The 65,823-nt window shown below is 36.5% G+C and overlaps 1 protein-coding gene across 3 annotated transcripts; it reads left to right on the top strand.

The window, feature by feature from the left end:
- Positions 1–11,599: 11,599 nt before the first annotated feature.
- On the top strand, positions 11,600–49,395 carry IL1RL2 (interleukin 1 receptor like 2). 3 transcript variants are annotated; one of them, XM_016424883.2, is made up of 11 exons: positions 11,600–11,856; positions 12,422–12,742; positions 15,301–15,532; positions 20,893–21,097; positions 25,429–25,591; positions 28,714–28,785; positions 33,064–33,187; positions 34,183–34,322; positions 36,477–36,620; positions 43,814–43,975; positions 45,699–49,395. In XM_016424883.2, the coding sequence occupies exons 2-11, from the start codon at positions 12,679–12,681 to the stop codon at positions 46,091–46,093; spliced, it is 1,701 nt and encodes a 566-aa protein (XP_016280369.2). In that variant the 5' UTR covers positions 11,600–11,856; positions 12,422–12,678; the 3' UTR covers positions 46,094–49,395. The 3 variants fall into 3 exon arrangements, with proteins under 3 accessions (XP_016280369.2, XP_056664626.1, XP_056664627.1); XM_056808648.1 differs by having other exon boundaries at positions 12,507–12,742; XM_056808649.1 differs by lacking the exons at positions 11,600–11,856; positions 12,422–12,742 and adding an exon at positions 13,375–13,519.
- Positions 49,396–65,823: the final 16,428 nt, after the last annotated feature.

Raw genomic sequence — 65,823 nt, forward strand, 5'->3', positions numbered from 1 at the left:
ACCATAAAGAGAAGGACAAGGAGAGGACGCAGGAAGTCTCACAAGGAGACTTGACAACATCTCCATAAGATACTGACTCTTCTGCTTCTATTCCAGACTTTAAGTGAAGCTACTGGAGTAAAGAGATGGTCTTTGGGGAACAACCACTTTGGGTAGAGTATGTCAGCATGGGACACGCTTTATCTTATATACAAAAACTAACTGATATTCCTGGCATTTACCATTTTGAGAGACAAGCTAAGGACAACAATCAGGCCAACAATTTGTTTGTGCCTTTCAATTGGACTGGACTAGTTGAGGCACCCCCAGTGTGCCTCGCAAGAGACCATCCTGCATGCCTGCCCCTCAGATCTCTGCAGGTGCATTATTATGGTCATCCTGACCTGTCAGACTCTTTCTGGATAGGACCTTATCATGTAGATAAAAGGGAAAAATATGAAGATTATGGCCAACTGCAATATCTAGGTTGGTTGGCTAGGGGAATCTTGTGATAGTATCTGGGGACAAGAAAGACCTATTTGTCTATATGTGATGGGATATGAACAAAGAGACACTGTTAATATGTTTCTGCCCTTGCTGTCATGTAGATCTAAAAGGGCATCATATATTCATTGGAAAAATATGATTTGGGTGTACTGGTATAACGACACAGGGTGTATTGGAAAGAAATTGGATTCTTATAAATTTCATGATTGTTTTTTGGCTACAGCTCACCTTTGTGGGTGATGCCCCCAAAGCTAATTGATTACATTTTGCTAATTTCACACAGATTTTGACTGATTATGGAAAGATAGCCCTGGCATTGGATAAAGTAAATATGTCTCATTATGTTAATGTTACTTATAATGGAAAAGTCCAAAATCCAGTAACTAGAAGTGTTACATTAGACATTCAAGGTAAATACTCAGAGGGATGGTATCACTCACCGGCAGATAGAGCAATGGAATAATTGTCTCAACTAATCAGCCCTAAGAAAAGAAGATGTATTTCTTGCTTAGTTTTAGGAATTGTAGCCCTTATAGCCACCATAACAGCTACAACTATCAGTAGTGTTTCTCTAGTAAAAAATGTAGCTAATGTACAGACCCTGGAACATGATGCAGAATACTTATATGGGCTAGCACAGAATGTAACCCAGGTTTTGCACTTACAGCAGAATATTAATACAAGGGTTTTTATGCTTTACAACAAATATCTAAAGATGTATTGTTATTAACCAATCAAGTAGAAATTTTAGCTATCAAGGGTAAATTAAGGTGTGATTATCGCTATTCAGCCTTTTGCCTCCTTCCTGTTAAAGCTAACACGTCTGATGCATTTGAAAAAATTAGAAATGATTTACAAGGTCTTTGGTTAAAAAGTAACATCTATGAGATGGATAACTCTTTAGCTGAGGACCTTCGCCCCAAACACATTGCTGATTCCTTATACAATTGGATTAAGTCAGGCCAAAGTTGGCTATCTCCTTTAGCTCAAATGAGTATAACCATATTAACTTTCATACTGTTCATAGTTATCTTAACAGTCCTTCTTCCCTGTCTGTTCCAACTCCTTTTGTCCAGCTTGGGCAAAATTGGCCGGATCTTGGCTCTCCACAGAAGTCTTTTGCAAAACAAATAGAGGGAATTGTAGTCGAGGATTACCTCCTCTTTTCTTTATTTGTATTTGCTTAAGATAAAGTTGTGGACTTGCTTGTCTTTGCTTCAGACAAAGATGAGGATTGACCTTCACCCATCCTGGGACCAAGGATGGAACAGTAAACATGAAGGATGCAGGATAACATTTATGAAAGGCAAATTGCGATTAAGTGGGCGCCTATCCCCTTGTCTGCCCCTCTTCCCCTTGTTTGTATTTGTAATAAACGAAGGATGTGGGTTAACCTTTGAACACCTGCCTATCCCTGGACCAAGGTTAGGGTTTCTGGAATGAAGAATCATAAATTCCTGTGGGTTTTGTCTAAGTAAGTGAAGCAAATAAAATTGGTACTATTTCTCTCTTTTCATATAGTGTCCATCTCTTCTTTTGTTACTTTTCATTTTTCGTTACCCCAAACAGGATGTCATAGGACTGGCCGACCCTGTGGATGAGTCTTGTAAGCCATAGAGTCTTACACTCCCCCACAACCCAGAGAGCTGAGCCCCCAGCAGCAGCCGGAACCTCTGAGCAGGCAAAGGTGCTGGTGTGCAGGGTCTACCTTGTGAGCAGCGGGGCACTGGGCTCGGAGCATTCAGCATGGACAGCGGGGAGGAAGCCAGGGAGAAACAGGCCGTGGCTGGATCCCTCCATCGGGCTCCAGTCTCACAGTTGCCTTGGGGCACATCCAGACCAATCCAGTTAAACATAATCCCATCAGAACTCCTCAGAGTTTAGGGAGGCGGGCAAAGGCACTTGCGGACAGTGAAGAAGCAGCTGGAGAGAACTGGAGAGAGCCTGGGTGGTCCAGCCTTCCAGGAGTCTTCAGAGAATCAGAGCTTCATACCACATACAGCCCAACCCAATTGAACTCAATCCAATCAAAAGCCTCCAGAGTACAGGGAAGCTAACATTCCTCCCCTAGAGACTGTACCAAGAAATCTGACAAAGCTCCAAGAGGGGAAACTGACAGCCCCAAAACCAAAACAAAATGAGAGGAGCAAGAGCACAGACAAATACAGGGAGCAAAGAAGGGGTAAACTCGAGCAAACAACAGAAAAAGAAGAAAGAAATTACAATAGACAGCTTCTGCACAGGTAATGAGCAAAGAGTGAATGAAACAGAGGGGGAGGACCCAGCAAAGGAAAAATCAGAAATCCCAGCAAATTGGATACAGGATTTGGAAGAACTCAAAATGCAATTCAAAACACAATTAAGAGAGGCTGAAGACAATTGGGAAAAGAACTTAAAAACTAAGATAAGTCATCTGGAAACAGAAAATAGTGTCTTGAAAGCCAAAATCAACCAGCTGGAAAATGAGGCAAAGCAGATGAAAGATGAGGCAAAGCAGATGAAAGATGAGGTGAAGAAGATGAAAGATGACCTCCAAAGAAAATCTGACCAAAAGGAAAAGGACGACCAAAAAACTAAGGATGAAATCCAGTCTTTAAGAACCAGAATACAACAAATAGAATCGAGTGACCTCACAAGGCAGCAGGACACTATAAAACAAAACCAAAAGAATGAAAAAATTGAGGAAAATTTGAAAAATCTCATTCACAAAACAGAGGACTTAGAAAATTGTTCAAGAAGAGACAATTTAAGAATTATTGGCCTACCAGAAGACCATGACAAAAGAATAAGCCTGGACATTATATTACAGAAAACCATTAAAGAAAAGTGCCCCAAAATCCTTGAACAAGAGGGAAAAGTGGAGATTGATAGAATCCACAGATCACCTCCTGTACTTAATCCCCAACTGACAACACCCAGGAATGTTATAGCCAAATTCAAGAACTATCAGACCAAAGAAAAGATATTACAAGCTGCCAAGAAGAAGTCATTCAGATACCAAGGAACCACAGTGAGGATAACTCAGGATCTGGCTGCATCCACACTGAAAAAAAGAAAGGCATGGAATACGATATCCCGGAAAGCAAGGGAACTAGGTCTACAACCAAGAATCAACTACCCAGCAAAACTGACTATATTCTTACAGGGGAAAGTATGATCATTCAACAAAATAGAAGAATTTCAAGAATTCGTAAAGAAAAGACCAGACCTGAACAGAAAATTTGATGTCCAAGCACAGAACTCAAGAGAATCATCAAAAGGTAATTAAAAAAGAAGGGAAAAAAGAAAAACAAAAAAAAATTTTTAAGAGACTCAATAAGTTAAAATGATATGTATCCCTATAAGAAAAGAGTTCATTGGTAACTCTTAAAAACTGTTGTTATTAGCTGGGCAGCAAAAAGAAATATACTTAGAGGGAACAGCAACAAACTGTATAGGATAAAAGGACAAGACATAAATAGGTATATAGATATATGCATGCAAAAATACATACACATGAGTATGCATGTATATATATGTATATATATAACTAGAGCTTAAAATAGGTTAATATTAAAAGAAATGGGAAAAGAAATGGGGGTAAATTTATATGTCATAAGGAAGCTCATGGTGGGAGGGGGGAGAACATCAATACACTGGAAGGGTAAAGAGGTCAGAGACAGGAAATACTCAACTTTTACATGCTTTGAAAGTGACTCAAAGAGGGAAAAACAATCCAATCCATTGGGGGCAGAGAATAGATTTGTACCCTATAAGGGAGTAGAAGGGTAACAAACGGTCTGGTGGGGAGGGAAGCAGTACAAGAGAGGAAGGGAGTGGGGGGTTAATTTTAGAAAGACTACAGGGAAAATAAGGGGGGGATAAATAGGGAGGGGTAGAAAGGGAAGTAAAATAAGGGTGGGAACAAGGGGGACTGTTCAAAAGCAAACATTGGTGTAGAAGGAAATAGTGAAATAAGAAAAGGCAGGTAAAGGAGCAGAAATCAAAATGCTGGGAAATACACAGCTAGTAATCATAACTCTGAATGTGAATGGAATGAACTCACCCATAAAACGAAAGCGAATAGCAGAGTGGATTAGAGTCCAAAACCCTACCATATGCTGTCTACAAGAAACACATATGAGAAAGGTAGATACACATAGGGTGAAAGTAAGAGGGTGGAGCCAAATCTATTGGGCATCAACTGACAAAGAGAAGGCAGGAGTCGCAATCATGATATCTGACAAAGCCAAAGTAAAAATAAATCAAGTTAAAAGAGATAGGGAAAGTAATTACACCCTGGTAAAAAGCAGTATAGACAGTGAGGAAATATCTGTACTCAATATGTATGCACCAAATGGCATAGCATCCAGATTTCTAAAGGAGAAACTAGAGGAACTCAAGGACGAAATAGATAGAAAAACTATACTAGTGGGAGACCTGAACCTTCCTCTATTTGAACTAGATAAATCAAACCAAAAAATAAATAAGAAAGAGGTAAGAGAAGTAAATTAAATCTTAGAAAAATTAGAGTGAGTAGACATGTGGAGAAAAATAGATAGGGACAAAAAGGAATATACTTTCTTTTCTGCAGCACCTGGTACATTCACAAAAATTGACCATGTATTAGGGCATAAAAACATTGCAAACAAGTGCAAAAGAGCAGAAATAATAAATGCAACTCTTTCAGATCACAATGCAATGAAAATAATAATTAGTAAGGGAACATGGAGAGGTAAATCAAAAATTAATTGGAAATTAAACAATACGATTCTCCAAAACCAGTTAGTTAAAGAATAAATCATAGAAACAATTAATTACTTCATTGAAGAAAATGACAAAGGATGAGACATCCTTTCAAAACCTATGGTATGCAGCCAAAAGTTCATATATTAACAAATTAAGAAGGGCAGAGGTCAATGATTTGGGTATGCAAATTAAAAAATTAGAAAGTTAACAAATTAAAAATCCTCAGATGAAGACTAAATTAGAGATCCTAAAACTCAAAGGAGAAATTAATAAAATTGAAATTCAAAGAACTATTGATTTAATAAATAAGACTAGAAGCTGGTACTTTGAAAAAACAAATAAAATAGACAAAGTACTAGTCAATCTAATTAAAAAAGGAAAGAAATAAACCAAATTGACAGTATCCAAGATGAAAAAGGAGACCTCTACCTCTAATGAAGAGGAAATTAAGGCAATCATTAAAAACTACTATGCCCAATTATATGGCAACAAATATGGCAATCTAGGTGATATGGATGAATACTTTCAAAAATATAAATTGCCTAGACTAAAAGAGGAAGAAATAAATTACCTTAACAACCTCATTTCAGAAAAAGAAATTGAACAAGCCATCAAAGAACTCCCTAAGAAAAAATCCCCAGGTCCAGATGGATTCACAAATGAATTCTATCAAACATTCAAAGAACAACTAATCCCAATATTAAACAAACTATTTGACAGAATAGGCCAAGAAGGAGTTCTACCAAATTCATTCTATGACACAAACATGGTACTGATCCCAAAGCCAGGCAGGTCAAAAACAGAGAAAGAAAAGTATAGACCAATCTCCCTAATGAATATAGATGCAAAAATCTTAAATAGGATACTAACAAAAGGACTCCAGCAAGTCATCTCAAGGGTTATCCACTATGACCAGGCAGGATTCATACCAGGAATGCAAGGATGGTTCAATATTAGGAAAACCATCCACATAATTGACCATATTAAAAAGCAAACTGACAAAAATCACATGATTATCTCAATAGATGCAGAAAAAGCCTTTGATAAAATACAACACCTATTCCTATTGAAAACACTAGAAAGTATAGGAATAGAAGGGCCTTTCCTAAAAATAATAAATAGTATATATCTAAAACCATCAGCAAACATCATCTGCAATGGGGATAAACTAGAAGCCTTTCCAATAACATCAGGAGTAAAACAAGGATGCCCATTATCACCTCTATTATTTAACATTGTACTAGAAACACTAGCAGTAGCAATTAGAGAAGAAAAAGAAATTGAAGGCATTAAAATTGGCAATGAGGAAACCAAGCTATCACTCTTTGCAGATGATATGAAGGTTTACTTAAGGAATCCTAGAGAATCAACCAAAAAGTTACTCGAAATGATCAACAACTTTAGCAAAGTTGCAGGATACAAAATAAACCCCCATAAGTCATCAGTATTTCTATATATCTCTAACCCATTTCAGCAGCAAGAATTAGAAAACGAAATACCATTCAAAATCACCCTAGACAATCTAAAATACTTAGAAATCTATCTGCCGAGACAAACACAGGAACTATATGAACACAACTACAAAACACTTTCCACACAGCTAAAATTAGATCTAAACAATTGGAAAAACATTGATTGCTCATGCGTGGGATGAGCTAACATAATAAAAATGACAATCCTACCCAAATTGATTTACTTATTTAGTGCCATACCCATTGAACTAACAAAAAATTTCTTTACTGAATTAGAAAAAACCATAACTAAGTTTATTTGGAAGAACAAAAGATCAAGGATATCCAGGGAAATCATGAAAAAAAATGCAAAGGAAGGAGGACTTTCAGTCTCAGATATCAAACTATACTATAAAGCAGTGGTTATCAAAACAATTTGGTACTGGCTAAGAGACAGAAAGGAGGATCAGTGGAATAGACTTGGCATAAATAATCTCAGCAAGACAGTTTATGACAAACCCAAAGACCCCAGCTTTTGGGACAAAAACCCAGTATTTGATAAAAACTGCTAAGAAAATTGGAAGACAGTGTGGGAGAGATTAGGTTTGGATCAACACCTCACACCCCACACCAAGATAAATTCAGAATGGGTGAATGACTTGAACATAAAGAAGGAAACTATAAGTAAATTAGGTGAACACAGAATAGTATACATGTCAGACCTTTGGGAAGGGAAAGATTTTAAAGCCAAGCAAGACTTAGAAAGAGTCACAAAATGTAAAATAAATAATTTTGACTACATCAAATTAAAAAGGTTTTGTACAAACAAAACCAATGTAACTAAAATCAGAAGGGTAGCAACAAATTGGTAAACAATCTTCATAAAAACCTCTGACAAAGGTTTAATTACTCAAATTTACAAAGAGCTAAATCAATTGTACAAAAAATCAAGCCATTCTCCAATTGATAAATGGGCAAGGGACATGAACAGGCAGTTCTTAGCCAAAGAAATCAAAACTATTAATAAGCACATGAAGAAGTGTTCTAAATCTCTTATAATCAGAGAGATGCGAATCAAAACAACTCTGAGGTATCACCTCACACCTAGCAGATTGGCTAACATGACAGCTATGGAAAGTAATGAATGCTGGAGGGGATGTGGCAAATTCATTGCTGGTGGAGTTGTGAATTAATCCAACCATTCTGGAGGGCAATTTGGAACTATGCCCAAGGGTGATAAAAGACTGTCTGCCCTTTGATCCAGCCATAGCACTGCTGGGCTTGTACCCCAAAGAGATAATAAGGAAAAGACTTGTACAAGAATATTCATAGCTGCACTCTTTGTGGTGGCCAAAAATTGGAAAATGAGGGGATGCCCTTCAATTGGGGAATGGCTGAACAAGTTGTGGTATATGTTGGTGATGGAATACTATTGTGCTAAAAGGAATAATAAAGTAGAGGAATTCCATGGAGATTGGAACAACCTCCAGGAAGTGATGCAGAGCGAAAGGAGCAGAACCAGGAGAACATTGTACACAGAGACTGATATATTGTGGTACAATAGAAGGTAATGGACTTCTCCATTAGTGGCAATGCAGTGTCCCTGAACAATCTGCAGGGTTCTAAAAAACACTATCCACAAGCAGAAGATAAACTGTGGGAGTAAAAACACCAATGAAAAGCAACTGCTTGACTACAGGGGTGGAGGGGATATGACTGAGGAGAGACTCTAAATGAACACTCTAATGCAAATACCAACAACATGGAAATGGGTTTGAATCAAGAACACATGTGATACCCAGTGGAATTGCATGTGGGCTATGGGAGAGGTGGGAGGGGGGAAGGAAAAGAAAATGATCTTTGTTTCCAATGAATGATGTTTGGAAATGACCAAATAAAAATTTAAAGAGAAAAAATAAAAAGAAAAGAAAAGAAAAGAAAAAAAGAAAAATATATAGGTTAGCTCCATGAAATGTATTATTTTAGAGAGATTCTAAAGATACAGATATTAAGTGACTTGTCCAAAGCCACACAATCAGCAGATGTCAGAAGAGGGACTTGAACTCAAATCTTTCTGATTTGAGAGTCAGTTCTCTGTCTACTAGTTCATGTTGCTCTAGGCAACTTCCAAAGACTAGAATTTACAGAGAAAATGCCAATCTGCATTGGTAGAGAGAGTTTCCTCACCCAGGAATTCCCAATACCAGTGAAAACATAATGCTAGTCCATATTCCTATGATTTTGATTTTTAGTATTCAGATCATGTATCTGTTTGGGACTTACAATGGAATATGACTTAAATTTAACTTTATCCAGACTTTTCCAGTTTTTCTAGCAGTTCTTATCAAATACATAGGTCTTTCCTGGGTAATGTTGAATTTACAATCATTGGATTTTTGACATCTATTATTTCTGATCCTTCCTTTCTTATTTGTTCCATTGATCTTCACTTAAGTCAGTTCCTTCTTCTTCTGTGAAATGAGCTGGAGAAAGAAGAGGCAAACCACTCCAGTGTCTTTGCCAAGAAAACCCCACATGGATCATGAAGAATTGGTCACTATTCAATGACAATGATATTATAAAACATCTTACAGTGTTTGTCCTAAGGTAAAGTACAACTACACAATGTATTTATTAAATAATAAGGTCAAATGTGAAGCAGTAGTAAAAGCACAAGATTTTGACGGTTTTAGTTCAAACCCTGGTAATGCTATTTATATGTCTGATAAATTCTTTAACTTTTGTCTAGCTGTAAAATGAAAACATTGAACTAGACCAATAGTCTATGGAAGAGATTTCAATGAGTCCATGAATTTGTATGTTCTCTAATTAAATTTTAATATTTTTCACTTGTTAAAAAATAAATATAAAAAATAAAAAAAATAATAATTCCTAGAAGGCATCCATAGTCTTTATTAGACTGCTGCTGGGCTAGATGATATCTAAGGTACCTTTTGGTTCTCAATTTATGTATGACCCTCTTTCTATATTGTTAACATTAATGCTTCTCATAGCCATCAGTTTCCTTATCTCTGCAGTTTCAGAAAGACTAGGAGGTATGCTTTTTTTAAAATAACTTCTGATAAAAAAATTTAATGAGCTGATAGACCTTTTGTATACTATTGATTTTATTTTTTAACATGCCTTTCATCTGTTCCTCCTTTCTTTTCTCATTGTGACCACTCCAACTCAGCCATGAATTATTTTAATAGTCTCCTAACTGGTTTAAAAAAAGAAAAGAAAAAAAAAAACAAAAAAGAATGGCCTTGGAATCAGGAACACTTATCTTCATGAGTTTAAATTTGGCCTCAGACCAGTTGTGTGATCCTAGGCAAGTGACCTAACTGTTTGCCTTAATTCCTCATCTGTTGGAGAAGGAAATGGCAAATCACCCCAGTATTTTTGCCGAAACCCTAAAATAGAATCACAATTAGAATAGAAATGGAATAGAAAATCTCAAATAGAATCACAAAAGTCAAATTCTACTGAAATGACTCAACAACATCAGCAACAACCTGTCTGGTTTCCTGGCCCAGGGAAAATAGCAGTAATAAGTAGCGAATTCCCCTTCCTCTCTTCCAATTTCATTCTTGCTTCTAAAGTCATCTTCCTGAAGCCACAGCTCATCACATTCCCCTGTCCCCAAAATTTCCAGCATTTATTGGCAAAAGTTTAAATTCCTTTAGCATTTAAAACCTCCCCAATCTGACTATAAACTACCTTCCCAGACATAGTATTGTATTTTGCTTTATATATCCTATATTACAACTTTACTTAACTTTGACTTTTCTTTTCCTATTTCCATTTCTTTATTTAATTACCTACTCCTATTGTATTTACCCAAAAGAGGTTATATCAAACTTTCAAACACAGGTCTGGTCATGGGGCTATTTGTGCCAGGACCCATCTAACAGTCAGATACTTTAAGCAGGCTACAAACATCTACTAAGTTCTTATACTATTCTAAACATTGGAGAGAGAAATTCAAGCCGAAAGAAAGTTCTTCTTTCAAAAAGTGAAGTGGGTAGAGTGTAGGACTTGGAGGCCAAAAGATCTGAGTTTGACTTCACACACTCTCCCAACATTTCCTCATCTATAAAATGAGGACAGTAACAGCTCCTACCCTGGGGTTATCATGGGGATCAAATAAGGTAACATGTGAAGTTACTTACAGAGATCCCAGACTGGAAGTCTCTGACCCAGCTCCAGCCCACTCCACATACACACCTGACATCCAGTCTATAGCTCTGGAGGCTGGAGCAAAGGGAAGCCTTGGGGGAACACTCGAGGAGTGAATTCTACCCACATCTCCAAGAGGAACTGGAAACTGGAGGTCCTTGTGAGAGGCTGGGAGGGGTGTCTGAGTCATCCATCTAGTCGGATGTCTAATGCACACTCCAGGGAGGGGAAGTAGATCCCTTAAGCTTTGCAAACCATTCCTTGTTGTTACAAACCATTTTGGAAAATGCTCATTGGCGATTAACTAAGGGGGGCTGGGTTACATTTTTGGTCCACAGCAAGTCACTAATACCAACTGCTAACCTATAGGAGGGTCAGGAACCTGGAAAGTGGGGTGGGGAAGGGGTATGGATGTGGTATACACACCCATGAAATTACAGCTCCTCAGAAGCAATGTGGTCCCCTGGAAAGAGTGCTAGACTTGAATTTGGGGATTTGAGTTCAGAACCTGTTCTTCCACTTACTGGTCATGTGGTTTTGTCCAGGCCATTTCATTTCTCTCGGGCTCAGTTTCTCATCCGTGGTTGGACTAGAAGACTTCTAAGGTCTCCCTTTTCCCTTTCAATCTATGATGCTTTGAAGTCCTGCAATTGGGCTGGGGGCTCCAAGACTCCGTGACTGACTTTTAGGAAAGAAGGACAGAGAACAATTCGAGGCGTCTTATTACATTCCTTAGCCTCTCGTCCTTGTCTCGCCAGACCCTCTGGTGCAAGGAGAATCCCTGTTTAAACGTGACAAAGTGATGTGAGCTCCCAAGTTTGCTCCTTGTCCAGTCACGCCCATTGAAATGAAGACACTGGGAGAGGCCCTGGCAGCTACTCTCTTCACAGACAAACGAGGAAGCAGCAACAGCAAGGGAGGCTGAGACGCCTGCTTCTGGACTCCTTGGATGGAAGGAAGTGGCGTCCGCTTCCCCCAGTGTGGGGGCCAACAGGTGTATGGAGGCTGACCAGTGAGTAAGAAAGGGACTTGGCACTGGAGGGGGAAGGAGAGATGGCTGCTGGGGAGGGTTCGAGCGCAGCCGAGGGGTTGGGACATTGTTATGGAGGCACTTTTCCCCGAGGCTCCAGAGATCTTGACTCAAGTGTGGGTGCGGGCAGGTGCTCCCTAGAGTAAGAAACACAGATCCCAGAAAGGAATGTGCCTGGGCGAACACAGTCAGTTTATTGAGTCCCCCCCCCCTCGATATTTATTCTATATTTGTGGGAATTGGAATAATGGGGACTTTGGGGGACACTCTAGAAGGTGAGTTCTACCTGCCCCTCTAAGACCTGGTGCAAAGGGAGGAGGGATATCCGAGCCATTCTTGAGTTGGTTGGGGAATCTAGTGATCCAATCTCTATCGGAGGACCCTGGAGAGGAGAGGATCTTTTAGGACTGGGATATGTGTGGAGGGCTGGGTTGAGGGAGAGGGGAGAAGGGAGAGAAAACATAAAAGGCGGAATTTTTTTAAAGAGGAAATTCGTGGGAAACTGCTAGAGACTTAGGGTGGAAACAATTCTAACATTTGTCTCCAGTGCACAATGCAGAGTACTGGAACTAGGTTTCCCTTGGAGGAGAAGGCTATGCAGAATCCAGCTTTGCCTGAACACCTTTCTCCAGGGACACGGAGGCAGTCTTCCAGCTGCAAACATCTTCACCTCTGGTTGGTTCTCTGGAGCCCCACCCTTTGGCTCTGGCTGCTCCCTAGGGCTTCTAAAGCCGGAAAAGCTGAGTGACTCCAGATTTCTAGAATTGGCTCCTAAGCACGCCTTGTCTTCTCTGTGACCCAAATATGGTGATTCTGTTCTGGCTTCTTCCTGGTTTCATCTTAGCTTTTCTTCACGTTACCAGAGCAGGTAAGTCTAACAGCAAATAAAAATTATTAAAACTTGCCTTACCTTTTTAGAATCCCCCCCACCTCTTGACAGAGATCTCCATCAACTAGAATTCTGAAGGGAGGAGCACACTGACCAAAAATTGGTGTGAATATAGGATCTGAACTAAAAGAGACTTTAGAGATCATTTAATCCAAGAAACTCGTTTTGCTGATGAGGAAACTGAAAACTAGACAGTTTAGGAGACTTGTCTGAGGCTCCACAGGTAGTAAATAAGAAAGCAAGAATTTGAAGCCAGATTTTCTAGTCCTCCAATCAGGGCTCTTAACACCCTGAGTTGGGTTCCTGATGGGTTCCAAGCTCCACCCTTGGCGAAATGGAAAGGACTCTTGTTGGAGGAGAACTCCACTTAAATGATGAATCAAATATTATGTTGTTATTTTATTGAGATATGATTGAGTGGATGTCATAAGATCTAGCGCTGGTAGACCTGAGAAAGTTTAACCTCTAATTTACAAATTGGTTCTATATGTAAGAGTTTGTCAGTTTGGAATCAGAGATCCTGAGTTTGAATTCTCAAATGTTAGAGAAAGTATGCTTAGTATTAGAGTTTTTCTCTTAAATTACAAATTGTTCCTCATACCCATCAGATTCACTAATGTGACAAAACAGGAAAATGCTCCATGTTGGAGGGGATGTGGAAAAATTGTCTGTTGGAGCTATGAACTGATCCAACCACTCTGGAGAGAAATCTGGAACCATTCCCAAAGGACCACAAAACTATGCAGACCCTACTACGTCTGTATCCCAAAGAGATTAAAGATAGGGGAAATGAACCTACCTGTATAAAAATATTTATAGCAGCTCTTTTTGTGGTGACAAAGAACTGGAAACTGAAGGTTGTTCAACAACTAGGAAATGGATGAATAGGTTGTGGAATATGCTTGTAATGGAATACTATTATGCCCAAAGAAATGTTAAACAAGATGATTACAAAAACAACCTGGAAAGACTTCTGTAAAGTGATACAAAGTGAAGTAAACCAAACCAGGAAAATGTTGTAGAGTAACAGTGATAATGTATGATGCTTCAACTGTAAAAGATTTAATTATTATCAAGAAGGCAAAGACCAGAACAATGTCAAGAGATTCATGATAATTTAAAAAAAAAGATATCCACTATCACAGGTGGAACAGGGTTGGAATGCAAATTGAAGCATACCATTCTTTACTTTATTTCCTCATTGATCTTTTCTTTAGTGTAAGCAATATGTATCTTCTTTCACAATATGATGAACACTGAAATATGTGTTAGATGATATACGTAAAACTTGTATGATATCACTCTTTTGGGGAAGAGGAGGAGGAGGAAGAGGAGAGAGAGAGAGAGAGAGAGAGAGAGAGAGAGAGAGAGAGAGAGAGAGAGAGAGAGAGAGAGAGAGAGAGAGAGAACATGGATTGCAAAATTTCCAAATATTCAAATATCAAGAATTTAAAATATCAGAAAACAAACATAAAACAATTATATGAGCATGTGAAAAAAAATTTAATTCCAAACTGTTTTAAACAGTGACAAAAATGAACAGATCTTAAACCTGGGTTCAAGTTTAGTTATTATATTATTAACATATACTATGTGAAGTCAGTCAAGTTATTTGAGATCATATGTTGAAAGGTATAGAATACATATGGTAACACAGGAATGAAAATAATCTTCCTATTATGTCAAACCCTATAAGGGTTAAACAGAAAGAATACATTTGACATCTTGAGGAAAGACAAAAGGAAGTATAAAATAGAAGTGGTTAGTTTCAAGAAAGTAAAGATTTTGCTTTAAAATGTACTGGTGTTTGGGGGAGTCCATTTTCTAAGGAAAATAATATAAAAGGAAATTTTTAGATTTAGATTTAGAATTAGATATACCTAAATTATGTCACATTATGAGTAAGGGGCACAGAAAAATAGGTTACTTGAAAGAGGATATGGTTGGTTAATAGATTAAATTTTGTTTGACACTTACCTTCTATCTTAGGACTAAATATTGGTCCCAAGACAGAAAAAAGCAGTAAGGGCTAGGCAATTGGGGTTAAGTGACTGGCCCAGGGTCACACAGCCAGGAAGTGTCTGAGGTCAGATTTAAACCCAGGACCTCCCATCACCAGATCTGGTTCTCAATCCAATAAGCCTTATAACTGAAACAGCAGATTAAATTTTGTGCCAGATATGGAGATGGTCAGAGACTAAGCTTGACAACATAGTTTTATCTGTGGAAGTGAGAAGTAAGTAATGTATAGCTGACATCTTTGAAGATCTTCAAGATCTCATACAACTAACTGAAACTTCCTCTGCAAATCTACATTCTGTCCTTATTATAACACATTTACTTTAAATTTAACTTTAACTGTGAATGATCATAGACCAAACAACACAAATTATTAGCTTCCCAGAGAATTCTTATATTGACCAAAGGGTCAAGGAAAGGCATCTGAGGTGACCACATAATATAGGATGAATAAAAGAAAGAATGAAAGACTTTCTTTAGAGCTCACCCTTCCTCTTTTTCTCCCTCCTTTCCAATAGAGGAGTGCGAAATCAGCAAAGAAAGTAGACAATTTGTTGCAGGGCAGCCTTTTGCACTTTCTTCCACAACCAACACAATGAAGTACGGTAATGGAAATGTGACTTGCTATAAAAATTCTAGCAAAACTCCAATAACTACAAACAGAAATTCCAGAGTCCACCAATATCTGAACTGGATTTTATTTCTTCCTCTGACATCGGAAGACTCAGGAATATATGAATTTGTCATAAGGTAAGCTTTCAGTTTAAAGGAAAGAAATATGCTAAAAAATGTTCCAGTTGTCATATTGCAGGAAAACCCTACTGATGTAGAGAAAATGAAATGATGAATTGAATATTGTATTCTTATTCTTCTTTTGTAATATGGTTGAATTGAGATAATAAGATCCAGCACTGGTAGACCCTGAGAGAGTTTTACCTATAATTTACAAACTGGTTATATATTTAAGAGTTTGTCAGTTTGGGAACTGAAATGTACTTTCTATAAGATCAATGCTTATAAATATTATTAGATTCTAATATAGACTATTTGGTGGTGTTCAGTCATTTTTCAATTGTATCCAGCTCTTCATGACTCCATTTGGATTTTTCTTTGCAAAGATACAAGAGTGGTTTGCTATTGACTTCTCTAGCTCATTTTTATGGATGAAGAAACTGAGGTAAACAGGGTTACCTGACTTCCCCAGAGCCACAGTGCTAGTAAGTACCTGAGGTTGGATTTGATCCAGGGTCTGCCTTATTCTAAGCCCAACATTCTATCCACCTAATCCTCACCTCCCAAAGTAGACTATCCCAAAAGCCATTTTAACTAATAGATGGATGGCACAGTAGATAGAGAGCCAGGCTTGAAGTCAGGAAGATTCATCTTCCTGAGCTCAAAGCTGGTATCAGTTATTTATTAGCCATGTGACCCTGGGCAAGTCATTTAACCTTGTTTGTCTCAATTTCCTTATCTTTAAAATGAACTAGAAAAGGAAATGGTGGACCATTCCTGCATCTTGCCAAGAAAACCCCAAATGGGGTCAGCAAGAGTCGGATATAACTGAAAAATGACTGAACAACAATATCAGTTGCACTCTGGTATTAATGGTCAATCAATCAGTAAACATTTATTAAGTGTTTTGCTACATGCCAGGCTGTGTGCTAAGTGCTGGGGACACAAAAAGAAGCAAAAGAAAGTGCCTGCCCTAAAAGAACTGATTGCATAATGAAGGAGGCAATAAAGAAACTAGCTTATGCAGGATAAATAAAAAATAACAGAGAAGAACTAGAATTAAGAGGGGTTTTAAAAGGTTTCCTATAGAATATAGGGCTTAGTTGGAACCTGAGGAAGCCAGGGGAAACAGTAGGCAATGATGAGGAGGGAGAACATTCCAGACATGAAAGACAGCCAGAAAAAATGAAAAAATGCAAGAGGAAGAAGGGGTAGATTATGAAGCAGAGGATTCCATTTTTAATCCTGAAGATGACAGGAAGCCACTATTTTATTGTTATTAGGGGAAGTGATATTGTTGGACTTGTATTTTAGGAAAATCCCTTGTAGTTCAATGGAGGATGGAATGGAGTGGGAAAAGACTTGAAGCAGACAGATCTATCAACAGGCGATTGCAATAGATCAGAAGTAAAGTGCTAAAGACCTGCCCCATAGTGGAGGTTGTCAGAGGAGAGAAGAGAGCATATTGGTGAGATGTTGCAAAGGTGAAATCAACAGGTCTTGGCAACAAATTGGAGACCAGGAAGGAGTAATAGTGAGGATCTGAGGATAACTCCTAAATTTTGAGCCTAAGTGACCAGGAAGATGATGTTGCCCTCTATAATAACAAAGAAGATATATGTTTGACAGGGAGTCAAACATATGTTTATGTTTGTTGAAACATATAAAATATGTTTCACGGGGAAAACAATGAATTCTGTTTTAAACACGTTGAATTTGCCTGATAGGCATGACTTGGAGTTGTCTGAAAGGTAGTTGGAGGTGCTAGATTAGAAATCACTATAGAGATTAGAGCAGGACAGGGAGATTTAAGAATCATTAGCAAGAGATGGCAATTAAATCATGTGTTCTAATGAGATCACCAAATGAAATAGTTTATTTGGGGAAGAAGAGAGCCCAGGGCAAACCCTGGATGAAACCTATAGTTAGAAAGGATGATCTCCATGGGCATCCATCAAAGGATACTGAAAAGGAGTCACCATATAGGTAAGAGAAGAACCAGGACACAGTAATGTCCCAAAAACCTAAAGAGGAAAGATTCTCAAGGAGGCAAGCATGATAAAAGCTTCAGAGAAGTTAAGGAGAATGAAGATTGATAAAGGTCACTGAATTTGGCAACTGAGATCATTGGTAACTTTGGAAAGAGAAATGTCAGTGCTTGTAATTTTGAAATCTAGATGTTGTGACTGTGTTTTCTCTTGTTACAGTCTAGCCTTTGGAGGTATGGATTCTCATCCCTGTCCCTTAGTCAGGCTCCTGGAATGGTGAGAGTGGTATTAACAGGAGGAAAAGAGATGAAAAGATTCCATGGGCAGGAGAAGGTTCCCTTAAAACAGGAGTCTTTCACATACAGTGGAATTTTAAGGACTGCTTAGGTCCATACAGAGACTTTCAATTCCATTTCAGGAAAATGAATCTCCAAATTTTAATACTTTCCCACCAACTGAATGTTAACTTTATCCTTGTTTCAGAACTATTTTATCAATAGACTGACTGCCACACAATCCCAAGGGTTAGGTATTAATTTGACTAACAATGATGAGAATATTAGGTCTGCTGAGTTTGTAGGGTAGGATCTGACCCTCTAAATGATCATTGTACCACTTGTAGCAATTTGGTGAGGAATGGGAGTAAGGCTCAGATTTATTCTCTATTTGATTTCAACAAGCTTGGGGCAGCAGAAGAAGCTTGAAAAACTGCAATAATGTTCAGATACTGAAGAACTAATTAACTTTCTAACAATAATAATAATTAAATGCACCTCAGAATTCAGTAATTCTTTTTCTGTCATATTCACATCTTATTTCTTTGCTTTTCCTATTTTTTCCTCTATATTTTCTGTTCTTTTTTATGACACTTTTTTCACTTCTCTTTCTCCCCCTTTTCTCTATTTTGCCCTTCCTTTTTCCTCTAATTCATTTTCTCTTTCACCTTTCCATTTCACTGTCTCCATTAAATACCTATAACATTTAATAAGCTCACATTATCATTATTTTATCTTTTGAATGCTGTTTTATACATCTCATCAATTTTTTCAAGAGTTTGAATGTTTTATTATTTTGAAAATAAATCCCTTTATTGAGTTTTTAAAAAAATATGTGACCCTCAAATGATTTTTCTGTTCCCCCACCCACCCAAGTTAGAGACTTCCTGCAATCTGTAGTGGTAGAGGGAATTAATTTATTTTAACCCCTACCTTCTGTCTTGGAATCAATACTGTGTATTGGTTCCAAGGCAGAAGAATAGTAAGGGCTAGGCAATGGGAGTTAAGTGACTTCCCAGAGTCACACAGCTAGGAAGTGGCTGAAGTCAAATTTGAAGTCAGGACCTCCCACCTTTAGGCCTGGCTCTCAATCCACTGAGCCACCCAACTGCCTCCTCTGTAAGAAATGATTAAATCATGAGTTAACACCACTGGAATCATAGACCACCATTGCCATATTGATGTATAAAACAATATGCTCAGCTGTGCCTACCACCCTAAAAAGGAGGAGAATAAGAAAAGGAATTTTTAATAATTCATATGCTCACATATATACATATATATGTATGCAGGTATATGTAAAATATATGTGCATACATACATCTACCTATCTCTATTTCTTCTTTTATTCCAATTTTTCTCTTTCTCAGTTGCTGAAGACAGTTGTGACTTAATACACACAAGAGAAATACAAAATAGAGTCATGGTGTTTTGCAGGGAAAGAAACCGAAGCTGAGGGATTCAAAAATATTTGATGCAGAAAGTGGTTCTTGAGTTGAGGCTTGAAGGAGACTCTGGACTCTCAGAAGGAAGAGCTTTACAGGCATGAGGGTCAGCCACAGAAAAGTTGTTTTGTTTTTAATAAAACTCATTTTAATCAATCAAGCCATGTTAAATTTACAAGTACAGTCCACAACTTTTCCAATTTGTTTTCCCTAATACTTAAAATATAATTATTTATTTAATATTCTTTATCATGAGGCACTGTGTCATGAATACTAGACTGGAGTATGTATGAAAGGGAGCAGTATTTAATAGATCTGGAAAATGAAGTTGGGGTCAGATTGTGGGGGGCTTTAAATATCTAATAGCAGAGTTTATTTTTGATCCTTAAAATAATAAGGAACCACTGGAGTTTATCAAATGAGAGTCTGAGATATATCTGTACTTTAGGAAAATCCTTTTGGTAGCTATGAGGATAAATAATTGGAGAGAGAGGAGACTGGACAGAGGGGGACCAATTAGTCAACCATTGCAATAGTATAGGTGAAAGGTGCTGTGTGCCCCTAATGAGTGGTAGCTATGTGACTAGAGAAAAGGGGACAGATATGAGAGAATCTGTGGAGGGAAAAATAATAATTCTCAACAACTGAAATGATTAAGGGATGAAGGAAAGCAAGGAGTTGGTGATGACACCAAAAGGTTCCAAACTTGGGAGACAGAAAGATGGCAGTCACCTTGACAGAAGTAGGAAAGTTCAGATAAAAGAGTCAGTAGAAGGAGTGAGATAATGACTTCCATTTTGGAATTTTTAGGTTTCGAATACTTGTGGAACATACAGATCAAGTATCTACTAGGTAGTTGATGAGGTCAAAGAAGATATATGGAACCATCAGCACAGAGATGAGATCACTCACAGAGAACAAATATGTATAGAGAAAAGAACCTGATCCAAGAGAAAATCATTGGATAGTTAGATGACCTGATCTTGATGATGAGACCATCATCAAAAGGGGTACTTATTAAAAAAAAACCAGTCAGACTGGTAGGAAAAGAACCAAGAGAAAACAGCATCTTGAAAAACCCAGAGAAAAGAAAGGAGGGAGGGTGGTCAAAAGTTTTACATGTTACAAAGATGTCAAGAAAGATGAGGATAGGATGGGGAGGAAGCCATCAGATTTGGTAATTAAGTGATCATTGGTATCTGAGATAAGGTAAATGTAACTGAGTTGAGGAGGTCAGAAACCAAACTGGGTTTCTTTAGTCAAAGACTTCTTTGTAAAAGAAAACAACCAAGCCTGAGTTTTTAAACATTAAAAAAAAATCCTCTGACCTTCTGTCTTAGAATAAATACTGTGTATTGGTTATGAGGGAGAAGAACAGTAAGGGCCAGGCAATGGAGGTTGAGTAATTTGCCCAGGATCACAACTGAGAAATGGCTGAAGCCAGATTTTAAAATATCTTTTAACCAAATAGTATAAGTATGATGTTCCTCACAGTCACATGGACAGAAATTATGGTAGGTGACAGAGATGGTTGTGACCTATGAGGTCTTTTAAATTTCAGTGTCTTCTACATGTTAGGTACTCAATAATTATTGATTGATTGATTGATTGATTAGCATTCATGACTGTAACTCAAGAATTGTGTAATAACATTGCTGTTTTACTTACAGGGATTTAGAGTGCTGTCAGAGAATCTCCATGAACCTAACTGTTCAAAATAGGAATAGTGGTTGGTGTGGTGATTCCAACAAAGACCTAGCTGTGCTAGCATATAACAGCAACTACCAAACATTAAATATAGGAATAACTACCATGCTTAAATGCCATATAATCACCTTCCCAAACAAGACTTTGAGCCCAATACAGTGGTATAAGGTAAGCACTAATATCCTCATTGCTTTTTCTCTCTCCCTCTGACCATTACACCCTCATTTGACCTTCTTTTTCTTTTTTTAAACCCTTATTTTCTGTCTTAGAAATAATTAGTTCCAAGGCAGAAAAGCAATAAGGGTTACATGATTAAGTGTTAAATGAATTTCACAGGGTCACATAGCTAGTAAGTGTCTGAGGTTAAATTTCAACCCAAGACCTCCTCCAGCCAGATGTTTCATAGAATTGATAGATAGATTTATTTAAAACCATGGGATCACAACAGGCATCAAATAACTTAGTCCCACTTCATATCAAGGAATTCACTTTTATTTTTGGTGACATTGGCAGGACATTAAGCATTTAGATCTCACCCTCATTTACAACCATTCCTAAGAGTAAAAGATATCACGAGACAATTCCAACAAAATTGTTTTTTTTTTATTTTTTTGAAAATTTTATTTAATTAGTCATTTTAGAACAAGAATCATATTCTTTCCCTTCCATACCCCCCACCCCTTCCCATAGCCAATGTGCAATTCCACTGTGTTTTATATTTGTCCTTGATCAAATCCTATTTCCATGTTGTTGATGTTTGCACTAGGATGATCATTTAGAGTCTACATCCCCAACCATCTCCCCTTCGACCCATGTGATCAAGCAGTTGTTTTTCTTCTGTGTTTCTACTCCCACAGTTTTTCCTCTGAATGTGGATAGTGTTCTTTCTCATAAATCCCTCTGAGTTGTTCAGGATCACTGCATTGCCACTAATGGAGAAGTTCATTACATTCGTCTCTGTATACAATGTTCTCCTGGTTCTGCTCCTTTCTCTCTGCATCAATTCCTGGAGGTTGTTCCAGTCTCCATGGAATTCCTCCACTTTATTATTCCTTTTATCACAATAGTATTCCATCACCAACATATACCAAAATTTGTTCAGCCATTCTCCAATTGAAGGGCATACCCTCATTTTCCAATTTTTGGCCACCACAAAGAATGCAGCTATGAATATTCTTGTACACGTCTGTTGCCTTTTTATCTCTTTGGGGTACAAACCCAGCAGTGCTATGGCTGGATCAAAAGGCAGACAGTCTTTTATTGCCCTTTGGGCAGAGTTCCAAATTGTCCTCCAGAATGGTTGGATCAATTCACACCTCCACAAGAAATGCATTAATGTCCCACCTTTGCCACATCCCCTCCAGCATTCATTACTTTCCTTTGCTATCATGTTGGCCAATCTGCTAGGTTTGAGGTGACACCTCAGGGTTATTTTGATTTACATCTCTCTGATTATAAGAGATTTAGAACACTTTTTCATGTGCTTATTAATAGTTTTGATTTCTTTATCTGAAAATTGTTTTGTAAAGAGTTGAGCCCAACAAATATTCTTTTATTAGATGAATTCGCTTTGTATAAAAACCATATTGTTTTTCCTTGGAAATTGAAGTGGTTTGAAGTACTGAATAAAACCCTGCTCTGTGAGTAAAGAAACTTGGATTTGAATTATGACATTGGCACTTAGGAGCTATGGGAACTATACCAAATGTGCTGGGGACCTTCCCCCTAATGTCTCTTGACTTCACATGGAGACTGATTAGAACACAGGCTATCCATCACTTCTAATGTGTGACTAACCCTCTTTTTTTCCTCCCTCAGTCATATGTTTCTATTATGACATCATTTATACCACTTTCCTTGTGGAATTGTTCATTTATAATATTTCACAGTCTTCTCTCCCCACTATGCACTTCTCCATTAACATTTGAGTGATCATCAACCTAAATTCCTTGGAAAATGTGGTATTCCTTGCCATATAGCCTAAAACATCACCACACAATAATTGTGAAAACATATGGTCTCTTCTTTCATGGAGTGTTGAGGTCTTTGAAGGAACTAGGTATAGTTTCCTAGAGTAGTCTAGCTTTCTCTTTCTCCCCTTTAGTTCTGGAATCACCTCATTGTCAACATTCACTGTCATCCAAGATATGTATATTGATGGGCAAGTGCTATGAACTGTCTTTTCAACCATGTATTATAATCTGGACAGTACTTATTTCTTCCATATGATTTTTCCTATTTGTCTAGCTAAATCAAACTTTTTGGGTGATTATAGACATCATGTAGGAAACTCACTATTTCACAGCTTGATGCAATCAACACAGCATCATCAGTAAACAAAGAGCATCTAGAAGACCCCACCATCTCCTGGGAATTTCATTAACTTGGTCTCTATCTGTACATCCTCCATCATAGTGACAGACACTTTGGGTGAAAAAAGATAATTTTGATAAATGATCATCTAGTTATTCATATCAATCGATGAATAAATGGAGGATTACCAACTGGGATTACCTTTGGTAAATCTTTCAAAGCATTTTGTACAATTTTGACAGGTGCATTGGAGACATTTTGTTGGATTCTTTAATATGTTGTCGAGCTGTGAAACAGGTATACAAGTCAGTATCTATTCATATCTTCTCAGTCACTTTTTTGAGCAGTAATTTTTCCTCATGTTTTTATTATCCTCCCCTCTATTAGGGGCCTTGAGAATGAATCCTTTAACATCCTCAGAACTGTGTCCCCTCAAGCACTGGCATCCAATCTGCACACTTGATTGAAAATAGCCACTCTTACCATCTTTGTTTTCTTTGATGTCTTTTTCACTTTCTCATAGCACACAGGGAATGGAAATATTTGATTCCATATTAAGTGATTCCACTCTCCTTGATGGTGAAGGGAGTATGCTACGAATTTTTTTTTGCCAATGTTTTTCATCTTTTGTGTCCTACTAGTTCTATTCTTACATGTCCTAGGATTATTTGGCTTAGTTAAGTGTTTTGCCAAGATTTGCTGATAATTTGTTTTTCCCTCCATTACCTCATTGTTTTATGACATGCTATTTTTCAGAATCTTCCACCACCCTACTCCATTAAATTTTGACATAGTAGTCCACATTCTAAATTATTATTGCTTTTGATTGCCTTATCTTTTTCCTTGGCTGGTTTCTATGGTGTCTATGATCTTTGATTCTCCTTGGTATGAAAAGTGATTTCCACTTCCTCAGTGTCGTTAGGAAATGATTATAACTGATATTGTCATCTGTCCTTCCAACTATTTTCCATTTTTTTTTGGATCTACAAGTGGATTAGAATAGAAATATACACTCATTTGTACAGGTAAATAGCTCTAACCTTACTTACATTTTTGCAAATGATATCATCTTCATTTTCCAAAGAAACTGAAGCTCAAAGCAATTGATTTGACCAAGATCATACAGTTAGTAATTGGTAGAGTCTAAGCAGAAACCCTTCTCTTCTATTCCAAACCTTAGGCTCTTTCTAATTCTTTGCCACTTTTACTTCAATCTACCTTGTGAACCCATTTCTTTTTTTTAGCCCTTGCCTTCTATCTTAATATCAATTCTAAGACAGAAAAACAAAGGCTAGAAAAGGGTTAGATGACTTGCCCAGGGCCACACAGTTATGAAGTGTCTGAGGCAAAATTTGAACCTAGGTCCTTCTGACTCTAGGCCTGGTTTTCTGTCCACTGTGCCACCTAGCTGCTCCTAGTTCGTTTCTTTTTTACTTTCATGGAGTCATAGAATTGTAAAGCAGAAAGTAACTCCACATCATCTATTCTCATCCCTTCATTTGATAGGTAAAGAAGCTTAGTGGCAGATATGGAGCATATCTCATGACTTCAAATTCTATTCCCTTTTTTCTATATCACATTGACTTTGTTGTTGATCTTTTAAAAAAAATATCTTGATTCACTGAGACTCTCTAATTAGCCTCCCTGCATAGTATGCCAGCTATCCATTCTCGTGAGGCAGTGTAAGTATGTAATTGATTAAGTCCACATATCCAACTTGTTAAGCCAGAAATGTGTCTACTTTCTGGCTCTCTGATAGCCTGCCATGTTGCAGTAACTTTCTGACTTTGTCTTGGTATTCTTCATTCCTCCTATTATCTATTCCATTCCCCTTGATCCTTAACTCCAATACTTTTTCTCCTTTCTTTTCTGTTACAGACAACTGATTGCCTGAATTAAGTTTAAGTCTTCCTTTTCTTTCTGAACTTTAATACAGCCGTGGCTCCTGATTTTATAAGCACCTCCCTCATCAGGGGCAGCATTTAAGTTCCTTCTGAGATTTGTACCAGCACTTCTGTCTTAAGGAATCTAGAATTCCTCTCCTCTTGGTACTGATATGTCAGAACATAATTATGTCAGAAACCAAGACTTACATTTCCCTATGTTCTCCATAACCCCTACCACAACACTAAATACTGGTAGTTACTCAATAACCTTGCTGACCCAAAATGAATTTTTGTTTTTAGGAATGTAAACTTATTGAAGATAAAAAGAAATTTTTACCTATTGGATCTGATCTCTATATTCAAAATACAACAGCTGAGGATGCAGTAACTTATTCATGCAAAACAAAGCTAACATACATGGGGAAACAGTATGATATTTTAAATAGAATTTCTACAAGGACACGTAAGTATGATATAATATGAAACTCATTTTCTTAGAGTATTTGCAAATGCTTATAGTGCTTCTGCTTTGTATTTACTTCATGTGAATGCCAGGATATTTATGTCATGTTATTTGCCAAAACTTCTTTTCCCAGAGAGCCAGCAAGCAAGAATCTGAAATTATGCTTGCCAGCTGTTATAAAAATAATGGGAAGAAGTATTGGATGATATAAGGGGAGAGTAAAGGAATCACAGAATTTTAGAATTGGAAAAGACCTCAGCAAGCTAGTCCAACACATAAACAAAAGGGATATTCCCCATAACCTTTTAAAGATAGAGTGGCTGTTCCCAGCCCCAACCTACCCACCCCCAGACCAAGTGCTGTGCCTATGCCATTCCCAGAGACCAAGGACAGTGCCCCTCCCCATCACCTTATGCTTAGTGTGTCCCACCTTACACCACCCAGAGGAGGGAGTAAGCACTCCCATTGGGCTGGTGGGTGGAAGGTTGGGGGAAGTGAGGAATGTCCTCAACACAGTAGAGTGACCTCAGTGCCCTGCTCCCTTCCAGCTCTGCCATCTGTGAGCAGCCCACCTTACCATCTGTGTGCACCCATTGGGCTTCTGGGCACAAATGAAAAAATATCAGATGTGGTGGAGAGGGGGAAGGGAGCAGCTCCATCTGAGTCCCTCTGCCTTTCTAGTAACAAACTCTGGAAGGAAGGGGGGTAGTCATGTGCACATAGAGAGCACTCTGCATGCCATCTTTGGCATCCATGCCATAAGTTCACCATCACTGCTCTATAACATACCTCATAAGTGATTGTCTAGTCTCTGCCTGAAGACATCCAAGGAGAAAAGTCTTACCACCTCTTGAGACAGCCTAAGTTAGGGATGACTTTAAGGGTTAGGAAGTTTTTCCTAAGATCAAGCCTAAATAAACCTCTTTGCAACTTCCACCCATTGTTATTGGTCCTACCCTCTGAGACTAATTGGGGGGGGGGAGGGGAGAGCCTAGTCTCTTCCTTATATGGCAGACCTTTAAATAATTGAAAACAACTCCCTCCAGAGTCTTCCTTTCTCCTGGATAATCACATTCATTTCCTTCACATAAGATGGAATATAAGGGCTCCTTATCAACCTGGTTGCCTTCCTCTAAACCACCTTTAGTCTAACAATGTTCTTCATAAATCAGGACACCAAGAAGTGAACACAATATGAGGTCGGATAAGACTAAAACTCAAAGGAACTAAAATGGCTCTATGCTTGGAAACCATGACCTTCTTAATGAAGCCAAAGATCAGAAAAGCTTTTTTGGCTGCCATATCACAGAGTTGACTCATTTTGAGATTGTGACCCACAAAAATGTCAACTCTTTTTAGAGCTAGTATCTATCAGTGCTTCCCTCATATTATGATTGTGTAGATAATTTTTGAGCCTGTCAAGATCCCGTTGCATTCTCTCATCTAGTATATTAGCTAATCCTGTCAGCTTCATGTCATCTGAAAATTGATGAGCCTATCACCGATCCAAGTTGCTGATAAAAATATTTTTAAAAAAACATCAAGCCAAGCATAGATCTCTAAGGTACTGCACTGGAGATCTTCTGCCATGTGGACAGTGAACCATGTTGGTTTTCCAAGTGGTTCCTCATCTATTTGATTACGTTACTCCCTAATCCATATCTCTCCTTTTTCTCCACAGAAACAATATATTTTACCAAAAGGTTTGCTAAAATAGAGGCAAACTATACTCATAGCACTTCTCACAGCTACCTTAATGGATAAATGAGATTTGTCTTGCTCTGCCTATTTGCCAACAAACCGTGTTGGTTCTTTTTTCTAAACCCTTAAGTTCTGCCTTAGAATCAATCAATATATGAATTGGTTCCAAGGCAGAAAAGTGGTAAGGGTTAGGCAATGAGAGTTAAGTGACTTACGCTGGGTCATACAACTACTGTCTGTGTGAGGCCATATTTGAACTGAGGATCTCCCATCTCTTAAGTCTAGCTCTCACTCCACTGAGTCACCTAGTTACCTTCTATCATGTTGGTTCTTGATAATTTTATTTTTCTATGTGTTCTCTAATCCTCTTTTACTAATTCCTTCTAGAAGAAATGGAATTTCCCAGTCCACACATACACCAGCAGAATGTAGCTGGCTTCCTACATTTTCCCCTTCAGGTTTCTAGGGGTACTTGTGAGAGGCAATAGAAGTCCTCTAGTATTATTGACTGAGAATCGATTCCAAGGTGTTACTTCCAATATCAGTTCTCTGCCCAAGACTTCATAATCATTAACAATGCTTTTTTAGGTTCTTTCTGGAAATGTCATTTGTGTACCTGTGAATCACTGCAAGTGATTGTCATTTGTTTAATACATCTTGGAAAAAAATTATATTATATCTTGGATCCACCCCCTCAGAAGACAATCAAGCTCTTCCTTGTGAGGAGTATATATAGCGTCCTGCAATCATTCCACTTAACCTTTATTGCTGTTTTCAGATCCTTTGACTTTGAAACTGATTGTAGGAGCCTGAGGGCAGTCATATGGTACTGGCTCTGCTCAGCTATCTCTGCAGAGCCAACATATTGATTATCCCTGATCACTTCCCTATCTATCTGTGGATAAGGAGGAATTTCACCTCAACTTTTTTTGTGTTCATCTTTGGGTATATTTACATATTTGTATGGGTGTATGTGTATATAGCATGTACATGCATAAATGTAACACACTGATGTAAATAATGATATAAAGGCTCGTTTGTAGAATTTATTAATGATTTCTTATAGATATTATTATAATTAAATCAGGGCATAGCCTTTTCTTAATGCTCCTTTTTAAAGCAACTTTCCCACTTTTGATAGCTTTTCTCTCCCTCTCTAGTTTTAATAGACGAAGGGTTCACAACTAACTATATATATAAAATAACAGCATGAGAGCCAGAATGATCCTCTACATCTCCCTTTTTAATGCATCTAAGTCTTATATCAGAACAAGGATCATGGTGATTTGGAGGGTACTTGAAGCTGAAATATGAATTTACATTGGAGTTTTTGAGATTCAGAATTTTCTTTGAAGTTATTGGAAATGAATAATTTGTTTTAATTTTCCAATACTATATGTGTGTGAATGTTTTCTTTCCAGGAAGTAACACAGAAGCAAGGAAAATACCAGAAATTTTCAGCCCAAAAAATAATTCCATTGAAGTACCACTTGGTAAGTAGAATTTTTAAAACTACTAAATCATTGACTATAAAGACTATTTAAAATGGCGGTGAGAACATGCTGCTATGATGATGCTGTTATAAAAACTTTGGGATTATAGTCATATTTTACTAGAAGTACAATTATGAAATTATGATGTAATTTCCTTGAGGAACAACAAGTTAAGATCTAGTTAAAAATGAAATCTTAGAAAACAATAAATTGTTCTGTGGATATAAAGAAATAGTGAATGAAGTACAATATTCCTTACATGTGACTGCAGCCACTGACATTGATTTCATTTAGCAGCATAGAAAACATTTATGTATACTTTGTTGCTTCATCATGACTTGAATGGTTCATTATGCTTGAATAAAAATAGATACTAAGCTTTTCAGAAACTACTTGTTCTGTGCTAGAGGAACTAGCTTTAAAAAATTAATACTTTTTATCCTGAAAGGTCTCAGTTGAAAAAGTAAAGAGGACTTATGACCTAGTATCAAATGTTTTGTTGAAATCTATATACATTGCCCTGGTTCAGTAGAGCATGGCAATGCCATAGACTTTGAGTCACCAACTTCACAGTGTATCCTCTGAGAAAGGAACGTATCTTCATTCTTATGACTAAAAAAATGTTCTCTGTCTTCAGCAAGGTGTATTGAATGAACACATCCTTCTTGGGGGAAAAAATACTAGCTACTGTTTCTGAGGTTCTACCTAATCTTATAATCTGACAGTTCTCACACCTAGAAGCATCATAACAAAAAGAATGTTATTACAAAAGAATAAACATTTACATGAAGATTCATAAGTTCAGAATCTTTAAAACTAAAAGAGACCCTAAAGACCTGCTTGCTGTCTGAAAATCTATATTTTCAAAGATATATTGACACTGAAATATCAATAAGTCAATACTCGCAGGGACAGAATAAATCATGAAGGAACAAACAACAAATACTATATCCACAATAATAATAATTAATATTCACAGAGTAATTTAAGATTTTAAAAATACAACACTCACTCATATGCACACAGAAAACAACAATATGAGTATAGACAGCCAGGTGGCTCATTGGAGAGAGAGACAGAGACAGAGACAGAGACAGAGACAGAGACAGAGACAGAGACAGAGACAGAGACAGAGACAGAGACAGAGCAGAGACAGAGACTGAGAGTAGTAAGAACTCTAATTCAATTCCTAGAGGTCTTTCCATTTCACATAGAAATCATCCCATTCATCATTCCTTACATCACATTCCATTCCATCACCATCATATACCAGAATTTGCTCAGCCATTTCCCAATTGAGGGACACTCCCTTGTTTTCAAAAATTTTGCCACTGTAATAAAGTGCAACTGTAAATATTTTTGTACAAATGTTTTTTAATATCTGTTTGGGATTCAAACACAGTAGCGGTATAGCTGGATCAAAAAGCATGCAATCTTTTCCAGCCCTTTGGGCATAATTCCAAATTGCCTTCCAGAATGGTTGGACCAATTCACAACTCCACCAGCAATGCATTAGTGTCCCAATTTTGCCACATTCTCTCCGACATTTTTTTTCCTTTACTGTTATATTGGCCAATCTGCAAGGTGTGAGGTGGTACCTCATAGTTCTTTTGATCTGCATTTCTCTAATCAGGAGGGATTTAGAACACTTTTCATGGACCTATTGATAGTTTTTATTCCTTCATCTGAAAACTGCTTATTCAAATCCTTTGACCATTTGTCATTTGGGAAGTGGTTTGTTTTTTTTGTTTTTTTTTGCAAATTTGACTTATATTTGGGAAATTAGACCTTTGTCAGATAATTTTGTTACAAAATTTATTTTCCCAGTTTGTTGCTTCCTTTCTAATTTGGAGTACATTGGTTTTGTTTATACAAAATATTTTTAATTTAACATAATCAAAGTTATTCATTTTATATATTTTGTTTAGTCGTAAAATCCTTCCATTCCCATAGATCAGTTATATTATTTTATGTTCACCTAATTTATTTATTATTTCACTTTTTATATTTGTCACTTACCTATTTTGAATTTATATTGGTATAGGGTATGAAACATTGAATTTATGTTGGTATAGGGTGTGAGACCTAATTTTCTCATACTGTTTTACAATTTTTCCAGCAGTTTTTGTCAAATAATGAGTTCTTGTTCCAAAATCTTGGAACTTTGGGTTTATTGAACACTATCTTGATGATATAATTTTCCCCTAGTCTCTTTCATTGATACATGAAAGTAAAGGTTTTAAAGTATATGAATATGAATCATAAGACATCTTAACAGTGTTGTAGAATGCTTGAAATGTTCTTTTTTAAATAATAAATAATTGAAAAGGAATCATTACAAAATTATCCAAGACTACATCCAACAAAGTTTTCTTTTTAATAAGTGAAATCCCAAACTAATGAAGACAAATTGAGCAGAAAGTATTTGTTGAGTTTTATTATGAGGAAAGCATAAGACAATATATAGGGAAATTTTTTTAAGTCCTTCAAATAATTAGTAATTGGAAGAATACAAATTAAAGCAATTCTGATGTTCTACTCCCTGCCCATTAGACGGACAATCTAAGGTGACAAAAGAGGAAAATAGCAAATGTTGAAAGAGCCATGAGAAAACAAACACACTTATACATTGTTCGTGTTACTTTAAATTGGTCCAGCTGTTCCAGAAAGCAATTTGGAACTAGGTCTGCAAAGTTACGAATCTTTACATACCTTTTGACTTAACTACAAAGTCTATTTGGTTATTCCAGAGAGATTAAAGGGAAAGAAAATGACCTGTATGTATAAAATATTTATAGCAGGTCTTTCCATACTAGCCCCCAAGTGGAAACAAAGGAATGATCACCTATTTTGGAATGGGTAATCAGATTGTAGTATATTAATATAATTGAATTATCGAACCCTAAGAAATGATATAAAGGAAAGCTTTAGCTAGATTGCTACCTTAGCTAGGTATATCATTGATAGTTTTTTTGGATTATGTTCAAGGGAATTTTTTGTGTGTTTGTTTTTTAATTGTCAGTGGGGGGAGAGTGGGAGTAAGAAATTATAAATATTTGTAAATTTTTTAAAGTGACATGAAGTATACATATGAGATGTTATATCTGAATTGTGGCTGTTTAGTCTATGGTACTATTCAAGCAAAATAGCCAACAACATTCTGGGTACTACCAAGAATGAAATTAGAACTCAAAGTCAATCATAATATTTCACCTTTCTAGAAAATCATGATCTCTCTGAACCTGGAATGCTGTTTGCCCTTCTAGGTACTTCATCTTTTGAAAGACACAGCAAAGCTGGCTGAAGTCCAGAGAAGGATAATTAAAATAAGTGATTAGCTTTGATATAAGAATAGACCAAAAGGATATCCTCAGGAGGGGAAAGATCACATCTAAGCAAGTATTATGATTGAACCCTTTTAAATTATGAATATCACACATTGGGTCAATATGAACTTATTGACTAAATACTAGAGTTCTAGAATAAGGAATATCCACTGAAAACTTGAAGGAAAAAAAGCTTTAGAAAGATAAAATAAAAGTATCCTTTATGCAACACATAGAAAATAAATGGATCTTAATTAACCTCAACTATAAACAGATATAATTAGGCTTAAGGAGAGTTTAGTATCATCATAGATTTAGTTACCTTCCCTGCCCCTAATTTTATATATGATGAAATATGTTCCCTTAATATATACTTGCTGATTTGATCCCTGGGAGACTGAATTACACAAGTTCAATGTACTCTATAGATCTATAGTCCTAAAACTATAGCTTACAAATTCCCACTTGAATGGTGTCTCATAAGACCATAAATTTAGAGCTAGAGGAGAATTTGGGGATTATCTAATCCAATCACAACATTTTAAAAATGAGGAAACCGAGGCCCAGGGTATGACTTGTTTAAGGTCACACAGGTAGTAAATGAGTCTGAATTCACTCAGGTCCTATGACTTCAAATATAGCACTTTTCCCATTGTAACACTTTACCTGTACAATCTTAACTTTTTGAGGTTTAAGATGGAAAGAGAAATGCATTCCTTGGTGCCATTGTCTAAGATATAGTATTAGGTTGGATGCATGTACTACTGATATTTGGGATTTATGTTCTGATTTTCAAAATTAAAAAATATTTGAAGTGGAAAGAAAATAAATTTAACTAAATACAAAGCCAAAAGAAACATGAATCATTTGGACTTGATCTTTTTTGTTTAATCTGTTTAGAATTTACAGGATTTAAAATATTTACTTACTTTTAGTCAATCTTCCTTTTTAGGTTCTCCTCTTATCGTGAACTGTAGTATAAAAGACTGGAAAGGGAATTCACATCATAGAAGTTGGAAAGTCAATAACACTTTTGTAGACTTTCTCAATTCTAGTCGAATTAGAGAAGGAGTTGAGTAAGTATTCATATTCTTTAAAACATCTCAGAGATCTTCTAGGATAATACTTCTAACTGTCTCCATCAGTCAGCTAGCCTCTATTTGAAAACTTGGATTGACAAGGAAGTTATTACTTGCTGATTACTTCCTATTTATTTCTACAGCTCTAATTATTGAGAGGTAGCAAGATTTACGCAGATTCAGGTCTTGACTGGGAAACATTCAGTTCATGTGACAGAGAGTAAATCACTTTATTCCTCAATGCTCTTGTGAAGTTAATTCTGAGTCTGCAAGTTGCAGAAAAGGTGGCAATATGAATTGATAATGGAGCACAAGGTCTGATGGGTCCTCCGAAGCTAGATTGCCTTATGTCACTCATCTGAGCATCCTTCTAGGTAAAATATTGATCCACAAAATAGTTGCTGGCAGTGATGTGCTGGTGAATGATTAATGACTTGGTCTCTGGAGGAAGGAGGGATGGAGTAGATATACTCACATACATGTGTACATACATGTAAGACTGCATTATTCTTTTCTCTACCACTTTCTTAAGTCTAGATCAGAACAAAATAATATATCAAACTTCTAAGAAGAAAAGACTTACATTGAAAACTTAACATTGGCTCTAATGAGCCAGCATGATCTAATTCCAGCATGCCCCTGATTGTAAGATACTGAATTTTCCAGCTAAAGCAATTTTCTACAACCATTCCCTAAGTTCATAGAATCACAAGATCAGAATTCAAGAGCTAGAATGCACCTCTGAAACCCTGAAGTTAGATGACTTGCCCAGGGTCACAAAGGTAGTAAGGATAAAAGGTAGTTCTTAATCCCAAATTCTCTGACTAGTATCAATGCAACATGGCGGGGGGAGGGGAGACTACAATCTTCAACAAAGTAGATTATATCCTAAACAAGAAGTCACAAGTCTAGCAGGTATTAAAATGCAAATATACAAAGGATAATATTTCCTCAAACATATTTAAAATATAATTTGCTCTATCCTTTCATAGAACAGAGGTTGCTTGTGGTGAAAAATATATCTTCTATACTGTAAATATCAGCTTCTCAGAGGTAAGACAAGAAGATTATGACCGTCACTTTACATGTCTCTCTGGATCATCAGCAGCATTTATTATGCTCAAGCATCCAGGTAATGGGCCAAAATGATGAGTAGTTTGGAATGGGCAGAATTATTTTTTAAAAGAAAATTTATGTGAGAAGTAAGATTGAATGCTTCAACTTGTATTTATTAAGAATAACAGTGGAAGAAGTAGTAAAGAGCTGGGGTTCATCTTCGATATGGTCCTTGGTTTGCAGAATAGCTGACCATGTAGAATAGGAGTAGTGAAAAGTGTACTGAACTGGAAGTCAGAAAATCTTGGTTTGTATCTCCAGATTCTCCCATTGACCGGCTATGGAAACATTAATAATAGAAGGGAAAAAACAGGAAGTGTGGGACTGAATGAATCAGTTCCAATCTCCTGTTGTTTTAGGTAGAAGAAAATAGGGGCTTCCGGGTCTGCTCGGCACTGAGATCTTCAGAGGTGATTCTGGGAATACCCATGTACTTGGTTCTTTGGCCATTGCATGATTCTTTGCTCCTTATAACTCTTTAACTTTCCTTCCCATCGTTCCCCTGAAATTTCTCCCATGAGTCAGTAGGAGGTATATACTTTGTCATCCCATTTCTTCATAAAATTTACCCAACTCTGCTCTTCCTTTTGGAACACCATCTAGATCATCCTTCCAAGGTGCTTTTACAAATATTTTTAGTTTCCTTGAGTTCCAGGTGAACTCATTCTTTCCTTTTGCACTCATGACCCTTTCTCTTCCCATTCCCTCCATCCATTCTTCCCATTCCCATCCACATCCACCTATTTTTTTTTCTTTTTTCCATTCTTTCTTTCATTTTGGGTCTCTATGGAACCTTTTGACAAGACAGAGTAACTTATGAATGTTTGTTCTAAGGATTTTCTTCTCTCTATCCTACTGTACTCATTGTCTTGGGAGAAAAGGATATAAATATGACTAGAGCCATATGAGAATTTGTAGTTTGTAGATAGTGCCACAGATCCCAGAGCAAGTAATCAATCGATGAGCATTTATTATTTACCTTACACCAGAGCATTTCTCTGCATCTGATGGGGGTCTTGCTAACCAATGTTTTTGTTGTCCTTATTATTAAGAGTAGACGTTTAAATCAAACATTATTTTGGGGTGAAGGGAATGGTTTTCCATTTCCCTCCCCATGAGATCTCATGTATTATATCTCTCACTAAGTACATTTTGTGTGGGAGAAAGATGCTTAGTTACAGCTGTTCATTTGAGAAGCAGATAACCAAAGTCACACAGAGGGAAGTGTGTGAAGTCTATAAGGCTACCATTCTTTTCTCCAAACAAGTTTCTTATCTGGGGAGACATTATAAACTCTGAAGTAAAAGAAAGAGAACTGTGGCTACTGAAAAAAAAAGAGAGAGAGGGGCAGCTAGGTGGCTAAGTGGATAGAGTGCTGGACCAGGAGTCAGGAAGACTCATCTTGCCTGAGTTCAAATCTGGCCTTGGGCACTTACTAGTTGTGTGACCTTGGACAAGTCACTTAACTCTGTTTACCTCTGTTTTCTCATCTGCAAAATAAGATGGAGAAGGAAATGGCAAATCACCCCAGTTTCTTTAACAAGAAAACCTCAAATGGAGTCACAAAGAGTCAGATAGAGCTGAAAAAAGACTGAACATAAGTGTTAGACATAAGTATTTCATATGTTAATGACATAGGGGAGATAGTGTCATTGAGAGTCAGTTTGAGAGTCAGAAAGCTTTAGATCTGACCTTTTTAAAGACTTTATCAATACTAAAGTATTGCTTAATATAGAATATTAGCTCTTTCTTATGAATTCCTCAACTAAACCTCTGAAATATATCTATTATTGCTACCTGCTTCTGAAGTATTAGAAAAGGAATTAAAGTCACTATAATAGATGACCTTGACCAACTTTTCTCTTGTCTCTTATACACCCAAGATACTTATTTTCAGTACCAAAGAACAATTTTCCAGGGTGTTTTTCAAGAACCTGACACCATTTCTTAGCTTAATGTTTTTAAAATACTTGGAGCATTATACTTAGCATCCAAAAAACTTTATTTTTTTCATTTTTTTCCATTTGAATAAGTTTATTTAGTCAATTTAGAATATTGTTCCTTGGTTACAATAATCACAGAAAACTTTAAAGAACCATAATTTGTGATTTATAGGCAATTGTTTTAAAATAAATTCTACAATTATTTTTGTCTTTTTCTTGCTGTATAGCTCCAAATGTTCAAGGGTACCTGATAGGAGGGACCTTTGCTGTATTGTTTGTGATTATGTTTGTAATGTGCACCTACTATGCTGTCAAGGTTGACCTTGTCCTTTGGTATCGGAGCACCTTTCATTCTGCTTTGAGTGGAGAAGGTAAGTTTGGGTGATTAAAGGAAAATTACCTTGTTTTCAAGGGTCTTTCTTTTTTCAGTATGAACCCATGATTTCATTGGTACAAGGAATTCTTAATCAACGGAGTGTTGAATCCTAAATGTGATCATTTACATGAGGGAAATCAGTCCTTTAAAAATCAGGACTTTTTTATTGTTTTTTTGGTTTCTAGACTTGAGAAAAATTATGGAGAAAATGTTAATAATGCAGGTTGCTTGAAACTAAGTTGTCCGTACACTTTGGTGGGGGGAACTGATTTTTAAGCATTAACTAGTCCCCTATGTGACATTAAAAACTCAGTTTACATTTAGTAAGCCCAACAGCAAAGGTTAATTAGATCCCAAAAGGAGCACAGCTTCTTACAAAAGAATTAGCTATGAAAAAGTCACTTGACCTTTTAAGACTTCTGTTTTTCCATCTGTAAAGTGACGGCATTGGACCCAATGACCTATATAGTTCCTGCCAGCTCCATATTTATGATCCTATGACAACTTAATCCTTTGATGTTTGTATAATAAACTGATTATCAGTGCCTTCTTTTTGAGGAACTACCTGTGGTGAAGGGAGTATTTACAGTAGTCCCTTTTTTGATTCATAGAAAGATGAAAGGAAACAGTTGACAGTGACTTCTCTTTCCCTTGTTCTCACAAGATTTTATATTTAAGTGTCTTGTTTTATGAAGCTTTGGAGGTTTCTGGGAAATCCTGCAAATATCTATGATTCAGTGAAAAGACCTTGGAGTAAGGAGGACCCAAAGTGCTGCCTTCATCTCTCTGCGCCAGCCTCCCCTACATACATTTCCTCGTGGAATTTCTAGGTTTGCAAACTATAAATGCTGCACAAATGCTGGTAGTTGTAACTAGGAATAATCTTCATCATATTTTCTGTGATTCTGAGCATTACCATCTATTTCATTCTCTTTGTACTGTAAAAGCAACATTCTGACTTGTCAAAGCCCCAAAATAGATCAAAAAGATTTGTGAAAGCTTCATTAAAACTTCAGTGGTTTGCCATAATTTAGCAGAGGTCTGATTTATTTTTTTTTAAGATTTAATAACTTGGAGAATACAAAGAAATCCAAACTCAATATTATTCCTTCAAGTACTTGAGTTACACATTTCTTTCCATGTGAAGAAGGGGAAAGAAGCTGATACCTAACATTTTCTGTTAAGTGACTTGAGAAATAGAAAGAGATAATTTAGGATGAACACATTCATCATTTATCTCTAGATTGTTGCGCTGATCCTTCAAGTGATTGAAGAGTTTAATGACTTTTGCCTTTATATTACCTTCTTTCTACTTTGTTATATCTTATAATTATGCATTTCTTTATCTTCTCCATTAGATTGAGCTCTTTGAGGGCAAAGACTATTTATTGCATTTCCTTGTTTCTGAAGACAGGATAGGAATAGAGACTGAACCCATGACATCAGTGACATAGGGAACTCCCAGTGAGGAAATTGCCTCTTTCTATGTAGATTGGCACTTTCTCTTCAATTTATAATCTTAGAGAATTCCCTAGAGAGCAAAGAGACTGAGTGACTTGTCCAGGGTTACATAGACAGACAGTATATGTCAGAGGTGGATCAGGTCTTCCTGGCTTCTATGTTGGCTTTTTATCCAATAAGCAATGCTGATTAAATAAATGCATGTTTATTGCTTATTTAACCAGGACCCTAAAGTGGACCAAGAACCCACCGTAGTCCTTTGTCCCTTCTCTGAGAAAAAGATTGTAAGAACTCATGCAGGTTATCTGTGGGAAATTTGCATTGCAAAGCACCGATCTGGAAATTTTAATGAAAGAAGAGGGAAGGAGAAATTGATCTAATCTAATTTGAGTGGTTCAGAGGATAGAGCCAAGATTTGGAGTTGGAAAAACTCATCTTCTTGAGCTCAAATTTAGCCCCAGTCACCTCCACACTGTAGCTGAGGCACATAAGAAAACAAGGATTTAGACTGAGCTCTTCCACTTCTCTGGTCTAAGGAACTCCCAGGTGAGGAAGTTGCCTCTTTATAGGTAGGTCATCACTTTCTCTCCAATCTGGGCAAATCTCTTAACTCTGTTTGCTTTGGTTCCTCATCTATCAAATGAGCTGGGGAAGGAAATAGCAAACCACTTCAGTCCTTTTGCCAAGAAAACCAGAAATGTGGTCACAAAGAATCAGACCCAACTGAAAAATGACTCAACAAAAATTAATTTCAGTAAGAGATTTTCTCTTCTTGGAAGCTGTGGAATCATATAATCATAGATTTAGAACTGAGAGACCTTAGCTGTCTTTCCAGCTAGCCATGTTATTTTAAAAGTGAGGAAAACCAAAGCCTGGAGATCTAAAGTCTTTTTGCTCAGGTTCTTCCAGGTCCCATAGGCAGAGCCAGTATTTAAAACCAGGTCTCCTTACTCCACTGCTTTTCCACTGCATCATGATGGAAACATTAGCTCAGTATAAATGAATGATTGCAAATTCAAAATTAGTGTTGTTTGATTTAGTGAGGTTTTGTTAATTGGGCAGAAAATTACTAGATGGTATTTTATCAATTAATAAGCATTTACAGTGGAGATACTAAAATGAAAGTGAAATTGGGAGCTTAAAGTCACAGATTTTTTTAACCCTTTCCATCTGTTTTAGAATTGATACTAGGTTTAAGTTCCAAGGCAGCAGAGCAGCAGTAAGAGCTAAGCAACTGGTGTTAAGTGACTTGCCCAGGGTCACACAGCTAGAAAGTGTTGGAGTCTAGATATGAACCCTAGACCTCCCTCTGGTCTTCAGGTCTGGTGCTCTATCAAATGATCCATCTAGCTGTTGCTCCCTTAAATGCATTTTTGTGCATCTTATTTATAAAGCACTTTGCAAACCTTAAGGCACTCTATAAATATAGTTAGTGTTGTTATTGTCGCTATCATGACAGTAGCAGAAAGACTACTTATTGGCCAATGCCCAGCTCAAGTTTGGGTTGCCACAGCAGCTTTGTTCTTGATTAGTTCTACTTCATACCAGTCATTTAAGAAGGGGAAAAAAAGTTAGCGTGCCCTGGCTGTTTTTGAAAGCTGAGCTAGTAGTTGTTTTGTCGTTACTGCCCATGTGGTAATCCAGTGAACATTGTTCAGTGGAACTTAATCACCACCTACCACTCCATTGGACCCAACTGTAATGAATGCAAAGGTGACTCATCTGGGTTTTGCAAACTGGGCTATATCAGGAACTGGCAATGAAAGCCATGTTTTGCAGATGGGACAAAAAGGGTGTGGAGGTGGCAACTTCTTCAAGCCAGTATGATTCTAGTAGTTTTTGAGTGTTACCCGAGCATACTCCCTCACACACACACACACACACACACACACACACACACACAAACACACACACACACGCACACGCATGCACACGCACACACGCACACACACTCTTACACCATTCCACTTTATGCTCAGATTGGGCTACATCCAAAAGGCAGTGGGAGTTGGATTTTGAGATGATCTCCAAATATCCTGATTAGGAAAGTTGATTTGATAATTCAGGAACCAGCATGATATAGTATAAGAATTATTAACCCATGGATCATTTAAAAACTCTGGTGACTAGATTTCTGGGGCACATGACCTCAGATAAGGAAAAAATTACATCTAATTTTCATTCACCTCTTAAGTGAAATTTAGCATTTTGTTCAATTGTGAATTTTTAAAAACCCTTATTTTCTATCTTAGAATCAATACTAAGTACTGGTTCCAAGGTTTCATTACTAAGGACTTTGCAACTGGGGTTGAGACTTGCCCAGGGTCACACAGCTAGGAAGCATCTATGGTCAGATTTGAACCCAGGACTTCCCATTTCCAGGTCTAGCTCTCTATCCACTGAGATACCTACGTGCTCCTAATTATGAATTTTTAAAAAATTATTTTAAAAATGAGTCTATAGGTTTCACCAGATAGCCAAAGATGTCCATGACAAGAGTATCAACAAAAAATAAGAATTCTTTCCATAGTAGAATTTTTCAAGAGTCATTTAAAGTTTGATTTTTTCAGGAGGTCTGTAACATTTCAGAAGGATCCCTCCAGAAAGTCTTTTGTCTGAAACCGTTCTTAGTGTACTTAGGTTCAAGCCAGCCTAAGCGTTTGTGCTAAGGGGACTTGGTTTTTTTAGTCTTTTGCTTAAAACCCTTTCTCAGTATTTTATATTTGAGCCAGCCTAAGTTTTTATGCTAAGGGTGCCTGCTTCCTAGGCTTCAGAACTGAGTAGTCCCTGTAAGGCATTTTCCTCAGGCTATAGATTAGGTTTTACCTAAGAGATGCAAAAATAAATAAATACATTTTATGACAAAAATTGATGTACTCAAATTATCATAATACTTATTTTCCTTTATTTCTAATAAGTATAAGAATATATAAGGGGCCTGTTATTCACTTATAATAAAAAAATTATGGTATAGACAATTTTTCTAGCTTTCCAATTTAATTAATTGGTTGGAGTAGTAATAATAATACCTCTCAGCAAGAAATTTTCAAGAACAATGCAGCTAGGTGACTTAGTGGATTGAAAGCCAAGTCTAGAGATGGGAGATCCTTAGTTCACATCTGGACTCAGACACATCTTAGCTGTATAACCCCACGAAAGTCACTTAACCTCCATTGCCTAGCCCTTACCATTTTCTAACTTGGAACTAATACATGTAATTGATTCTAAGATGAAGGTAAAGACAAGAAGAAGAAGAAGAAGAAGAAGAAGAAGAAGAAGAAGAAGAAGAAGAAGAAGAAGAAGAAGAAGAAGAAGAAGAAGAAGAAGAAGAAGAAGAAGAAGAAGAAGAAGAAGAAGAAGAAGAAGAAGAAGAAGAAGAAGAAGAAGAAGAAGAAGAAGAAGAAGAAGAAGAAGAAGAAGAAGAAGAAGAAGAAGAAGAAGAAGAAGAAGAAGAAGAAGAAGAAGAAGAAGAAGAAGAAGAAGGGAGGAGGAAAGGAAAGAAGGAAGGAAGGAAGGAAGGAAGGAAGGAAGGAAGGAAGGAAGGAAGGAAGGAAGGAAGGAAGGAAGGAAGGAAGGAAGGAAGGAAGGAAGAAAGGAAGGAAGGAAGGAAGGAAGGAAGGAAGGAAGGAAGGAAGGAAGGAAGGAAGGAAGGAAGGAAGGAAGGAAGGAAGGAAGGAAGGAACAAGGAGGAGAAGAAATTATTGTGTCACAATAAGCATTTGAGAAAGTGCATGTTGGGTATTTTGGATAAAGATTCAATGCTTGGGTCCTTTGGCTAGAGATGGTATCAAGAAAGCACGATCCTGCTCCAAAACCTGTATAGTGCATACATCCATATGAAAATTCACTTGAAGGTGGGTTTCAGGCAAACTGACTACATTTCTACCAGCCCATTTTGAGTGAAGGGTCAGGAAAGAAAATAGCTATTTCTCACCACAAAAGGAATGGGAGGAATGGGAGCAATGGGATACAAGGTTATCATAGCAACAGCTTGTATGTATAGACACAGTGGACTTTCTCCAATGCACATAATTCATTTTCTGAGACACTGAAAAATATGGCTATACCAATCTTATTAGCATTTTGTTCACCCGTGTGGCCATCACTAATTCTTCCCTTCTTGTCCTTTAATTAGTCATTGTGGTCTATACTTAACATTTTGGAACTTGGTAATATTCTTTTGAATTGTCCTTTACTTTTCACATATACAAACCTTATTTCCATCCAGATTGAGAGCTCCAGTGATTTCTTTTTAAATATGAACTTAAACATCAACAAACATGAATATGTCCACACACTAAAAAAGAGAATTGTTATTTGAAACCATAAAAATATATATGTGTGTGTCAACTGACATATATAAATACATTTCATAGAGATATATTGAAGTTAGGTTTCTATCCCTCAATAAAAGTCCCAGTTCTATGGACCATCATAGTTTCAGATTACTGTTTTCAAATCCTGTATTAGAAAAATACAATAACAATAGTTATCATTTATATAGCACCTATTATGTGCTAGGCATGGTGCTAAGTGCTTTAAAATTTTTATCTCATTTGATCTTCATCTGCACCTTGGGAAATAGGTTCTATTATTATCTCCATCTTGCAGTTGAGGAAACTGAGGCAAACAGAAATCAAGCACCTTGTCTAAGGTTATACAGCTATTGTCTGAGGTTGGATTTTTTTAACCCGTACCTTCCATCTTGGAGTCAATACTAAGTATTGATGCTTCTAAAGCAGAAGAGAGATAAGGACTAGGCAACTAGAGTTAAATGGCTTGTCCAACAGCAACACAGCAGGAAGTATCTGACTCAAGATTTGAACCTACTCCTTCAATCCACGGAGTCACCTTGCTGCTCCCTGAGGCTGGATTTTAGCTCCAATTTTCCTGACTCTAAGTCCCTTGCTGGGCAAGTTCTAGCCTGATGAGGGAATCACCACTATAAGTTTGGCCAGTAAGATAACAGATTTGAGGTTGGAGCTCATGCAAAATGTGCATCCATTGTATCTAGCAGAGTACCTTAAACATAATATTTTCTTGATGCATTGAAAACAAGCAGCAAACATTTAGTAAGCATCTGTGGTATGCAGAGAACTCTGCTAGACCCAGGAAGAGAGAAAAAATGGAATTAATCAGGGTCCCTGCCCTCAAGGGGATTAGAGCCTAGGGTTACATGTTGCAAATAGTGATGACTAAAGCACTGTTACATGACAGGTGTGTTATAGAGAGTTGCTCATAGTCAGGAATGGCATTCCATTTTCTATCAGAAAAGGCTTCCTAGTGTGGCATGTGAGTTGGAATTTAAAGCATGAATAGGAACTAAATAAATGGAAAGTTGGCAGCGAGGACATTCTGAACCTAGAGAAAAGCATGGCCAAAGGTCCAGAGACATGAAAGCATAGTGTGTATTTTGGGCGAAGAGCAGAGAAAAGCTGAATTTAACTGGGATATAGAATATGTATGCATGTATGTATGTATATATATATATATGTAATGTTAATGAGGAGTTCTAAAATCTCCTTGTGTTACTGTCTCCTTTGTAAGCAAGTGAGGCCTCTGCACTCATATGGAAACATAATGTTTTAAAATATTTTTAAATGCTAAATGTCAGTTAGATGTTAGTAAAAAAGATATATAGATATACATATATAATAATCATAGTGACTTGCACTATCTTCTTTACTAAAAGAAGAGAGTCTATGAGTGTGTCCATTTGTTTTTCAGATGGCAAGCTCTATGATGCTTATGTCTTGTATCCAAAACCTAAAACTGAAAGCCAAGGACAACACATGAACGTTTTGGTGCTGAAGATCCTGCCTGAAGTCTTGGAGAGACAGTGTGGGTACAGATTGTTTATATTTGGAAGAGATGACTTACCAGGACAAGGTATGTCTGAAATGATGTAATCAAAGATTTTCTCCTACCTCTTTATTTTTAAAGAATATTGTCTATTCCTTGTCATTCCAAAATGTATGGACTCTGCTTCTGTTCTCATTGGAACTTGGGAAGTTTCATACACTCGGCATCTAGTCGACACGAAGAGACTGTATTTGATTTCAAACTCATGCTACGATTAATCTGAGAACATACAGTTTCAAGTCTCCCTTATGGAAATAAGGTGAATCTAGTTTTGGAGGTGAGGACTAGATTAGCCACTGGAACTAAGGATTGGAAGGTAACAGAACCTTTACAGGAAACCTTGTGGAAAAGAGCATGGTCATCTTTTGTCTTATAGTGTCTAACCAGGATTTATAGCCAAGTATCCCAAAGATGGTGTCATATAGTGGAAAGGGAACTGGTTCTAAAGCTATTTAGGCCCAGAATTGAAATCCTGTTCCTAATGTTTACTAGTTTCATGACCTCGGGCAAGTTTGGGACTCTGTTTCCTCATCTGTAAAATGATGGGAACAGACAAGATGGCTTCTGAAGTTTCTTATAGCTTTTGACCTATAAACCTATGACTGAGCCAAGTTATGGTTTAAATATTCAAAGTTGATTCCTGTTTTGTAGTGTTGGAAACAGGTAACCAACATGTATGACTCATCTTTTAACTTCCTTATACTTTTTTCCCCTTTATCCCCATCCTTCCCTATAGAAACTGTTCTACGTAAATGGCTGAAATCACTTTTTCTTTCCTATGCACATGTGATAGATGTTTGCATTCATTTTTATTTCTATGTATTGGCCATTTTCAGGTTTGTCCTAAAGTAATTTTGAGGTTTTCCTTGGTATCCCATTCATATTGTGGAACTTTATTGTGGATGTCAAGGTCAACAGACAAGATCAAGTACTCATGCACTCAGAAATCATGTGAATTTTGCCAATGTCATAGTAAGAAGTAATTGTAGAGAGAACAGTTTCTTAGTTGAGGAATATCAGGAACACGTTCTGTTTTTAAATTTTTCTTATATGTATCTATCCCTGACCCCTTCCTCTTTCATAATGAGCAAGACCTATTTCACTATTGTCTCTGTATCCTCAGAGACTCACACATATAGTAGATACTCAATAAATATTTGCTAAATTAATTAAGACTACTTCAAAGTTGGAGGCAACTAGGTGGCTCAGTGGATTGAGAGCCAGTCTTCAGACACTGTCTTGCTGTGTGACTTAACCTGTGTTGTCTACATTGGCAGCTCTTCTGACTTCTAAGAATACTGATTCTAGGACAGGAAGTAAAAGTTTGTTCTTTATTTTTTTTAGGTTTTTTTTTCCCCAAAGAATGCCCAAAAAGTCAATTAGTGGAATGTATTTTTTTTATTCCCAAGGCAAAAGGAGGTAGAGCTAGTCGAATGATTTTTTTTCATTTCTAAGTAAAATTATAGTATCTGCTTAAAATTATTTGCATTTCCTTTCATAGGTGGTCTTCAAAAAGAGACTGGATTCAAGGATATTTTAGAAGGGATTCATATTTAGGTACTGGTAGGATTAGATAACTTGTCACATCTCTTACAACTTTGAGATGGATTTGCATATTTTATCATAGTCATTTGGACTGACTTCTTATATTTCACTTCTATCTATTTAGCAGAATTGAGATCTGAAAAAGACAGGCAGTATCTTTTAGTTGCATTTCAAAAGTCCACTTAACTTCTTCCATTATTTTCAGCTGTGGTCAATGTTATTGATGAAAATATAAAGCTAAGCAGAAGATTGATAATCATTTTGGTCCCAGAATGTTCAAGTTATGGTCTGTTAAAGAACATGTCTGAAGAACAGATTACGATCTACAATGCCCTCATCCAGGATGGAATGAAAGTCATACTCATTGAATTAGAGAAAATTCAAGACTATACAGACATGCCAGAATCCATTAAATACCTTAAGCAGAAACATGGGGTGTTGCAGTGGAAAGGAGACTCTATGCAGGGATTGCATTCAGCGAAGACAAAGTTCTGGAAAAATGTAAGATATCGCATGCCACCTAAACGGTACCCATGTTTCACTAAAGAACTGAACCTTTCAAATCAGAATGAGATAAATACTATGCTCTATACTGAATGATACACAGCCTACTTACATGGCTTTGTTTCTCAGTAGTGACTATGTGCTATCAAAGTTTATCATTTTGAAATCACTTTGAAAGAAATATTTAACTTGGGCTTGTTTGTCCCCAGATACTTGCCTCACAGGTTTTCCATGATGGAGACCAAAATATTCTTCACATTCACTTCTGTAAATAAAAATGTGATATTCCAAGATAGTTCCATTTTAGAGGCAAATAAGATACACAGTAGTAAATGATTATAGTAACATTGTGTCAGATAAATGTAAAACTTTTGGAATAAGTCAAAGAATATGATTGGGAAGGTTGCTGTACATCAAATTAAAACAACTATCAGATTGCCTAAAACGATAGGTGGGGGAAATGACAAATATTGCAGTGGATATGGAAAACTTGGGACACTGATACACTGCTGGTGAAACTATGAAATGATCTAATCATTTTGGACTGCAATCTGGAATTATACCCAAAGAGCTGAAACACCATGTATGGCTTTTGACCCAGTGATACTTCTATTAGGTCTGTTTCCCAAGATGATTAAGAATAAAGAAAAAGAACCTATATGTTCTAAAATATTCATAACGAGTCTCTTTGTGGTGGCAAAGAACTGGAAATTAAGGAGATAGCCATCAATTGGTGAATGACTAAACAAATCATGGTATTTGATTGTTATGGAATACCACTGTGCTATAAGAAATGATGAACAAGTTGATTTTTTAAAGGCATGGAAAACCTTGCATAATATACTGAGGAATAAAACAGAGCAAAGAGAATGTTGTATACAGTATCAGTAATATTCTTCAAAGAGTAACTGTGAATGACCAAGCTACTACAAAAGACTTATGAAGGAATATGATCTCCAACTCCAGAGGAAAAAAACTGATATATAAGGTACAGTTTCACAAATATGATTGTGGCAAATGTTGGCCTCTACTGTAGGACTGGGAGGGAAAGATAAAAACAAATGTAACAAAAAAATATATTTTTTAAAAATGTTACCAATTACCTGTAATAACAAATTTCCACTTAAGTTTTCTTAAGTTTCCTATGTGCTTTCATCCACATTCTGATTCCAACAGTTCTTTCTCTAGAGCATTCTTTCTCAGAAGTGTCCTGGGTTATTGTGGTACATGAGAGTAGCTAAGTCTATCACAGTTGATCATTCCACAACATTGCTGTTATTGAGTGCAATGTTCTCCTGGTTCTGTTTATTTCACTCTGTATCAGTTCATGGAAGTCTTTCCAGCTCTTTCTGAAATCATGCAGTTCATCATTCCTTATAGCACAATAGTATTCCAACACCATCATATACCACAATTTGTTCAGTCATTGCCCAATTAAGGGACATCACTTTAATTTCCAATTCTCTGCCACCACAAAATGAGCAGCTATAAATATTTTTGTACAAGTATCTCCTTTCCCCTTTTTTAAGATCTTTTTGGGATATAGACCTAGAAGCAGTATTACTGCATCAAAAAATATGTATTGCTTTATGGACCCATGGGCATAATTCCACGTTGCCCTCCAAAATGGTTGGGTCAGTATACAAATCCACTATCAATGCATTAGTGTCCCAATTTTGCCACATATTCTTCAGCATTTATTATTTTCCTTTACTGTAATATTGGCCATTCTGATAGGTGTAAGTTGGCACCACAGATTTGTTTTCAGTTGTATTACTTTAATTAAGAGGAATTTAGAACATTTTTTTCATATAGTTATTGATACTTTTGATTTCTTCCTCTGAAAACTGCATTTTCATATCCTTTGATCATTTGTCAAATGGAGAATGACTTTTTTCTTATAAATTTTATTTAGTTTTTAGTATATTTCAGAAAATTATATAAATTTCAGAAATTTATCAGAGAAATTTGTTATAAATTTTCCCCAAAAAATATGTGTTCAAAAACATTCATGGCTGTGCTCTTTGTGGTGACAAAAAAAACCATGGAAAATGAAGGGGTGTCCATCGATTAGGGAATGGCTGAACAAATTGTGGTATCTGATGATGATGGAATACTATTGTGCTGAAAGGAATAATGAACTGGAGCGATTCCATGTGAACTGGAAAGACCTCCAGGAATTGATGCAGAGCAAAATGAGCAGAACCAGGAGAACATTCTACCCAGAGACTGATACACTGTGGAACAATCAACTGTAATGGACTTCTGTACTAGAAACAATGCAATGGTTCAGGACAAATCTAAGGGACTTATGATAAAGAACGCTATCCACACCCAGAAAAAGAACTGTAGGAATAGAAATGAAAAAGAAAAAAAACATATGCTTGATCACATGCCTCTGTGGGAAGATAATTGGGGATGTTGACTGTAAATACTCACTCTATTACAAATATTAATAATATGGAAATAGGTTCTGAACAATGATACATGTAAAACCCAGTGGAATGTCTTATTGGCTACAAAAGGAGGGAGGGAGCAAGGGAGGAAAAGAACATGTATCATGTAACTATGGAAAAATATCCTAAAGTAATTAATTAAATTTAAAAAAATTAAATTAAAAATGTCCCCAGTTTGTGTTTCCCTTCTAATCTTGCTTATATTGGTTTTCTTTATATAAAACCCTTTTAATTTAATATGATCAATATTATTCATTTTTACATCTTGTAGTGTTCTCTATCTCCTATTTGGTCATAAATTCTTCCATTCTCCATAAATATAACTAATAAACTATTTTATGTTCTGATAATTTACTTATAATATTACCTTTTATAACTAAATCATTTACCCATTTTGACTTTATCTTGGTATAGGATGTGAGATATTGAACTATACCTAATTTTTACCATACCCTTTTCCAATTTTCCCAGCACTTTTTGCCAAATAGTGAATTCTAATCTCCCAAACTAGAATCTTTCAATTTATCAAACACTAGATTGCTGAGTTCATTTACCCCCTAATCTATTCCACTGACCCTCCATTTTATTTTTTAGCCTGTACCTGATTGTTTTGATAGTTATGACTTTATAGTACAGTTTAAGATCTGGTACTGTTAGGCCGCCTTCATTCTTCCAGATGAGTTTTGTTATTATTTTTTCTAGTTCCATAAAATATTTTTGCTGGTTTTATTGGTATGGCACTGAATAAATTAATTTAGATAGGATTGTTATTTTTATTATATTAGCTTGACCTAAACCTGAGTAATTAATGTTTTTCCAGTTTTCTAGATCTGTTTATTTGTATGAAAAGTGTTTGGTAATTGTGTTTATATAATTGCTGTGTTTGTCTTGGCAAATAAATTCCCATGTATTTTATATTGTCTAGAGTGATTTAAAATAGTTTCTCTTTCTATATCTATATATATATATATATATAAATCTATATAAATGCTGATTCATGTGGGTTTATTTTGTTTCCTGAATTTTGCTACAGTTATTAATTATTTCAACTAGTTTTTTAGTTGATTCTCTAGGATTCTCTAACTATACCATCACATGATCTGCAAAGTATAATAGTTTAGTTTCCTCCTACTTTAACTCCTTCATTTTCTTTTTCTTTTATTGTTGAAGCTGTTTCTTATACAATATTAAATAATAGTGCTGATGATGAACATCCTTGCTCCACTCCTGATTTTATTGAGAAAGCTCTTCTAACTTATCCACACTGCAGATGATACTTGCTGATGGTTTTAGATAGATACTACTTATTATTTTAAGGAAAGGCTCTTTTATTTCTATGTTTTCTGGGGTTTTCAATAGGAATGAGTGTTATATTTTTTCAAGGACTTTTTCTGCATCTATTGAGATAATCATGTGATTTCCATTAGTTTGGTTATTGATGTGGTCAGTTAGACTGATAGTTTTCCTAATATTAAACCAGCCTTGCATTCCTGGTATAAATCCCATATAGTGTGAATAATTCTTATGTTATATTATTGTAATCTCTTTGATAGTATTTTTTGAAAGACTTTTGCATCACTATTCATTAAGGAAATTGGTCTGTATATCTCTTTCTCTATTTTTGGTCTTCCTAACTTAAGTATAAGCACCATATTTATGGCACAATGAATTTGGTAGATTTGTTGTCACATAATTGTGCAAAATAGCTCCTAATGGTTGCTTTAATTTCCTCTTTATTGGAGGAGACTTCACCTTTTCATTCTTGATAGTGGTAATTTGATTCTCTTCTTTCCTTTTCTTAATTGAACTAACCAATGCTCTATCTATTTTATTTGTTTTTCCATAAAATCAACTCTAGTTTTATTTATTAATTAAATGATTCTTTTACTTTCAATTTCATTAATTTCTCATTTGATTATTAGGATTTCCAATTTAGTCTTTAATTGGGAATTTTAAATTTGTTCTTCTGGTATTTTTAGATCTATACCCAATTCATTGAACTGCTTTTCCTTTATTTTATTCATATAAGCATTCTGAGATGCAAATTTCCCCCTAATTACTGCTTTGACTGTATCCCATAAATTATATGTGTTGTGTCCTCACTATCATTCTCTTTAATGAAATCACTACTTGTTTCTGTGATTTATTCTTTGACTCACCCCTTTTGAAGAATTAGATTATTTAATTTCCAATTCATTTTTATTTGTTTTTCAATGAACATTTATTGATTATAATTTTTATTGCATTATGATCTAAAAAGTTTGTATTTATTATTTCTGCTTTTCTGCATTTGGTTGTGAAGTTTGTATGCCCTAGTACATGGTCAATTTTTGTAAATATTCCATATGCTGCTAAAAAGAAGGTACATTCTTTTTTTGTTTCCATTCAGTTTTTTCCAGGTATCTAATAAATCTAACTTTCCAGAAATTACATTCACTTCCTTTACTTCCAATTTTTTTGTTAGAATCATCTAGTTCTGATAGGGGAAGCTTGAGGTCTCCTACTAGTAGATTTTTACTAACTATTTCCTCCTTAAGTGCCTTTATTTTTTACTTTAAAATTTTGAAGGTGATACCTTGCAAAAATAAAAGCGAGAACTAAAAATAATGGGCAATGAATTGATTATGGATTATAAACTGATATAGATACTCTGCTTGCTGTGTTTACAAAGCATCTTCAGTTTAAGTGAAGTGAAGCTCATAAGTGAACTTCTCTTCATGGCCAGGTGCAAGGAGACTAAAGAGACTCTTGGTATATAAAATAAACTATTTATTGAAAATATAAGGATAAAAAAAAAAGATTTGTAACTCTAAGGGATTCTAACTCCATCCAAATAAAACTCCCTGATTACACAAGGAACCATTTCTCCTGTGTCCACAGGCTACACTAATCCTTCCTAATCTGACTAACCCAAATTTTTACTATTCTAAATAAACTAACACTATTATCCTTATAATCCTTAGCTTTGCCTCCAAGTTATAAAAATAACAAAGGCTAGCTGGCTGAGTATCAGTAAGAACCAAGTTAGAACTCTGGGGGGGGAGAGAGAGAAAGAGAGAGTAACTCCTCACTACCTCCCAGAGAGTAACTCCCCTCTTCCTCCAAGTAACTGCCACACCCAGGATATGTAACTGTCACAGAAAAATCGTTAAACTGTCAACATTTGAAACTGATATTCTGTCTTAGATCTGCTTTGAACTCCAATTCTTTCTCAAGCCAGCTTCTCTACTTCTTATCTCTTAACTAATATAACAAGACCTATTTTCTAATATCATACTTATAACCTCCAAATACAGGCTATACCATTTGGTTTATATGTTAAGTACTGATATTACTTCATTTTCTATATTATCTTTTATTAAGATGTAAATACCTACTTTAGCTCTTTTAATCAGATCTATTTTTGCTTTATTTTTGTCTGAGATCATTATCACTAGTCCCCCTTTTTTAAAATTTCAGTTGAAGCCCAATAGATTCTGTTCCATCACCTTATCTTTACTCTTTTTGTGTCTACCTGCCTCAAATGTGTTTCTTGTAAACAACATATGGCAAGATTCTGGTTTTTAATCCACTCAGCTAACCACTTCCATTTTATGGGTGAGTTCATTCCATTCACAGTCACAGTTATGATTATCATCCATGTATTTCCATTTGTCTTGTTTTCCCCTTTTAATCCTGCACTTTCTCCTTTTACTCTGTTCCTTTTTTTTTTTGCTTTTAATCACTCCCCCATTACTCTGCTCTTATATTACTCCCCTTCCCACCACCAGTCTTTTTATTACCCTTCTACTTCTCTATGAGGTCTTTTTGTCAACCCCACAATTTCCACCTCCCTTATATTACTCCTCTCCTCATCACTCCCTTTCTTATTCTCATTCTACTTCTCTACAGGATAAGAAAGGATTCTATACTCCAATGAGTCTTGCTGTTATTCCCTCTCTGAGCCAATTCCAATGAGAATAAGGTTCAAGAACTGCACATTACCACCCTCATCCTCTCTTATTCTGTAATAGTTGTTTTTCCCTTAAGTCTCTTTATATAATATAATTTATCCTTACTTTACCTCTCTCTTCCCTTTTGTCTCAGTACAATCCTCTTTTTCAACCCTTGTTTTTTTGCATATCATCCTAAACAGCTTACTACCACCTCCTCTGCCTATGTATATTTCTTCTATCTACTTAGATAAAGATAAACATTTTAAGAGTTACAAATATCTTTCCATGTAGGAAAATAAACAATTTGATCTTATTGAGTCCCTTATTTTTTTCCTATTTTTTTATTTCCTTTTTTATGCTTCTTTTGAATTTTGTATTTGGACCTCAAATTTTATATTTAGGTCTTATCTTTTCTTCAGGAGTGCTTGGAAATCTTCTATTTTATTAAACGACCATTTCCCCCCTGAAAGAATGTATTCAGTTTTTATGGGTCGGTAATTCTTGATTGTAAACCCAGTTCCCTTGCCTTCAGATCCTTCAATTTAGAAACTTCCAGAAAGTGTATAATCCTGCATGGTGTTCTATGATATTTGAATTATTTCTTTCTGATGGCTTGCAGTATTTTCTCCTTGACCTGAGAGTTCTTGAATTTGACTGTAATATTCCTGGTAGTTAGTATTTGAGAATTTATTTCAGGAGGCGATCTGTGAATTCTTTTAATTTCTATTTTACCCTCTTGTTCAAGGCTATCAGGGCAGTTTCCTTTGATCATTACTTGAAATATGATGTCTAGGGTTTTTTTTTTTAATCATGACTTTCAGGGAGTCCAACAATTCTTAGATTTACTCTTCTGGATATATTTTCCCAGTTATTTCATATTTCCTTCTCTTTTTTCACCCTTTTGATTTGATTTTAATGTTTCTTGATGTTTCATGAAGTCATTTGCTTCAATTTGGCCAATTCTAATTTTTAAAGAATGATTTCCTTCCATGACTTTTTGATTCTTTTCATATTTGGTTAATTCTTCTTTTCATGGAATTATTTTCTTCATTAGATCTTTTTATCTCTTTTTCTAGTAGGTAAATTCTGTTTTTGTAATTACTCTTTTCTTTATTGGATTTGTACTCTTTTTCCACTTAACCAATTTTGCTTCTTAAGCTGTTATTTTTTTCATTGCTTTCATTTTTCCCCATTCCTTTTACATATCTCATTTGATTTTTAATTCCCTTTCTGAACTATTGTATTGCCTAAGACCAATTCCCATTTTTCTTTGAAGTTTTACATGTAACTGCTTTGATCTCACTGTCTCCTACTGAATCTGTGCCTTACCCTTCTTTGTCTCCATAGAAATTTTCCATGATTAGGTTTTTTTTGGTTTTTGGTTTTATTTTGTTTTGTTTTTTGCTGTTTGCTCATTTTCTTGGCCTTTTTTTTTTTGCCTGTAGCCTGAGAGTTCTGTAAACTGCCAATTGCAGGATTTGAATCACTGTAATGTATGTTACCCTCTGGCTAGGGGCTTCACCACAGATTTGAAAAGGACATGCTCTATAAACTTTGGGAGCCCCCTGTGGGTTGGTGCCAGGGTTTGGGACTTCAAAAGATGGGTGTGGGTTGCTCTGCCTTTGTGTTAGGCATGGTCCTGGGGTCTCAAATTTGACTTGCGCCAAGGTTCAGAACCTAAACAAGCTGCATTTGCAGTTTTACTTCTAATTCCCATGAAAATAGGCTCCCTTTGCTTACCTTTCAAGTTGTTTCCCTTGAGAGTCACCTCACTCTGTCTCCTTGTTGGTTCTGTGACCCTGTTTGTTTTGAGGTACTATTTTAAGGTTGGTTTGAGAGGATTCTAGGAGCCATTCCAGCTTTTGCTTCTACTAAGCTGCCAACTTGGCTCTACCCCCTACCCCCACAATAAATATATATTTTTAAAAAGAGACAATTGGATTGCCTTGGGACAAGTAACCCAATTACTTCACTATTATCCATTTCACAAATTAGCAGAATATATTTGTCTAATCATGTGTCTCCAACTAAAACTTTCCTGAAAATAGGAAAGAGGATATGTAAGTTTTGTAAGAAGATGGAAGAAAGAAAAATCCAAAATATGGGAGAGATGACAGAGGAGCTGAAATTTAGAAGTGGTTCTTGAACTGCCAATATGGCTTCATCTGGGGACTGAGTGTCAATCAAGGGGGAATACTGGCTGGAGTGGAGGTTTGGTTTGTATATTTCAGTAAAGCTAAAAGTCATTCATTGAATCTGCTCTGACTTGTCTTGACTTCAATCCGATCCTTTTGCCTAATGCTCTAGCTTACATCTGTGACCTCAGGTACTTTCTAGTTGTGTGACCCTAGGCAAGTCTCTTAACCCTGTTGTAATAGTGGGAGAGACTGAGGGGCTTTAACATGCTATGACCAGTAAACCAGTTGCTGTTGGGGACTGATTTCTAGGTAGCAACTTCCTTCTTCCTCTACTAGTCTGGACAACTTTAATGGAGTCTTGACCTGACTGGAAGGTGAGTAAACCCCTTCCAACTTTCTTCTTTGATTTTAAAATCCTCCCTCCTATTACAAAACTTAGAGACAGTCTTCTGTAAACTAAAATGGCTAATTTGTTTCTTAGAAAAGAAAGATAGGGAGAGAGAGAGGTAGAGGGCAGAGGGACCAAGGATACCCTGCTGACTATTCCCTAATGGCTACTTTTAGATTGTGGGATCAAATTGTCTTTCAAGGAAAATATATTTCTCCTCAGGGAAATGTTGATCCAGGGTGATCTTCAGTACAAGGCAGAAACACTTTTCTTCAGCACAGCCAGGTAGAAAGGGTATTAGAAAAGCAATTATCCTCCCTAGCTCTTGCCAGAGTCTGTGGTAAGAGAGTGAGTGACCAGACTCTGCTCTGGCCAACAGTTATAGCTTTTTGAATCTTCCATGGAATTCTCAATTCTCCCTTCCCCTGCCAGCTTCCCAAATTTTCCATCTGCCTCTCCTGGGTCCATCTTCTTTAAATCTCATATTTTCCTCTGCTTTTGGTCATTTCTCTTGACTACATTGTTTGCCTCAGTTTCTTTATCCGTAAAATGAGCTGAGAATGAAATGACAAACCACTGTAGTATCTTTGCCAAGAAAATCCCAAATGGAGTCATGAAGAGTCAAACAAGACTGAACTATCTCAACAACAATAATATATAACATAGTTAACTAAGGATATCTCAGAAGGATGAATGTAAAATAAAACATCTATTTATATTTTTCATTTTTTCAACAACAATTTTATAGTTCTCTTCCAAGGCAAGTAACTTAATCCTGTTTGCCTCAGCTTCATTCTCTACAAAATAAGCTGAAGAAGAAAATGGCAAACCACTCCAATATCTTTGGCCAAGATAACCCTAAATGGAGTCACAACGAGTTGGACATGCCTGAGCAACAGAAAAAAGTATTTTATTGATGTCTTGTTTTTCTGTCACAATCTTTTCAGGATGCCACTTCCTTTCAATAGATCATGTCTTCCTTTGTAAAAAAGAGAAATAATGATGCAAAAACAATTTATGCAGTGATCTCAGCTGATAAGGTACTCCACATTCTGCCCCTATTGTCCTCTAATTACATAGAGGAGGGAAGCATATTTCATTTCTTCTCCGGGTTCAAATAATTATTACAATCACTTGGAGTTTAGATTCCTTTTAGTGTTCTTTTCACTAACATTCTTGTAGTCATTTTCTATTTTGTTTTTCTGGCTCTGTTTATTTTACTCTATATCACTTGATACAAATCTTCCATTGTTTCTGGAAATCCCTTCTTTTTGTGATTATATTGGCATTATATACACCATGATTTGTTTAGCAATATTTCTCAATAAATAGATGTCTGTCCCTCTTATCTTCCAGTGTTAGAACATGAATACTTCCAAGAAAGCAGGATATATGGGAGAAAGTCAAGCACTAGCCCATTGAAAATTATAGTACACTGGGAAGAGAAAAATGTGTAGCCCCTAATGTATTTTTCTCTCAAACAATTAACTCTTATAACATCATGATCATTTTTTGTTGTTGTTCAGGTTTTTTAGTTGTGTCCAGTTCTTCATGGCTCCATTTTGGGTTTTCTTAGTGAAGATTCTGGAGTTGTTTATCATTCCCCTCTCCAGTTCATTTTGCAGATGAGGAAACTGAGGCAAAAAGGGTTAAGTGACTTCTTTGGTATCACACAGCTAGTAACAGAGGCCAAACTTTAAATTGGGAAGATGAATCTTCCCGTCTCCAAACCCAATGCTCTATCCGCTGCATCACTTTGCTAGTCATGTCACTATTCTTAAAAATTAAGGACAACATATAGCTCACTACTGTCTCATCAATACTCTTCAACAATCTTCTACAGTCTTTTATGTACCTAGCTAGCATAACTGTGCCTATGGGCAATATAATATGAACCTTCAAATCTCTTTCCACCCAGGATAATATATAGGTCTTAGGCTATATGAATTGATCCTATGGAGTTCTAATTTTAGACCAGATTAGACTTTTAAAAAGGTGAGAAAACACAATTTTAATTTGATTCAACCTAACAAGCATTTTTTAAGCCAGTCATTGGGCTAGGTCCTGTATAAATGGAAAAAAAAACAGTCCTTAATCTGAAGGAATTTACATTCTATGGAGAAAAATGTATATAAGGATAAGCAATTATGATGAAATCCAGAAGCAACTAGGTGGTACAGACACTGCTGGACCTGGAGTCAGGTAAAGTCCTAAATCAAATCCAGTTTCGACTGCATGACCACGGTCAAGACAATTAACCTCTGGCTACCTCAGTTTCCTCAACTATAAAATGGATATAATAATTGTCTCTGTCTCCTAGGGTTGTCATGAGCCTTAAATGAGGTATGTATAATGAACTTAACATAGTGAGTGGCACATACTTAAAACATTCTTCCTCTATTCTCTTTTTTTTCCTTTCCTCCTCACTCCCTGTCTTCCTGTTCCTCTGATCAAGGGGGAACTTGTGCTCTCCCTCTAAAGGACTCCACTGTTCTGGATCCACACATTGTGTGTGGACTCAGTCTTAGTCCAACCCTAAAAGACAGAATGTTTGGCTCTTTTTTTTTTCTTTAGTCCTTTTTAAACCCCTATCTAGAGTATGCTGGTAAATAGTGTTAAACTATTTATAAAATATAAAATAAAAACTACCTCTTTGAAAGAAAAGGAAAAGTATGCAATATACATTTAAAGTTTAATCTACATCCATCACTTCTTAAGTCCATAAATTAACAAAAGAATAACTCAATCTCTAATTTATAGAGTTTGATGACTTTGGAGCTGTAAATGTTCCAATGACTTTTTGACAATTGGCTCTCTCAGGTTGGTTCAATCTGGCTATCATATGCCCCTGCCCTCATTTCAAGGTCCAGAGAAAATGACCTAAAGTTTAGTGTGGGCCTATGTCTAGGGTCTTCCCAAATGACTTGAATAAAAAGGCAGTTTGTGTACAATGTGGATTGGTTATATAGGGCAGCTATTATATCCTATGCCCAAAAGAACTTGTAATCACAGAAGTTTGACAAGCGTGCATGGACCAGGGGGAAGGGGGAAACAACCTTAAACAAAAAGCAGTAACATAACTACTATTATAGGCTATAAGAAGAATGATATTTAGAACCACAAATCATGCAATATTTCGAGGGGAATTGTCATGTAGCCATTTTGATTTCAGTAATGCCCTGCCCAACGAAGTGCTTAAGATCCACGTCTTCTCATGTTTCAGGTCATGGTTTAGGCTCTTCTTCTGTTGGTGGTTATCTTCTCTTCCAAAAAGAAAACTGTAGGGATGAATGTTAACAACACTGAGAAGAAACAAGCATTAAAAGGCATCCGGAAGCCCAGGCTTAAGCTTGCAGATATGAATTTGTAGTCTAGCTTCCCTGTGCCAGCAGTATGCCATTTTGCCTAAGAGGGAAAAGGGGCTTGGTCCCTCTCCTAGCCTTTCCCTGAGTCTCATTAAAAGTCCCAAAAGAGACCCAAATGTTGCATTTTCCAGAGAGGGGAAAGAAGAGGGTAAAGCCACTCCTTTTAAGTCTACTAAGTGAGTGACTTCTGCTTTCATAGCCTCTCTGATGCAGCTTTTTCTCAGCTAATGCAAATTGAAACCCCCAGTTTGTAATATTCAATAGGTAACTGGTAAGAGAGGACTGAGCTCAGGGAAGAGATTGAAGTTGTATATGAAGCTCTGTAAGGTCTCCAGTGAAACTCATTGGGGCTTGTGATTATTGAGCCATATTCTTGTTGAATGAGAAGATTCCAGAGGATTCTGGGAAGTTTGAACAGATGCAGAGGGAAGTAAGCAGAACCCAAAGAAAAGTTTATACAATAATTATTGAACCCAAATAGGGACCACAGTAGCACTCTAGTAGACCCAGGAAGAAGGGAAGAGAAAGGGGAGAGAAAAGGAACAATGATATCAAATCTTTTCGACCACCTGCTTGGGTTGGTTCTCAGAGACACTTATTTAAACATAAATGGTACAGGAGGAAAGGAAGGGAGAATGCATAGAAACTACTGGCAGAAATAGGCCAATCCCCATGCCCTTCTCATGAATACAGACATCAGCTTGACTACATTTTTAGAAGCTGTGGCAACATGCAATATTTACTATTTGACTTACATAAGCACATATGATTTCATCAACAATAATATGCAATCATTGATTTGTTTTTACTTGTGCTCCTTAGAGCCTGGGGATCTTGAAGGACAAAATGTTCCCTACTAATTGATTTGGAATCTTCCCATCACTTTCCTCTTTCCCCTCATCTTTCTCTTCATTATTCTATCTGAGCATAGTTTGTGCTATTATTATCTACTTAGAATCTATGCATTTAAAAACAATCTTATTGATACCTTTTTTAACAATGTCTGCATTTTCCAATGCACCCTAATATTTCCCCCTCTCAGAGCATTACTCCTTATAACAAAGAATATAAATGAGGAACAAATGTCAGGCAAAACTAATCAAAATATTGAAAAAGTCTGAAATTGTATACAGTCTTCCTCACACATAATCCTCAACTTACCCTAAGGAGTGGAATTGTGGGGAAGAGGAGGTTTGGGCAAGTAACTCAACTTCCTTTGGCATCAGTTTCCTCAACTATAATATCAGAGATTTGTCACTGTTATCTGATAGGTTCCAACAATTGGAAAACTGATGAATGAAGTATGATTTAATAATGCAATGGAATATTATAACACCTTACAAATATAGATATCAAAGGAGATATAGGAAGAAAACCCTTAGGAATGTATACAAAGCAAAACCAACAGAATAAAAACAAATATTCATCGATTACAACAATATGATGGAAATGTTTGTTTAAGCATTTGAAAAAAAAAAGAATTAGTACTCAGGGAAACTGGAAAGTGGACACACAGCGAATTTTTTTGCTTGTTTCTTTGATTTCAACATGTTAAAAAGCATTTACTAAGTGCCTACTATATGCCAAGCACTAGGGACACAAGTAGCAACTGAGTGGCACAGCTTCATAGAATGACTTGATATGAGGTAGACCTGAGTTCGAACCCTATCTTAGGTATATTTTTTATTGTTGTTCAGTTATTTCTGACTCTTTGCAACCCTGTAAACTAAACTGTTATCTTGGCAAAGAGAGTGGTTTGCCATTTCCTGGTCCAGCTCATTTATAGATGAGGAAACTAAAGCAAACAAGGTTAAGTAATTTGCCCACTAGTAAAAGCTAGTAAGTATCTAAGGTCATATTTGAACACAAGTCTCTCTGACTCCAGGTCAAATGCTCTTTTCACTGAACCACCTAGCTGCCTCCTAGTGTATATCTGGGAAAATCATTTAGCATCTCAGCCTCGGTTCTTTCATTTGTAAAATGTAGAAAATCATAGTGCCTGCCAAACAGGGTTATGGTGAGGATTAAATGAGATAACATTGTAAAGCATTTTATTAACCTTAAACCAATTTATTACTATCTTAACACTTGAAAACAAGAAAATGAAAGAAATATCAATTTGGAGAGAGAAGGTGAAAGTATTCTAGAGTGACAAACTGAAGCAGTAGAACCCTGTCCTCAGGAACAGCAATATTGTACAATGATCAACTGTGAAAACTTGGCTACTCTCAGCAGTGCAAAGATCTGGGACAATTCTGAAGGACTTACATTAGGGAATATGATCCACTTCTAGAAAAAGAACCTTTGGAGTCAGATGGATGCACATCAAAGCATATTGTTTTTCACATCAGTGTATTTGCAGTTTTATTTTAGGGTTTTGGTTTTGTATGAGTGTGCTCTTACAATGACCAATAAGGAGGTGTGTTTCACATGATAATAAAGTTAAAACAAAAAAAAATCTGAATTAAATTAAAGCTAGAAAGAAAAAGTAAATCAAGTTCTGTGAGAGCAAAACTATGGATGATTCTTACTCTCAGAAACTATTTGAAAATAGGAAAAAATAAACTTTTAGGAGATCTTTGTATATTGTTTTTTCCAGGATCAGAGGGATTGATTTCTTTGGATTTTTTCCAGCCATATGATTCTATAAAAAAAGTTCAATCAATTTTCACTAACTAGGAAAATCAACATTCTCAGGAACTAAGTGCTAGTCCTTCCAATATCAGCTGAATCCTTTAATACTACACAGGTTTAACAGGTTTGATAACTGGTCTAACAACTATTCATTTTAGCACTAAATGAGTTGGGTTATTAAATGTATGGCACAAGATGAACAAGTTTGCCTTGTTTATTTTAAAGGGCCTTTCTTTTGTCAGTGAAAACATACTCCACATGTAATAAGGTAAGCAGATTTTAGTAAACAAAAAGTATTCTCATTCAAACTGCTATCTGGGATTAAAGAATTTTATCCTATAGAGAATACAATCTTAGAGAGACTCTACCTTGAGATGATGCATAGTTTAGCTTCCTAACCAATACAGACATCTTCTCTAAGTCTCAGCTTGAATACTTTCACTGAAAGAGAGAATTCCTTTATAACTCTTTGAGGCAATTAGGTGACACAATGAGTAAGAGCATTGGCAATGGAGTCAGTTTAATAAACCTCAGTTTAATTCAAAGCTCAGCCACTTCCCAGCTGTGTGACCTTGAACAAGTAATTAATCACTGTATGCCCCAGTTTCTTCATAAGTAAAGTACATGCTTACCTGCCAGCATTGTAGTGAGGATAAAATGTGTAATATTTGGAAGGTGCTTTGTAAAACCTGAAGTGCTATTATTAGGATTACAAACCAATCCATTAATGTTTTTTTCCAAAAAATTTTAGAAAGGTTTTTTTTTTCTAAAGAGCCAAAATCAGCCTCCTTGGAACTTTCATCCAAAAGGTTCTATTTTGCTTTGAAGTAAAAAAGAAAATGCCTAATCTGAGATCCTCATCAATAGTTGCTTTTATTACTCTTTGTATAGCAGGGGTTTAAAGATTCCATTCACCATTCTGGTCAATCTCCTCTGGACATACTTTAGCTTACCAATGTCCCCTTTTAAATATGGCACCATTGCTTGATTACATGGGTCGATGGGGATATGATTGGGGATGTAGACTCTAACTGATCACCTTAGTGCAAACATTAGCAACATGGAAATAGGTTTTGATCAAGGACACATGTAAAACCCAGTGGATTTGCAAGTCAACTATGGGAAGAGGTGGGGGGTGGGGGAAGGGAAAGAATATGATTCTTGTAACAAAGGAAAAATGTTCTAAATTAACTAATTAAATAAATTTTTCAAAAAGAAAAATAAATAAATACGGCACCAGGAATAATCTCCAGAAGTAATCTGACCAAAATAAAATGGGATAATAAAATATCTCCTTGTTCTAGATACTAAATGCATTTTAGTGCAATAATTTCACTAAAGAGAATGACAATGAGACAACATTCAAACTTTATGGAATGCTTTCAAAGTAGCAGTTATGGGAAAATTTATATCTCTTCATCAATAAATGAGAAAAAGAATAGATCATTGAATTGGGCCAAATAATTGGCCATTTGGTAAATTCTGATTTTTAAATAGTTATTTTCTTCTGTATATTTTGTGCTTCTTTTACATTGATGTTAATTATCTTTTCTTAATTTTCCTTCCTTTACTTTTGCTAATTTTTCCTCTAATGCTGTTTTTTTTTTTTAATGATTTTTAGTTCTTTCAGAAATTCTTGTTGGGCTTGTGTCCAATTCGCTTTATTTTTTTTTCCTTTGGGACTTTGCTTTTTGCTGCTTGAGTCATTTTCTTCTGAATTTGTATCTTGAACTTCCCTGTCTTCATAATAGATTTTTGTGGTCAGGTTCTTTTTTGTTTGCTCATTTTTCCTATCCTTTTTTTTTTATTTTTAATTTTATAATAATGTTGGGGTCTGTTCACAGCATGGAATGGAGTAGAAAAGACACTGTCTCAATCAAGTTCCATTTTTCAACTTTCCAAAAAAGTTCCTTTTTCATACAACTGTTTTCAGAACTGATTCTGAGGGGTTGAAAGTTTTTTGGTATTTCCAAGGTGATGTGATCTGGGGAAAGGTGTGAGCATTGCTTTCCTGGCCACTGTTCTTATCCTTACCCTGGAAGTGTCTTTGATCCCTGAGGATTTTAATCAATTCAGCTGTTTAGGGTCCCTGTTTCTCTTTTCTAAAAATGCCCTTGAATTGTGACCCAGACTTGGGAATTGGAAATGGAATTATCAAATAGCTTCTGGTACTTCATCAAGTGCTAGCATAGGAGTCCCCTATATCTCTTTCTGACTGTTCACCATCTCAGGATTGAGAGATCTTAAAGCTGCTGCTACTTCTGTCACTACCACCTGGTGCCATTACTGATATTCCTTCCATTTGGGCTTCAGGTGAGACCCCATCCCTGTGGCAAAGATTTCTCTATGATCTCCTAAGTTTACTGGGTGTGGAAAAATTTCACACTCTGACCTTTTGTTGACTGCCATTTTAGAATTTGATTTCAGGCATTACTTTAAAATTGTTTAGAGGGTGGAGTTGGAAGTTGTGAATTGATCCAACCATTCTGGAGGGCAATTTAGAACTGTGCACAAAGGGCTTTAAAGGAATGTCTGTCCTTTGATCCAACCATAGCACTGCTGGGTTTGTACCCCAAAGAGATAATAAGGAAAAAGACTTGTGTGAGAATATTCATAGTTGCACTCTTTGTGGTGGCCAAAAATTGGAAGACGAGGGGATGCCCTTCAATTGGGGAATGGCTGAACAAAGTGTGGTATATGTTGGTGAAGAAATACTATTGTGCTGAAAGGAATAATGAATTAGAGGAATTCCATGTGAACTGGAATGACCTCCAGGAATTGATGCAGAACCAGGAGAACATTGTACACAGAGACTGGCACATTATCGCACAATTGAATTTAATGGACTTTTCTACCAGTAGCAATGCAATGATCCAGAACAATCCAGTGGAACTTAGGAGAAAGAACTCTATCCACAATCAGAGAAAGAACTGTGGAACCAGCAATGCATTAGAAAAATATATGATCGACCATGTAGTATGATAGGGATGTGATTAGGGTTTTGATGTTAAAGAATCGTTCTTCTGCAAATATGAATAACATGGAAATAGGTTTTGAACAATAATGCATGCATAACTCAGTGGAACTGCTTGTTGGCTTTGGGAGTGGAGAGGAAAGAGTGGAGGGGAATCATGAATCATGTAACCATGGAAAAATATTCTAAATAAAAATTAAAAAAAAATAAAATTGTTTAAAGAGAAATGTTGGGAGAGCTTAGCTGAGGGCTTTCTCTACTCTGTCATCTTGGTTCTACTCCCAGAAGTCCCCTTGTCTTAATTCTTAAGAGTCTATTGCACAAAACTGTTTCTTTCCACTACATTTCATGCTCCTTAAGGATAGGACTGTTGGCACTTTAATATTTATATTCCCTGCACCTACCACAGGGCCTAGCACCTAATAGTCCTTTAATTAAGGTTTCCTGTCTTTTTTGATGATAGGAATTAACATTATGACATTCTGTGCTACACTAGAATTCTGTAATAAATTACCCCAAATTGATGTAGAGAATCCCAAGTTCTTTTATCTTGTTTCATTGTTTTCTGTTTCCCTTTTTCTGGATGTCAATTCTCCTTTCTCACAGCTATCATTATGCTTACCAAAAACAACTTCTCTTCTCTCTGTTTCCCATTTGCTACTTCTCATCTTTTTCAGATTTGGAATATGTTACCCAAGTTGTTGTTTTGTTTTTTTTTTAATAGCAGTCGGTCATAGTAAGCAGGCTATCTGAGACATCTTGTTGTAGAAAGGATATTTTATTTGGATCCAAATGACTGAGGTCAAAACTCAGGTCTGTGAATTGGAATGAGATCACTAAGCATATCTGGGTCTCGGTTTCCTCATCTTTCAAATGAGTGAACTTGGATTGCTTAGAGGGAATCAGAAGGTGTTTTTCAGCTCTAAATTTATGATGCTGCATTTTCTTTCACTCCTTAGAAATCTTTGAGGTTTTTGGCTTGTTGGTGAGTAAATTTGAGTTTCTGTGATCATAGATTCATATCTGAAAGGGCTTTTGAAACGTGTCTAGTTGAACTCAGTCATTTGACAGATAAAAAAACTGAAGCTGTGAGGCAATAAAAATGAATTAAGTTCCTTTTATGTGCCAGGCCAATGCATTATCCTAAGTGCTGGAGTGAGGTAAAAATAGAGTCTCTCTCTCAAGGAATTCACGATCTAATGGGGAATTCAGTATATATGAATAGACAAGCTATATACAGGATAAATATGAAAAAATAAATAGAGGAAAGACTCTAGAATTAAGAGGGATCAGAAAAGGCTTCCTGTAGAAGTTGAGATTTTAGCTGTGTAAGAGAGGAATTAAATCCAATTTGTGCAAGGCAGAAATCAGATCCAGAGAGAGAATGGGGGAGGTGTAAGAAGAAAAAACCCAAGACTCCAGTCAGAGAATCTGAAGCTTAGGAACTCCAACTGATCTTCTCACTTCTCCCAGCTAGGAGCCAGGGTAGAGACAGCTCTCTCTGGCTAGGAGGAAGCTTGGGTCTCTCTGGAGATCACTGATTCCCTGTGAACCCCTGAATATCTCTCAATCAGCTGTCACCAACAGCTCAGAGTCATCAATGGATATTGTGGACCAGGACTTGGAAAAGCCATCCTCTGAGACCCCCCTTTTCAAGAATCTCTATTATCCATCTCTCTCACTAACTTGTTCCTGAACTCCAGTACTCAGCTAGTTAGCTCAGGAGTAGGGACCAAACCAGCAGCTGGCTGGAAGAGGGGTCTGAGCCCTGAACCCCGAGATCTTGGGGGGGTAAGTCTGCCAGAGGGGACAAGTCCTTGGGCTTCCTGCTCACCCACTTACCTTACCTCTCCATTCCCTGTGTGAACCCAAATAAAGTGCCTATTACTTAGAATCAGGTCTGACTAGTTTCTGAGACTAAGAAAGAGGGCTGAAG

This window comes from Monodelphis domestica, chromosome 8, assembly GCF_027887165.1.
Source record: "Monodelphis domestica isolate mMonDom1 chromosome 8, mMonDom1.pri, whole genome shotgun sequence".
Lineage (NCBI taxonomy): Eukaryota > Metazoa > Chordata > Mammalia > Didelphimorphia > Didelphidae > Monodelphis > Monodelphis domestica.

Coding starts and splice junctions, on each gene's coding strand:
- IL1RL2 (XM_016424883.2), top strand. CDS start 12,679: ATGGTGATTCTGTTCTGGCTTCTTCCTGGTTTCATCTTAGCTTTTCTT. Junction 21,098..25,428: donor GCCCAATACAGTGGTATAAG/GTAAGCACTAAT, acceptor TTTTGTTTTTAG/GAATGTAAACTTATTGAAGA. Junction 34,323..36,476: donor TATTATGCTCAAGCATCCAG/GTAATGGGCCAA, acceptor CTTGCTGTATAG/CTCCAAATGTTCAAGGGTAC.